General features: G+C 38.5%; 1 protein-coding gene across 1 annotated transcript; it reads left to right on the top strand.

Moving 5' to 3' along the window:
- The first annotated feature begins 20,812 nt into the window (after nt 1-20,812).
- Nucleotides 20,813-45,971, top strand: LOC122005657. Its single transcript, XM_042560774.1, has 4 exons — nt 20,813-21,322; nt 44,512-44,550; nt 45,469-45,553; nt 45,632-45,971. Exons 1-4 carry the CDS (start codon nt 20,909-20,911, stop codon nt 45,712-45,714), a joined length of 621 nt encoding a protein of 206 aa, XP_042416708.1. The 5' UTR covers nt 20,813-20,908; the 3' UTR covers nt 45,715-45,971.
- The last annotated feature ends 26,118 nt before the right edge of the window (nt 45,972-72,089 follow it).

Genomic DNA, 72,089 nt, shown 5'->3' with positions numbered 1-72,089 from the left:
CGTAAGAAAATTGATCACCCTTGGTGGGGGGGTCGGAGTCATAAAGGTCGGCGGAAGGGGACTCTGATCATGCCCCTCCATCTAACCAGTCTGTTCATTAGCACTCAACAGACCGACCCGGGTTGTCTTAATCACACCCGGGCAGGATAGAAGACGCTATACGACAACATGTCAGGGAATTGTAACCACCTGTCGGAGAATATCTGTTGTATGTCAGGGAATATTCTAGCGGTTAGGAGCATCTGCAAGTATAACCTTCCTCCTGTCTATAGGAGAAGGTCACGTGTCCTCCACCACTCGACAAGTCTTGACACCCGACACCCTCTGACAGGGGTCAGTCTCCAGAAGGTACATACTGTCATATAAAAAGGGATGTTCTCTCCCTTGCGCAGGTACGCTCACTCGCACACTTGTCTACTTTTCTTCTTCCTTCGTACACTGTTCTTATGGGGAAAAAGTACCCGACTTGAGCGTTGGAGGGCCTGATCCAGGGACTTTTTCCATAGTTCTGGGTCTCTAATGTTCCATGTGCTTGTCTGAGTGCGTGCAGAATTCTAATACCGCTGGAGCAGGCCCAGCAGTTCTTCGAGGCCACGTGGGGGTCCGTTCTCTAAAGCCTGTGCGATCATAGCATCAAAGTATTCTCCCCGTCAACGCCAGCGACACTTCATCTGGCCTTCGTCTGACTCAGACTCTGGACATAATCAATTTGGCGCCATCTGTGGGAAACTTCTTCACCTGTTGTTACGATTCCGCAAGTGCACGGATTCGTCGTCAATAATATAAAAGATTCTTAAACCCACAAGGATTGATTATAAGCACTAGTGATGGCAAACTTAGGATTATTTACACTATCGATAATTGTAAGTAATCTAAGAAAAGAGATCGGAAAGCGGGGAATGAGAACTAGCAACGAGAGGAAATCAACCTGGTTAATAAAGAGTTCTAGGAGTTCGGTTTCATTGTGGTGGTATTGATGTGCCTCATACTATCCTATACTCATTGTCCATCGGCATGCATTCGCTGGAAGCTAAAACAACTATCTTTGAACACCAGACAAAGACAATTCTTACGAAATCCTATTACGGTTAACCCATGTCACCAGGGCGCCTCGGTAGATTGCAAGGACATGACTCTTACTAATGTTATCAAGGATAGAATTAAGAAGCTAGGTTTAATCTCTTACTTCCTTGTGAAGGAGTCACCTCTCCTTTCGAGGAAGTACCCTAAATGTCCGTTAATGGGTTACCCCTGTCACTAGGGTCCCTCGGGTGTACGATCTAAGGTATTCCCTCTATGAGGTTGACAATTCCTACACAATCAATCAATACGACAAAGAGATCGAGGAATCGAAACAAAGCAAATGAAATCATCCAATGAATATAAACATGATATGAGTTTTACATCAAAACCAATCCACAATTTCTCCCTCGTTCTAGAACAAAGATTCTACTCTATAGACGCTAGAGAAGAACCCGAAGACATGGTGAATCTAAACATACAATCCTCAAAAACGAAGAGAGAAAGAAGAAGTATGATTATCCAATAACGATGAGTGATCTTCGGATCCAATCCTTTGCTTATGGAGTTGAGGTGGTGATGGAAGGTCACTGGATCGATGTCCTGGACGGCGTGGAATGACACCAGAATGAATCTCCTCTTCACGGCTCGCCTCTCGACTCCTCCCTCCTCGAAAAAGGGGTTAAAACCCCTTTTATAGGCTAGGGCACGGCGTGGCGGCACGATCGTGCAAGGATGGCACGACCGTGTGATGTTAGGGCTCGGTTCCTGGGGACACGACCGTGCAAGGTTGTACGACCATGTGCTGCTTTGCCTCGGTCATGGGGTGCACAGCCGTGTAGAGTTGCACGACCGTGTTCTGATCCACCTCTGGTTTGGCCGCATGGACGTGTAAGGGTTGCACGGTCGTGCACATCTTCCCTTCTGTTTGGCCACACGGTCGTGCAAAGTTTGCACGACCGTGTTCTCTGGCTTGCTCCGGTGCATCGACAAACGTTGTTTTCGCTCCGAAAGTTATCCCTGTCAATACAAAATCAAACAAAGAGCAGATATTCGTACAAAAGAGTATATATGATGAATACATGATAAAAGAGGAGATCATACAAAGGATACGTACATATAAAGTAAGCGAATGTGCGTAAAAGCATGCATAAAAAATCATAATATTTACGCATATCACCTGTTCTGGTGCATAAAGATGGAGGACACCAGCAGAATCAACGTAACTATGACGGCAGGAGAATATGAACTGTACAAAGAAGCCAAGAGGCGGGCAACCTCCAAGAAGCAGACCACCGCTTCTCGACCTTACAAGATGCAGGCAATTTCTAAGGAGCCAACCCATGCTTCTGGTAGAGGGTCCAAAAGAAAACAGCCCGAGAAGTTCCCCTCAGCCTTCTATCGAGAGTCGTGCCTTGATTACCATCACAAAGGCCTGAGCAACTATAATAAGAAAGAGCAACCGTAGGCTTCTGAGGCAGAAAGCTCCCTGCCCAGGGATTCTAAGAAGGGTAAAACTATAATTCTCAGGGAGGAGTTCAGAATGAACCCTGAGGAGCAAGTGCCCTTCTCTACAAGGGTGCTCGGTGAAAAGTTACCCAAGGGATACAGGCCTTCTGCTATCGATGAATATGATGGTAGTTAGGACCCAGGAGATCATCTCCGTAAGTTTAGGAATGCTGCCCTGTTGCATCAGTATAGTGATACCATCAAGTGTCGAGTGTTCCTTAATACTTTATCCGGTTCAGAAAAAAAATGGTTTGACGGGTTGTCGAATGGGTCCATCACTTGTTTCCATGATTTCAAGACAGTCTTCATGCGCCACTTCGCTAGTAGCAGGAAGTACCAAAAGACGGATCATTGTCTCTTTGCGCTCAAGCAAGGGTCAGCTGAGCCCTTGCGAAGTTATATCAAGTGTTTCAACCAGGTGGCTCAGGACATTCCATCAGTCATCTCCGAAATATTGATGAGCGTCTTCTCTCATGGACTAGTAGAGGGGAAGTTCTTCCGGGATCTCATTCGAGATCTCGTAAAGAACTTCAACGAGATACTAGGAAAGGCCGCTAGCTATATCAATGTGGAAGAGGTTCAGACTGCTCGACGAAAAGCAGACAAGGTGTCTACTTCCACCAACAAACTAGAAAAGAAGGCACCACAGCCGCCAGCCCATCCTCTTCCGCGTGCTCGGGATGTCCGACCACCCTTTGGTTCCAGTCTGGATACCCGACTAGTTCCGCATGTGGCAGCTGTTCAAGTCCCAAAGCCTGGGTCATGGGGACCGCGCTACTACACTTACCATCGCTCCCACACCCATGCCAGCAGTGACTACTTTCAGTTCGCCCGAGATTCTAGGTGTGTCGTTGAGCTGGGCCCACCTTCGCCCGAAATCGCGCCTAGGACTCAACAAAGGATATTGACCAGCCAACAGGTCGCGGTCGGGGCAGGCCAACCCGGTCGCCCTCAGCCTGATCTTGTCAAACAAGGTAATCAGCAACTCGGTCGCGACTAGGAGCCTCAGGAAGCCAGGGAGGCAAAAAACCAGGGCAACACGACCGTTCGGGAGATCGGCATGATCTCTGGAGGGCCCACAGACGAGGATTCCGCCAGGGCATGAAAATCTCATAAGCACCATCTGGAGGTACATGGTGTGGGATGCAGTCGGGAGCAAGCGACCGGGCCCGTGATCAGTTTCGGGTCGCAAGATCTGGAGGGGCTAGAGCTTCCTCATGATGATGCTCTCATAATTAAGGTCATTATAGCCAACAGTCGCGTGGCCAGAGTTTTCGTAGATACCGAGAGGTCTGTCAACGTGCAGTTCAAAAGTGTGTTTGAGAACATGCATATCAACACCAGCGAGCTTCAACCTGTGGCCACTTCTTTGTATGACTTCATTGGCAATGAAGTACGCCTCATGGGCCAAATTAAGCTGATTTTGAAGAGACCTGCAACATATTGCGACAATATGGATTGAAGCTGAATCCATTGAAATGCCTATTCGGGGCTCGGGGAGGAAAGTTTTTAGGATATCTCATTACTGAACTAGGAATTGAGGCCAACCTTGAGAAAGTGCGTACACTTCGAGACATGAAGGCCCCTCAAAACTTGAAGAAAGCTCAAAAGTTAGTGGAAGGATAATGGCGTTGTCCAAATTCATATCCTGGTTGGTAGATCAAGCATTGCCCTTCTTCAAAGATCTCAGAAGAGCGGCTAAGTTTTAGTGGGATGAAGAATGCAATCAGGCCTTTGAGGAACTAAAGAAGCACTTGGAGACTCTATCCTCTCTGTTTAAGCCTACAGCAAGGGAGCCACTTTGGGTGTATTTGTCAGTCACCCCTGAGGCCATGGGGGCGGTGTTGGTCAAGGAGCAAGATGATGTACAACGGCCGGTGCACTTCTATTAGTTGCTACTCGGAATTCCGTCCTAGTTCCCCTGTACAAAAATGTATACAAGCATAGAACTATCCTACCTACCCATGTGTTCTACTAAAGTTAAATTTGGATTGCAAATAATGCTTAACATTATTAATCCAAATTTTTTCCTTTAGGAGTTAAACTTGAATTGGGAACGAAACTTAACATTCTTACTTCAAGTTCAACCGATGCAATCTTCCTAAGTTAAACCATATTACAGAAGTTGATCAAATATCTATTTTAAGTATCGGCTTCCAGGTCAAACGTGGCGAGGCACTAGGCCTTCTTGGGTATGAGATCATCCACCACTACCTAGACAAAGCCTTTCAAAGAAATCGGATATTTAAACTTCTCACAGTAAACAAGGTTTAACAATAGAGACCTTTCATATCCACTGAACTTAGTATAAAACTTTGATCTAACTAGTTAAGATTCATAATGGGTAGCTTCAGTTAGTTCCAGTAAACCAAATGCACCAAGTTGAAGTCATATCTTTCTAGACATGCATCATCCAAAACTTCACCAGTACTGTTGATCAAGTTAAACTTTTGTCCCTTGTTGACTAATCCTAATTATCCAACAGAGAAAACTATTATTTTGGAGGTGCCAGTTAATTTGAAGTCTTTCCCTAAATTATTGAACTTTTAGTTTTATGTGAATTTGGTTTGGTTCTTCTTGCTTGGTTACACTAGCTTTAGGAACCCTTTAAATTTAATTTAATTAAATTTTAGTTAAGGTTTAATTAATTATAGTTTAGGTTGAATTTATGTTTTTAATTTTGAATTAATTAAATTAGTTAAATTGTCTTTCTTTAAAGGAGTGTACTTAATATTTAAATTTTCTTTCAATTTTAATTTTATTAAGTAACTTCAATTATCTTTCTTTAAGAGATTATTTTTAATGCTTACGTTTTTATTAATTATTAATTTTGAATTTGCTAGATTATCTTTGTTTTGGATGTTATCTTCAATATTTAATTTCGAATTTGTTAAATTTGATTTTGATTTTATTAGAGTGTTTAATTTTATCCTTATATTTTCTTTGCTTTTTAAGTTTATATTATTAGTTGAATCTATTAGATTAGTTTTATCTATATTCTTATCTTTAAGATTTAAATTTTTGTTAATTAAATTATCTTAGTTTTGGATAGAATTTTCTAAATTGATTGATATTATTTAGATTATTAAATATTTTATTAAAGTATTTATTAATTTTATTTAGATCTATTTTTTTTTCATTTTTAAGTTTTAAATTTACCTTAATGTTTGAATTAATTATTTCTAATTTTTTTTATTTAATTTTAAAATTTTAAGTTAATTAATTTATTTGAATTGATCTGGCCAATGTTCTGTTTGACCAAGTCAAGGTTGATGTCACTTTGATCAAAGTCTTGATTGGCTTGATCAGAATCTAAATTATTTGGTAGTTCCAAATTTGAATCTAGATTATCATGCACTATACTTGAGATAATTTCATATTTATCTAAAGTATTATGTAGATTATTTAAGCTACAATTGATAGGGGTATTTTGGTGAATTATACTAACCTTAAGCGCATCCCTTAAGCTCCTTCGTTGAGTTGAACTCGAGTCTGAATTCGCTTTTGACTTGATCCTCTAGCTCTATCGACCCCTCGTGAAGTTGAGTCAAACGAGTCCAAAACTCATAGACATCTTGTTGTTCTCCAATTCTGCATGTAATTTCATTAAGCAATAAATTTATAATTAAATTTATTACATTTCTATTGGCTTCTGTGTTTTAGGTTGATCGCCTCAGTGTCATGCCGCCATCGAAGTAGTTCATAAGGATGAAACATTCCATCTGCATCCTCTACACATTGAATTCGTGCTTCTTGTACATCTCATATGGTGGTAGTTTGTAGATGCTCCATCCTTCTCGATGAGACATTGATATACTTGCAAAAAAATATATAAACAAGAAGTAATTTCCAAGACTTTGTCTTAGGGTAAGTAGTGTGGGAGATAAAGAAATAAGGACGTTTCACCAATTTCAAAAATAATAAAAAAAATATTATGACAAATTTTGTTAAACGAGTTATTTCACCAATTCTAACTAATATTGAAAAAATGAAAGTGAATTTTTTAAAAAAAAAAATGGAGGGAAAAAACAAAAGGTATAAGAATAATTTTTAAACAAGAACAATATATAATTTTTTTAAAAAAAAATGGAACCCCCTTTGTCTGATTAGTGGTTGCACCAATTCAGAGTGGTACCCGCTTTGATACCACTTGTAGGATCGAAAAAACGCTAGAGGGGGGTGAATAACGATCTTCGAAAGTTCAATTTTAAAAATAGAGACGTAGCGAAAAAATAAAGAGCAATGCTAACACGACCAAGTTTTTACTTGGTTCAGAGCCTTCGGCGACTCCTACTCCAAGGCCTGCACTCGTCAAGTGCTTTCGTTGGGCAATCCACTAATAGTTCGAAATTGGTTACAAGTTACAAGTACAAGAACTATATAAAAGAATTATCGACAATAAAAAAACTACTTAAAGCTGAAGTCCGGTTGTCGGTGGAGCTTAGCAGCGTTGCAGAGCCTTTTCGGAGCACCGAGCAGCAGAGAAGATCGTTGTAGTTCTTGTTCTTAAGCTCTAGGTCGAAGGCCTTTATATAGGTCCACTCCGAACGCCTGGAACCCTTTCGAGTGCCTGGACCACGTGACTTAGCCAACCGACGTGTTCCATGTTAGCTTGTGGATGAAGTTTCGGGTTCGGACGCTTGGACCGAGTCCGGGCGCCCGGACCGCCTGGGCCAGCCTACTCCGGGTGTTCGGACTAGATTCGAGCGTCCGGAGTTCGGGTGCCCGAACTAGATTCAGGCACTCGGACCCCTTTTTTTCAACATTCTTCTCCCTGCAAGAAAAGGTTAGCCCGGGGAATAAAAATTATATCTTCCCTGCAAAACAGAGTTAGCACAATATAGAAGATAGGGTAGTAATTAGATCCTATTTTCTCGAGACCAGAATCTAGTCAAGATCTCAACTTAGATTTCCCAAATGGATCTAAGTTAGATCGACGCCTACAGTTCCCTCAACGGGGAACACGTCCTCACTGGACCTCTCCTCCAGTTGCTTACCTTCAATTACCAACTGCGGTCTCTCGACTTGCCTTTGACCCACCAGGTTTTCCCGCCAGTTTTTAGGTCCACAGATCCAATTGAACTTCGGCTGGTTGTCAGGTCTCGTGGACCCAACTTGACTTCCCGCCAGATATTGGCCCCTGCGGACCTATCTGGACTTCGCATGCACCAGCTATCAGGCCCCGTGAATCTAATTGAATTTTAGCCTAGTGTCAGGTCATTCAAACTAGTCAACTCCTGCACACTTGGTAGAAACGTTAGACAAATAACCAATCTAACTTTAATCTATTTGTCATACATCAAAATCAGACTGTTAGTGCAATCTACACCAACAGAAATTAATGGTGTTTGAGTAATCATCTTCAAAGTGTTCAAAAATCAACTCTTCGTTTTCTTCTTCTAGTGCAGCATAACAAAAATCATCTTCCTCGAATTCGTCGGCTTCTACAACATAATTTTCCTTATCATGTTCATCCACAAGCTAATATGGTAATTCATTTTCCTCATTTAATGCATTGTTCAAGTTGACTTGCTGATTACAAAATTGCAAAGTTTCCTGTAAATTTCTACAACATAATTTTCCTTATCATGTTCATCCACAAGCTAATATGGTAATTCATTTTCCTCATTTAATGCATTGTTCAAGTTGACTTGCTGATTACAAAATTGCAAAGTTTCCTGTAAATTTTGAACTTCTAAGATTTGACTTGGTTGTATGTTTGTACTTTGTCTCATTGATGAAGAAGACACACACTCATGCACTACATTATCAATGTAAGAGAGAATTGTGGGAGACAAAGGTGAATCCTTGGAAAAAATATATTAAATAATATATAAGCATAACTTGCAATTTTAAATTCAAGAATTATCATGTCAACAACACTTTGTATTAGATACTATCATTTGATTAATATTAACATAAGGCAATGACACAAGATGTAAAAACTAGTAACTAGTTTTTATACGTTGTAGAAGCTAGCAACTAGCTTCTACATATTGTGGAAATTATTATATATCTGCTACATATTATAGAAGATAGCAATTATCTTCTACACATTGTAGAAGCTACATGATAGCTTTTACATGGTCGATCATGATTAGATAATGTTTATTTAAAATGTAGTCGATATTATGAAGTCTCCTTCATTTGTTTTGCTCATTGAAATTGTTTGAACTAGGTTATCACTCTCAGAAAATAAAAATCAAAATGATATAAAGACATTGTTATAGAAGTTAACAACTAGTTTCTACATGATCGATCATGATCAAATAATATTTATTTGAAATATAATAAGTATCATGGAATCTCCTTCATTTGTTTTACTTGTTAAAATATTATTTGAACTAGATTATCACTCTCAAAGAAGTAAAATTAAAATGATATAAAGTCACTATTGTAAAAACTAGCAACTAGCTTTTAGACGTTATAGAAGCTACATGCTAGCTTCTACAATGTGTAGAAGCTATATGATAACTTCTGCACATAGAAGCTACCTCCTAACTTCTACATTGTGCCTCATGTTCAAATAATATTCATAAGACATATACTCATCAGGAAGCAACATCACAAAAATATGATACGAGCTTAATTCATCTAAGAATACACAAATAATAAAACACAACCCGTCTTTGAAATTGAACTCATCAGCTATTATAATAAGAAAATCATTTTTTGAAACAAGTTGATGAGTGCAAGAACATCTGTCATACAAATAATGTCATAAAAAATCTACAATAATTTATTTATTTACTTGATAAAATAGGAAAAACAAGAAGACATGTAGTTTTTTAATTGTATGCAGAAAAAAGATAAAAGCAAACCCTACATTGCAAGGAAAAGGTAAACCCTAAATTGGAGAATGGAAGAAGTTTTTAGGTTGAAGCTCTAAGAGGATGATAAATATCATATTAGTGAACTATCGATTCTTTTTTATTTACTAAACCATAAAATCAGGTAAATTGTTCGGTCGGCTATGGTTCAAAGTTAAAATACCATAAATTGTTAAACCCAGTTTAAAACATAAACCAGGTTCAGAAACTTAGGGTGCGTTTGGTTTGCGCATTTTTTATTTTTTGAAAAACACGCGTTTCTGAAAAATGATGTTTGGTTTGTATTTTTTATGTCTATTTTCTAAAAAAAATAGATAGTATTTTTTGGAAAAATAGAAAATGACTAAAAGTTATTTTCTATTTTCTAGAAAACGCGCGTTTTCCAGAAAATGAAAATAGAACATGCGTAAACCAAATGCACCCTTAAATTCTTAAATAAGAAAAAAGAATTTTGGGTAGGTAAAGTCAAAGGAAATGTCTATTTGACTTTAATAAAAAATAAGATGTCCATCTCACAAAAAAAAACAAATGACAAATGTTTATTTGAATTTTGTCTTTTTTATTTTGAACGAATACTCGATTAAGTTAAATTGTTCGTAGACTCCATGAGTTCCGTGCAACGAAGGGCTCAATTAGGTTTGAGTAGAATGAAAATACTTATGCCCCTGTGTAACGCCCGAAAATTCTCAAATTATTTTTAGAAATATTCTATGATTTTTCTGGAATTATTAGATATTTTTCCGGAATTTTCCGAGTAGCGGAAGTAGCAAAAATTATTAGAAAAGTAAAATGGCTTAAGCGGGAATCGAACCCGGGACCTCTCGGGTCCGTTAAACCTTTAATTAGCCTTAATAACTGGTGAACCCAGCAGGGCCGTGCTGAAAGGAAAGGGAATCAATTATATTTATAATTGGTTTGGCCGAATTAATTACTTAGTATAAATAGGAAATTTAAGTTGGGGTTTGGTTTATTTTTAAAAACTTGGTTCGGCAACTTTCTTCTCCTCACCCTAACTCACCGACGCCACCTCTCCCTCTCCTTCCTTCTCTCGGCGCCAACACCCAAGCAAGCCTAGGGTTTCATCCCTAGGGCCATAGGAGTGCCTTCCGGTGACATCTCGGACACAAGGACGTTCCCCTCTGCGAGTAGAGCACGTGGACGCGAGCGAATCGTCGAGAAGTCGTCTCCACCGGAATTTCTAGCGATTAGATTTGTAAGAAATCTAGCACACAAGGTAAGAAACCCCTCACCTGCAGTATAAGTAGCTTCCGTTTGGTTTTCTATGCATTAGTTTAGTTATATGCAGATTTTTCGGACACATAGGGTGTATTTAACCCTCCTTGCAGGTTTAGGGATTTAGTGAGTACCTTTGGATGGGCCGGACACGTCTTTCCCCCTTTAGTTGGAGGTTTTAGATGTTGTCGGGTGCCTAGAGGTAGTCTCCCTAATAGAGGGGAGAGTTTAAGCACACTAGATGTTCGATTAAATGATTAGCTCAGTAAAATGCAACTTAGGTATTTTTAATAACTTAGTAAATGCAATAGAAGCATTTAAAATAGCTTAGTTAGCCTTACTACAGCTTACATGGGACTACGGTCTAATGGGTGGGCTCCCACAGTTGCCTCTGGGTTCAGACAACCTAGTTCTAGGTTCAGATAACCTAGACTCAGCAAAATAGTATTAGCTATTTCAGTATTTTATTTTCTATGCTGAAGATAGCATATCCCAGTTGACACCCAGTCGTCCCTAGGTTTAGATAACCTAGTTAACCCTACTAAATTCGGGACTTGCAAACCCGGTCTAGTTAGGGATGCGCGAACAGCGTGTTTATGTATTTTCACTTATTATGAAATAGTTTTCAAAGCTCAAATTAGTTATGTTAGTTGAGTTGGAATTCAGTATCAGTTTAGCTACAGTTTAGCTTATTATATGTTCAGTTCAGTTATCTTTATTGATTCATATGATTAGTTGTCATGCCATGATTGTATGCTTATATGTCATGCCATGTTAGTTTATTCAGTATACTTAGCATATCCTTTCAAACAGCATGATTTCAAACCATATTTGCATCGTATGCATGTTTTAGTGAGGTAGATGGTTTCTTACTAAGCTCTTTAGCTTACAGATACTATTTTCCTTATACTGCAGATACAGGTAAAAGGAAAGTGGACTAGCAGAGGAAGCTGGAGGCCAATGCAGAGATAGTGTGTGTGGCAGGAACTGGAATAAAAGATTCTTAGGGGACTTAGCAAGTTTAAACCGTAAAACTCTTTAGTGTTTTACTTTCATGCACGTTTAGTTGTGTAATGCTATGAACCAGTGAACTATGTGTCATGTTAAGTTTAGAATACTAGTTTCATGTTATTAGAATATTTCTCATGTAGTGTATAACTCATATGTGAGATTTTGGCACGCCTAAGTGCCGAAATCAGAGTTTCAGGCCGAAATCAGAGTTTCAGGCTGAAATCAGAACTCTGATCGGTCTACAGACCGATCAGGGAGTGGGTTGTGTCGCTGGATCGGTTAGCTGACCGATCCATGCGCGAACAGAGAGTTGGCCTCTATTATGGATCAGTCAGCCGACCGATCCATTGTGCGAACAGAGATTACCGACGCTCACTAATCGGTCAGCCGACCGATCAGTGAGCTACTGATCGGTCAAGACGACCGATCAGGGTACTCCTGGATCAGTCGGTAGACCGATCCAGCCGCATACAAGGTGAGGGAGCATATGGATCGGTCTGCCGACCGATCCAAAGAGTTGTTCCGTGCCAGTAACAAGCTGGATCGATCACGGGATCGATCCGACAACCCAATCGATCTATGGATCGATTGAAGTGCCTGATTACAGCTAGCAGGCCATCCGAGAGGCATAGATTATCTTACTTTACAGCATTTAGTTCAGTAAAATTTTAAATTAGCCAGTTTTCATTCCGCATTAATAGTCTAGCACAGCATAACTGTAGCGACTGTCCTCGCAGCCTAGCGAGTAGGAGGCGGGTCGTTACACCCTGTTTACTTAGGAGTGTGGAACAAGAAATTAGGAAAAGTTTTCCATGGTCAAAATTTTTTATTGTTTACTTTATTAAAATTTGAGGAAAAAAAAAAACTTAATCCATCATTGGTTGATTTTGATGCAAAAATTAGCCAAATAGGGTAGTCAATGGATAGAAAAAAATGATATATAAATCTTTTTTTTTCGCTCACAAAATTACATACTATATATAATTAACTTTTAGATATGTGATTCTTCATTTCCCCAACTTCTTTTCTCCATCCTAAGAGGCCAAGTTCTATAGTAGTGTCCTTGGTCATTCCTTGATAATGTGTTGTCCTTCTTCTTCCTTCCCTCCTTCTCTGCCACCCTGAACTCCTCTATCTGCTCATGAACATCTAGAAAGCCACCTCGTCTAGCCTCGCCTCGTCATGCTGAAACAACTAATGTCACACACAGTTCCCCCTATCCCACTCCCCGCCCTCGAAGTGCGTCAGTGAATACAACATAGGAACACCATGCCTCCGAAGCCACGAAGGTCGTCAGTGAAGACACGGAGCACAATATGGAAGGCCATGTAGTAGCCATAGTACTTGGTTAAGTCGGGTGATATTGGGAGATCGATAGTAGTGGCACCCCAACAGCCACGATTCTCATAGAACATCGTTGGATGAAGGAATGGTTGCCCGATGGAGATGATCACATAGTCAAACTGCGCAACCTCTCTGGACCAGTTGGTGTCCGACTCATCCAAGTACAAATTCAATAGGTGGGAGGGAACGACGACCAAAAGCTGGCGACGATGAAGTTATGGCTGGGGAAATAATACTGACGAAAGTTCTCATCTTGCACAGTGAGGCATCGTCCACCGCGTACGTCACATGTGGATTAATCAAACAAATTTCACGAGCGGATCTATCTCCTAAAGCAATAGCAGTAATAAGAACCGTGCTTCTTGTTGGAAAAAAAATTATTGGAGAAGAAATAAAGGAAATTATGGAAGAAAAATATGGAAGAGGAGGAGAATTTGAAGAAGAGGAGAATAAAATAAAAACTCAACTTGCTTCATTCATTGAAAAAAGATACATATTTATAGGCTTATTAGATAAGCACTAATAATCTAGATTTTTTTTAATTCTATCTCCACGAGACTCTTATCCTTATCATTACACCTCATCAAATTCTATCCTATCACAAATTCTCATCAATAATTGTCACCTCATTATTCTATCTTCATAAACTTTTATCAACAACTTTTATCTCTAAAAATAAAGTTTAAATCCCAACACTCCCTCTTAAACTTAATTTTGTGACTCTAAGCAAATATCACATTTTGATGAAGTCTTCAAATTTGAGTGGCTTTGTAAAGATGCCAGCAACTTGATTTTTAGTCTTCACATAGACTAACTCCACATCTTTGTTTTCCACATGCTCGTGAATAGAATGAAAGCGAACATCAATATGCTTACTTCTTTGATGATATACAAGATTCTTCCCTAATGTAATTGCCGATTTGTTATCAATGCAAATTTGAGTTGCTTCATTTTGTTCAAATTTTATCTCCTTTAGCAAGCTTCTTAGCCATATACCATGACTAACATATGATGATGTCGCAATGTACTCTACTTCACAAGTGGAAAGAGTAACAATAAGTTGTTTTTTTGACATTCAAGAAAATGTCGTATCTCCAATGAAGAATGCAAAGCCGGAAGTGCATCTCCAGTCATCACAGTCTCCACCCCAATCACTATCCGAATAGCCAACAAGTTGAGAATTGTTAAAGTGAGAATAAAATAGTTCATGATTCAGAGTACCTCGGACATAACGAAGGATTCACTTGACCGCCTTCTAATTAGTCTCTTTAGGCTCCTCCATGAACCTGCTTACAAGATCGACTCCATATAATATATCCGGTCGAGTGTAAGTTAGGTACCGTAAGCTTCCCACCAAGCTTTTGAAACATGTGGGGTCAACCGTCTTTCCTTTGTCACTCTTGGATAGCTTTGTTCCGTAGTCCATCAGTGTGTTAATTGGATTGCAATTATCCATTCTAAATCTCTTGAGGACCTCCTTTGCATATTATCCTTGAGTCATAAATATGTCATCAACTCATTGTTTCACCTCCAAGCCGAGAAAGTAGGACATAAGTCCCATATCGGTCATATCAAATTCTTTTGCCATAGCTTCCTTAAAAAGTTTTATCATTTGAGGTTGTTGGTGCAAGCCGCACCAGAATCAAACCCGAGTTTTGATGTTGTCAAACATTCAAGTTAAGTCTTGTTATGATCTAACAAATTGACTGAGTGTGCAGGATGTTTACTCGACCAAGAAAGACCTAGTTGGAGGTTAGGCAGGAGAAATCTTAGCAAATCGTGGAACCCAGGTGCAAGTCCAAGGAGGTCGAGAGGACCTGAAGCTTGGTAGTATGATCGAGAGGTCTGGAGGACCTAAGATCAAGGGAAAAGTCCTGGCGAGCCGATCAAAGCTAAGTGAAAAGTCCAAACTAGATCTGGAGGATCTAAGTTTGGTAGATAGGTTGAGGTAAACAACTGGAGGAGCAATAGTGAGGTTGGGTTCCCGAAGGGAATAACCTTAGATCGCTGATCCAACTGAAGAAATCGGGAAGGTTTCCAAGTTGAGATCAAGACAGTTATACTGTCTTTCATATTATTAATCTTGCATTATATTACTACTGTTCTAATATCTGTTTTGTAGGAAATAGTTTTTGCTTAACTTTCTATTGCAGGACCGACTGGATCGGTCGACTGAACCTGTGGTTCGGTCGACCGAACAAGATCAATACAAAGCAGCTAACATCTCAGAACAGATCATATCAGAGTCCGATCAAAGACTGATCGGTCGACTGAACAGTAAGATCGGTCGACCGAACCTTAGTGACTCAGCACAGGACAGATCATCAGCATCGATCAGCAGCAAAGGAAATAAGCTGATCGGTCGACCAAACCTGGGGATCGGTTGACCGATCCAATCACATTTATTCAGCATTAAAGGATGATCTCGGCAGAATCACGACGAACAGGGAAGGAAGCTGTTCAGTCGACCGAAAGCATGATCGGTCGACCGAATATTTAAAGACAAATTAATATCAAAGATTCGAGCCAGCGTCAGATTCCAGCTGGAGGGGATCGAAGCTGGTTTGGTCGACCGAAAAGAAGAATTGGTCGACCGAACCTTCATACTCCTATAAATTAAGGCTCGAAGTAAGAGGAAATAAGAACTTTTCTGATCGACTCCTGTGTACTTCTGTAAGCTGCTCACGCGACAAGTTATCATCAACTTTACAAGCAACTTCATACGATTGCCGACCGAACTACGATTTACTACTACTTTTGTCGGCATAGCTTTACTTTTTGCACTGCACTTTAATTCTATAAGATAGTAGAAGTGTTATTATCTTATATATTTGTACTTGTACGATTCACTTTTTTTCGAGGAGTTCGGAAAGAATGATTATAGTGTTTTGTCCATCGGTGCGGTCAAGGACCGCGGGCCTTCGAGTAAGAGTCGAGATAGGCTCCGAACGAAGTAAAAAAACCTTGTCTCTTTTCTTATTTCCGCTACACGACTTTGGTTTCAAAAGATTAAAAGAATAATTTTTAAACGCGCGATATTCACCCCCCCCCCCCCCCCAATCACTTAAATCGATCCATCAGAGGTGAACTTCCTATTAGGATTAGATCATCTACATATAATTATACCAATAAGATGTTATCATTATCTGCTCTTACATAAAGAGTATTCTCATAAGGGCATTGCATAAATCCATTTTCTTTGAAGTATGCATCAATTCTTGAATTCCATGCTCTTGGTGCTTGCTTTAAGCCATAGAGAGCTTTCTTCAACTTCAACACCTTTCTTTCTTGCCCCCTTTTGATGTAACTAGCCGGTTGTTCAACATATACTTCTTCTTCTAAGTAGCCATTAAGAAATACTGATTTAACATCAAGCTGAAATATTTGCCACTTTAGTTGAGCGGCTAAAGAGATTATCAACCTTATAGTCTCCATTCGGGCAACGGGAGCAAACACTTCTTCATAGTCAATGTCAACCTTTTGTTTGTAGCCTTTTGCCACAAGTCACGCTTTGTACTTTTCTATTTCTCCTTGAGCATTTTTCTTCACTTTATAAACTCACTTCACACCAATGGATTTGTGGCCATCAGGCAAAGTAGTAAGATGCCAAGTTTCATTCTTCTTAATTGCCTTCATCTCTTCATCCATGACTTTCTTCCATTTGCTATTTTTAATAGCTTCTTCAAAAGATACAATCACTTCATTAGCATAAAGACAAATGAGATTAAGTGGAGTTGTCACCTCATATAATTCTTGAAGACTCCTTGTCGTTTGTGGTGGAAGATTTTCTTCATCCGAGGATGATGAAGAAGTAGGCAACGGTGGTGGAGATGATTCTTTCTCCTTCACTTGTTCTTCTTCTTGAATCATCGCCATATTAGTGCTCTAATTCCAATCACCATCTTCTTGAAATTTAACATCTCTATTTATGATAACCATTCTGCTCATTGGATTATAGAGTCTATAAGCCTTCGATCTTGTATCGTAGCCAATGAAAATGCAAGGTAAGCTTTTGTCATCAAGCTTCGTTCTTTTTTGATCCAGAATGTGTGCATAGGCAATACACAAAAAAATCTTCAAATGAGATACACATGTCTTGTATCCGGTCCATGCTTCTTGAGGTGTAATTCCTTCTAGATTCCTTGTAAGAGATCTATTTAGCAAATACACCGCACAATTTACGGCTTCGGCCCAAAATTCTTTAGGCACTTCTTTCATTTTTAGCATACTTCGAACCATGTCAAGAATAGTTCGATTCTTCCTTTTAGCAACTCCATTTTGTTAAGGAGAGTAAGGTGCGGTTAAAGGCCTCCAGATGTCATGATTTTTACAGAATTTTTCAAATTCTTTTGAGGTGAATTCATCACCACGATATGACCGCATTGTCTTGATAGTATAGCCGGATTGATTTTCTACCAATCCTTTGAATTCCTTGAACTTCTCAACAGCATCGTCTTTATTCATCAAAAGATAGACCCAAGTTTTTTGCTGAAATCATCAATAAAAGTTAGAAAATATCGACGACCTCCAAAGGAGGTCGGGGTGATTGGCCCACTTATGTCTGCATGAATGAATTCAAGAGGCTTCTTAGCTCGGTTGTGTAATTCATTCGAAAAACTTGCTCTAGGGTGTTTGCCAAGAACACACCCTTCACAAATATTATCTTGAGCATTAATATGGGGAAGACCATTCACCATTCCTTTGCTTGAGAGAAGCTTTAGAGCTATGAAGTTCACATGCCCATACTTCATATGCCATAACCATGTACTATTCTTTATGCACACACTTAAACATTTTACAGTAACATGCTTATTATCAAGAGAAAACATCCTATTTTTAGACATAGGAATATGAGCAATAAGTTTGCTTTGTTTTCTCAAACGAAGACTACCATCTTTTAGTTGCATATTGAAACCTTTCTCAAGCAATTGTCCAAGACTAATATTATTTGTTTTCATGTCGGGCACATAAAAAACATTGGTGATGTATGTGTGAGCTCCATTTTTAAATTTGATGAGAATCTTACCAACACCTCTTACTTGGGTTTTAGATGCGTCTCCAAATGAGACTTGCCCATTCACGGTTTCATCTAACTTGGCAAACATATCTTTACGCCCGCACATATGATTGCTTGCCCCGGAGTCTAAGTACCACAAATTCTTGTTTGTGGAATCTCCATCATTTCTTGCTAGCAAAACTACATCATTATCATTGTCTTCTTTTGATGCGTAATTAACATTCCCTTGCACATTGTTAGAGCAACATTCCATTGCATAATGCCCAAATTTGTTGCAAGTATAACATCTTATATTTTTTTGTCATACCTTTGGTCTCTACCTTGATTGTTGTCTTTACTTCTTCGTCGGCCTCAAGCAAAGCCCCTGCCATGGCCTCTACCTCGGCCACGTCCACGGAAGTCACCACAACCACAACCTTTTTCTTGCGAACCTTCGATCTTTGACTCTTCTTTCTGGTAAATAATTGTGAGCTTGGTTTGTAGAGCCTGCTCTATAGGCTCTCTTTGTCTTCTTTGCATTCTTGCTTCAGGAGCTTGTAGATAGCTTAACAGTTCTTGCACCTTCATTTCTTCACATCTTTTGATTCTTCTATGGCTGCAACTACATAGTCATGCCTTGGCTCCAACGAGCGTAGAATTTTCTCTACGGCGAGACTATCTTCAATGTCGTCGCCATTTCTTCTCAATTGGTTGATAATAACCAATACCCTTGTAAAGTAGTCTGATACACTTTCGGACTTTTTCATCTCCAACAATTCAAATTCTCTTCTCAAGATTTGAAGACAAATACTTTTTGCTCTTTCATCACCTTTGTATGCTACTTTAGGATCTCCCATGTTTTTTTGGAAGTTGTAGCTTTTTTGCTACTTTCTCAAAAGTAGCTTCATCAACAACTTTATAGATAAAGAAAAGAGTTTTCTTATCTTTTCTCTTTTATTTCACCATTGCCATCCTCTATGCCTCCGTTTGGTTGACTCTTTCTTGAGGCGCTTTATAGCCTCTTTTAACAATATCCCACAAGCCTTCACTCTCCAGTAAGACACTCATTTGTATACTCTAATTACCATACTTTAAACAACAAGACGAGGGATAGGAAGTATCGACATGACTCTGATACCACTTTGTTGAAAAAAAATTATTGGAGAAGAAATAAAGGAAATTATGGAAGAAAAATATGGAAGAGGAGGAGAATCTCTACGTGGAAGAAGAGAAGAATAAAACAAAAACTCAACTTGCTTCATTCATTGAAAAAAGTACATATTTATAGGCTTATTGGATAAGCACTAATAATCTAGATTTTTTTTTTAATTCTATCTCCACGAGACTCTTATCCTTATTATGACACCTCATCAAATTCTATTCTATCACAAACTCATCAATAATTACCACCTCATCATTCTATCTTCACATAAATTTTTATCAACAACTTTTATCTCTAAAAATAAAGTTTAATTCCCAACACTTCTTACTCTGATGAGGGGTGGAGTAGGGATGTATGTGGTTCCTCCCCCACGGAGTCCCCGACAAAGGCAAGCGATTTGTGACGGACCAGCTCTAGGAGCTGTGCTGAGTTGAACATCGGTAGATCGCAGCCATCCGAACACCACTACATGAACCTATCGTCTGGTCCCTCGTATTTCAAGTAGTTATGATGCTCGTGGATGGCCCAATAGGTGTCATTGGTGTAGTACATAGGGGTGAGCAGTCAATCCGCCAAACCGACCAACCCGCTTATACCGACCCGAACCGAACCGAAAAAACAAAATCCGCCGGATATAGGGCCGGATGTAGGGTCATGATATTACATTATCTGATCTAGTAGAGCTGGATAGTTTTTTATCCCAATAACCGAACCAACCCGATCCGCGATCACCCCTACTTGTAACAACTACTGTCGATAAGTTGTTACACGTTATAGTAGCTACTGCGGATAAGCTGCTACACGCTGTAGTAGCTACTGCCAATAAGTTGTTACACGTTGTAGCAGCTATTGACGATTAGCTACTACAACATGTAATGAGTAATGTCTATTATCATTTTAAAATATTTTATTTTTTATTATTTTATATTTATATTTTATATTTCATTGGATATAGGGCCGGATATCCAAATAACTGACAACCCGTCGGATATTTAATACATAATAACCGCCGGATATAGGGCCGGATGTAGGGTCATGATATTACATTATCCGATCTAGTAGGGCCGGATAGTTTTTTATCCCAATAATCGAACCAACCCGATCCGCGATCACCCCTAGTAGTACAGTGTGTTCGGGTTGGGTACCCTCTCCCCCTTTGATATGTCACACTTGCTTGACTCCTTACCTACCATGACTATTGCACTAGGAGCCGACGGAGGAGGAAGAGGAGGTGGTGCTAGTGCCGATGACCTCCATGAGAAAACAGTGACAATGAGGAAAGGGAAGAGATGGAGTCAGATGATGGTGAGGAAGATGAAGGTGGCATTGCTCAACTATAATCAATATTATTTTTAAAAATAAGATTGATAATTTTAAATTGTAGATTATATTTTGATTATTAATATTTTTTTAATTATCAAGATAAAATAAATATTATTTTAAAATTACATGTCACACCCCAACGTGTAACATTATAATATAAAATTTATAAGTAATGCTAATATATTCAATTTTAATATTATTTTTATTGACTTAATTATCTGATTAATTTTAAATCAAAAAACACATGCAATAAAAATAATATTAGGCTGCCCGTTTGACGTCCGGCCATCCGACCGTTCACCCGATCCAAATTATAACTTAAATTGGAGGGTGAATCTGAAAAGGGACCATCTCCTAGTAAAAAACATGGACTGAGGATCCTCCCACAGGATTTTTCTGCTTCCATTAAAATTCGGGTCCCCTGGTTTTTTGTCGTTCCACTCTCATCCCCTTGCTACGGTGCGGAGCGCAGCAGCCCAGATGAGTCGGAGGAAGCCGACGGCGAGCAGCCGGAGACATGCCGCATCTACCGACAGCCTAGGTTCCGTTGATTCGTCAGGAGTTGAACCGATTCCCCGCTCCTTCTCGCGCCGAACCTCATCCCGAGCCTCAGTCTCCCGCTTTCTTGATGCCCCATCGGGCTTCTTGGTCGAGGAAGGAGATCAGGCCGAATCCAGGGATATCTTAGATGGTGGATTCGGTTCGTTCTTGACGAACCCAAGGAGCTTCCCGTATGGAGTCAAGCAGCAGTGCTGGGACAAGGCGGAGAAGGTGAAGGGGCGTGACCCCGATCGGTGGCGCCACGACGCTCTGGGAAATATCGTCTTTCGGAAGCTCGTAGGTTGTCCAGGATGTCTCTGCCACGACTATGATCACATTATCCCCTACTCAAAGGTGCGACTTCGATCCTCTCTATTCGGCTGCTTTATTTGATGCTAAGTCAATCCTATTCTTCATTGAATGTTAATACTCTATATTTTTACGTCCTGATTGCAATCACTTACACTCTTAAAAAGCTTCTCTTGTGCTGTTAATCAGATCTCTTCCTCAGCAAAATTTTTCAATTTTTGAATGCCTATATTCTTCCTCGGAATATATGATTCACGACAAGAGCAAATGGATGGGATCATTTTTATTTTTTTCCTTGAGAAATATAGATGTCAGGGACATGCATTCATCAAAAATTAAGGTAGAGACTGTATGTATTATTTCTATGGCCTAAATTAAGATAAATAATTCTGCTGTAAAGTCAAAGAATAAATTTCATGTAAAATTAGACACGCACACAAATTAGAAATGAACTGGCAGTGCAACTTTATCTATCTTAAGGTAAAATGTCAAACTTTTGCACAAGGTAATACAAATTTATGCCTGAAGATACAACTGGGGATGAGCCTTTCAATAGAATGTGCAATGATTTACATGTATTGCTCAGTCCATCAGCAACCAATATAATATTTCCACACCGAAATAAGAAGTAATACAGAATTATAAGCAATAAAGAATGAAAATAGGATTATACTTTATCTATTATTTTTTTAGTTAGCACCAAGTATCCAAGGCCTTCGGTTGAGTGACCGGTCCGACTCTACGAAAGTTTACAATCAACCACTAGGGTAGATCGGGAAGCGCTCGTCGAGGCTCATCCTAACAGTCAGTGTTCTCGGGTTTGTTACCTACTGGAGGAAAAAATTCCCCACAATGCGCTGTAGCTAAGTCTCGAACTCCAAATGTTTGGTCTATCGTTGGAGGGCCTGACCACTACACCGTTGCCCCGAGGGCTAAATGCTTCATTTGTTATGAAATAGAAAGAGATTCTTCAGCTGATGTAGAAGGAAAAAATAGGAATATTTCCTATTAACACCTCTCTCAAATTGGAGGTGCCCTGAGTAGTTTTAGTTTGAACTCTAGACAAGTAAGACATTCCTTAGCATAAGTCTCGGTAAGAAAATCGGCCACTTCTTCCCTGGATGGTATGTAAGAGAGACCAATTACCTTTTTTTTTATAGTGATATTGAATGAAATGACAATCAATCTCAATGTGATTTATTGTTTCATGAAATATATCATTGTGCTCAATTTGAAACACACTTTTGTTGTCACTGTATAGGAGATTGGAAAAAGTAATATGGACACCTAGATTAATAATGCTCGAAACCATATTATTTCAGCAAAGGAGCAAGCAAGAGAATGATATTGCAATGCTTCATTGAGTGACCATTGGCTGTAATGAAGATAAAGATAGTAGTCCAAATAATAATCAGAAATTGATTTCAATTACTAATGACTTATCATATGTGGATGACAATCTCAACTATATTTACCCTTATTTCTATATTTGTTATTACCATATTTATCATAGTATTTTTTATATATTATTTTGATAATATGTATAAATAGACTTGTTAGCCTACAACAATAATTAATGAAGCAATTGTCTTCTCTTTACTTTTCTCTTTATTTCTATCTCTCTTTATTTCAACATGGCATTAGAGCTCTGACACCGCCGGTGAAGTCCTCGTTGCCAACGAGAATCAATAGGCCTTTACTTTCGGTCTTAAGGGGCGCAACCTCGCCGTGCACGTCCACACTTTCCTTCTTGATGTCTTTTCCAATGTCACCCTCGTGTCGTCCTTTGGTGGTGGCAGTGGCAGTGGCTGCTTCGTTGGCTTCTCCAGTAACACCGCCAAGACCCGCCATGTGGTGCCGCTAAGCTGCCTCCTCGACATTCGCTTCATGGGCATCTTCTGGTTCAAGGTGTGGTGGACCACCTAGTGGACTAGCTACCTCGGCCACAATGTGGAGAACGAGACATGGTTCCTATTGCTTCACTGTGTCGACGTATGCCCATACGTCCTGCCACTCGTCGATGGAACCTTCCACGCTTGCCTCCTTCCCAAATCAAGTAAGATAAACCATCTTCTTCTTCAAGGTGGTCACAATGGTGATCATCTCGTTCAAGGTGGTGAATGCATCGGAGTACCTAGCCATCACCAGCTAGGGCATCAATGACATCCGTTTGGCAAAGAAGGCATCAATGTTCCTCGACCAAGCTGGTGCTAGCTTCAACGTCTCTCAAGTCAACTACACTTCCCAAGTGGAAGTGATGAGCTCTGAGAAACTCCCTTTTATCCTCCTCGTCGTCTTCAACATTGGCCATCGCATCGACGACGTCGAGAGCCTCATCCTCTACGCCGGCCTCATCGCGCCCTACAAAAAGATCTCGTCCAAGGAGTCATTAAGGGGGAGACGAGGGTTCTCACTGCCTCCATGACCATGGAAGAGATCTTCAAAGGGGCCAACACATTCAAGCAGGAAGTGTTCAAGAAGGTGCAACTTACGCTCAACCAGTTCGGTTTAGTCATCTACAACGCCAACGTCAACCAGCTCGTCGACGTCAAAGGCCACTAATACTTCTCCTACCTCGGCCACAAGATGCAGTAGGAGGCAGCCAACCAGGCCAAGGTCAACCTTGCCGAGGTGAGGATGAAGGCCGAGATGGGGTCCAACGCTGGCCGTGTGTAAACCGCCTCTTGCAGAAGCTGGGTCACGGAGGTTAGGAGGAAGAGTTCCTCCTGTAGTAACTGGGTCATGGAGGTTCGGAGTTCCTCCTGTAGTAACTGGGTTAAGGAGGTTAGGAGCTCCTCTTGCTACCTCTATCACAATAGTTGGGTTAGGGAGGTTCGGAGCATAGTTATTTAAGGTGTGAGGCACCCAAAAGCACATAGTTGCTATGAGACCTGAGGCATTAAACACAAGGTGAGGTGCACATCTTACCGAAGTAAGATGCTTTAGGTATAAATTTATACAATTCAAACATATATAAGACTAACAAATTTATAATCCATAAACTATTAAACAATAATGTAAATATAAAATTTACTAACATTCAAATATTGAAATAGTTTATCTTCATAATTAAAATCAAACTTCAAATTAAAGCCAAAACAAACTTAAAATATTGAAGAGTCATGAAGAGAGAAATAAGTTTGTAGCGAGGTTGATGTTTATTTTCTAGCGGAGACGAAGAATCATGGCAGAAAAATATGTCGCACGCATGCAACCTAATTAAAGCTTGATGCTCATTTTCTAGGAGGGAGGAAGAATCACACAAGAAAAATGTGTCCTAATTAAAGGTTGATGTTCATTTTCTTGAGTAGAGGAAGAGTCACGCTAGAAAAATGTGTCGCATGCATTTAACCTAATTAATTTAAAAGGTAATTAAATGTATGGTTTGGTTTTTTTTTTTTGCACTTCAATAAAGTGAGGGAAGTCACAACCTAAGCGCACCTTAACATTTCAAAAGGCGTGCGCTTAAACACACTTCTTTCAAGTATTACACCTGGGTCACTACCCAGGCACTTGAACTCCTCCTGCCACCTCTTTCACAATAGCTGGGTTTTAGGGTCAGGGAGGTTTGGAGCTCCTCTTGCAACCTCTATCACAACAACTGGGTCATGGAGGACCAACTCTTTTCCTTCTGTCAGCTGCATCAAAAGGATCTGTGATGACGGGTTGCTTCTTATTTTCATCTGCAAAGACCAACCGCCTTTAGTAGCCACCGCTAGGACAGAACATCACCCACCTCCGTGATACAGAGACCACCTCTGGCACCGCGCAATTGAGCATCAACAATAGCATGAACCGTCACTTCTCCATTGTCGTACCCAATAGCTCCGGCTAAGCGACGCCAGAAGATAACACCAACTACAACCCCAAGAAGCCAAAGCCACCGTGTCATCCTTTCGGCGGCGACTGCAGCTGAATATTTGGCAACACGAGTGCCACTGTGTTCAGCACATTCCAGCCTCTCTCGGCAGCATGGTCTCTATTTTCTTCCTCAAAGACCACGATGAGAACAAGAAGAAGACAAGGACCTATGCACTTGTCTTCCTTGCCCTCTCCTTCCTCTCCTTTATCAACATCGAGGAGCACTACATCTTTGGCGCCATGGGTGAGTACCTCACCAAGCATGTCCATTGTCTACCTTCAGATGCTGTCCAAGATCCTCACTTTCGAGGTGGGCTATAGAACTCCACCAGCACCGTCTGCGCCTGCCTCGCCAATGATGCCAATGTCGTCTGCTCCCTCGTTGGATACCGGATGGTCCTCATCATCCAAACTGCCTCTGCGGTCGCCATCGCTTGTACCATGAAGCTCATCCTTGCCTAGTGACTTGCCCTCATCATGATCGTCATCCAACCCATCATCATCCTCTGCTTCTACGCCTGCTGTGTCCTCCTCATGCGCCTTTCCATCAAGGCTGTCAAGAGCTAGACCAATAACAACAAGTTCGCTGCGGACACTGTCGCTAATCAACGCACCATCACCGTCTTCTCCTCCCAAGAATGCATTTTGCGCATGTTCGAGGAGGCTCAAGCTGAGCCAGTCGGGAATGCATCCTGCAATCGTGGTTGGCCAGCACCGGGCTAGCTTTCTCCTAGAGCCCAATGACTTACACATGGGCTCTTGATTTCTGGTATGAAGGCAAGTTGATTGCTAACAGATTCATCTCTGTCATACTTGATGACTCTCGGCCGCTGTCAAGGTCTCTCAAAGGGCCTCACCATCGACAACAATGACATCACATTCGCCATCATGGCTTTCATGGTCTAGTTTGATGGCTGCCTCTTTATGTATAATTGTGGCAAGGGTGGCACCATCTTCCCTGTTAGCGCCTCCATCATCATCGGTGTCCTGGCACTCAGCTCAGGGCTTTCCAACATGAAGTTACTTCTCCGAGGTGAGCTCCGTTGGCGAGCGGATCATGGAGGTGATTTGACGAGAGATAAAAATTGACTCCGGTAGCTTGAAGGGAGAAGCTCTAGAGAGCGTGATCAGGAATGTGAAATTCAGAAACGTGGAGTTCACATACTCTTCCCGGTAGGACAACTACATATTCAGGGGCTTCAATCTCAATGTGTCAGCAAGGTGGCATCGATGTTAGGGTCTTGCTCTCCTTGTTGGCCCCCATGCCCAATTCTACGCCCCAAACACGGGGCAGTCTAAGAGCTCCACAGACTGGCCATGTCACGCTCATGGAGAGGGTTAAAAATTCTGAATCTCCCGTGCCTTTGGCATCTCTTCTCTCCATCCACCAGCGTCCTTTCCTTCTTATCTTTCTTTTCCTCTCTTCTCAGCAATGTCAGTAGCAGTAACAACCCCCCAATTTTCATTGCCCTTTTCCAGCCAAGACATCCACAACAACGGACACCGTTATTAGCAACCCGACACCACTGGGAGCCTTTTGCCTTTCTTCACAATAGCAAACCTTAATCCCTCCTCTTTACTCTTCTCTCCAATAACAGTCGTTTTGCAGTTGTCTTTCCTCCATCAAGTATTGTCTCTTTTTTGTCATCTTCTAGTTGCAATAACAAACTTTTTTCCTAAGCTTTACTCAACACACATCAAGTGTTGTCTCTTTTTAGCCATCTTCTAGTCGGTCAGTAGCAAACTTTTTTCCTAAGTTTTGCTTGGTATATTCAGCCACCAAAAGTTGTAGCCTTCTTTCTTTACTCTTTCTTCCAACGATAGATCTGTTCCAACCTTTCAACATCTGCTCCTCATCTTCTTCTAGTTGTCCTCTTCCATCAAAAGCAAAATTCAGAAACATATCATATCTGTTATATCATTGGTCATACTGGTGGTCATTGCTCTAGAAGATTTGATTGACTATCCAGTCGGAGAAGATGTTTCAATATATTGATAACCAAACTCAACGTTTAACATCAGCTCGTTGAGTTTGTCAAGGGTCATGAAGATAAAGATAGCAGTCTAAATAATAATCAGAAATTGATTTTAATTACTAATGATTTACCATATTTGTACTACAATCTCAACCATATTTACCCTTATTTCTATATTTGTTATTACCATATTTATCATAGTATTTTTTATATATTACTTTGATAATCCATATAAATAGGTTTGTTAGCCTATGACAATAATTAATGAAGCGATTGTCTTCTCTTTACTTTTCTCTTTATGCTTTCTTTCTATCTCTCTTTGTTTCAACAGGTTGTTTCTTTCTAGATTAAGAAATTAGAGGAGCTTAAGAAACACATAAATCAATAGTAGATTTATGATCATTGACATCTCCAACCTGATCAACATCAGAATATGCTTGAAGAAAAAGTTTTGACTATTTGAAAAGAATTCCTTTTTGAATTGTGTCTTTAATATACCAAAGAATACAAAGGACAACCAATGAGGATCCATAAATTGGCTTACCACATTAATTGCTGACACATGTTGAGTGTGTTATGATAAGGCTGTTTAGTTCTCCAACTAGTTATCAATCTCATAAGAGATTGCCCTCAGTTTTATGAATCTTTCCATTCATTTCAAGGGGTGTCAATTTATAATCATTTCAAGAGGTGTGCCTACAATTTATGATCATTTCAAGAGGTGTGTCTTCAATGTTATACTCTAGACTTTCACGTTGTCGATGATGATTGCAATCACTTGCACTGTTAATAACTTGTCTTCTTCTGTTAATCAGATCTCTTCACAAGAGCAAATGTTCATCTTTTGAATGTTTATATTTGTCTTTGGAACATCAGATTCATGACAAGAGGAAATGGGTGGAACATAAAAAAAAATTAAGGTAGGTGTTGTATGCATTATATGTGGCATAAAAATTAAACAAATAACTATTCTGTAAAATCAGTAAATAAATATCATCAAAATGGGTCAGAAAGAAAAAGAAACAAAATTATAAATGAAGCGGAGGCTATTTATCTTATCCTTTAGTGCAGCATTGGAAGGGGAGTCTTGGCGTAACGGTAAATTTGTTTTCATATGACCAAAAGGTCACAGGTTCGAATCCTGGAAACAGCCTTTTGCAAAAAGTAGGGTAAGGTTGCGTACAATGGATCCTTCACTGGGACCTCGCATGGCGGGAGCTTCGTGCACCGGGCTGCCCTTTTTTTTTTTAGTGCAGCATTGCTCATCTATGCCCAGAGGTGTAATTGGGGATGAGCCTTTCAATAGAAGATGCAAAATTTACTCGTGTTGCTCTAATCTACAACTAATATTTGTACTGGTTTGAACATACAAGATAAAAAGAATATCTTCACCGTGAAATGGAAAATACTTAAAGGGAAATGAATTTTTAGCAAATAAGGAAAGAAAATAGGAATATGTTGATGCCTTATCTGTTATGAAAGGGAAAGATATGCCTTAGCTCATATGAAAAGGATAAATAAGGTAGGAATATTTTCTACTAACACCTTCTTAAAATGGAGATACCTATAGTGAATTCAATTTGAACTCTAGATACCGGAGATGTTTGTTGGTGTGTCTTGGTAAGAAGATTGACTACTTGTTCCTGAGATGGGGTGTAAGAGGGGCCAATTATTTTTATTGGTAATGATGTCAAGTGAATTGATAATTAATCTTAGAAGGTTTATTATTATTTCATGAAATAATTGTACTTTTGTTGTGGAAGAAGTAATATGTATACATATATCTCAGTAAGTCATGCTTTAAAGTTTAAACCATATTTTTTCAGCAAAAGCATAAGTAAGAGCATGATATTCTGCTCAGAGCTTGACCAAGAGATAATTGGTTTTTTCTGTCTTTTCTCACACCATAGGTTGGATAAGAACAAATATGATAGGAAAACTAAGAATTTAATATTTGGAATATGGAATATAGGAACTCTCATCGGTAAATCAATGGAGGTAGTAGATATGATGATTAGGAGAAGAATTAGTATTTTGTGTGTACAAGAGACAAAATGGGTAAACGAGAAGGTAAAGATGATAGAGAACTCGAGTTTTAAGTTATGACACATTGGAAAGAGTAAAGCAACAAATAGAGTGAGTATTATTGTAGATAGTTCGTTAAAAGATGAAGTTATAGGAGTAGTTAAAAAAGATGATAGAATTATAGCCCTTAAGATAATAGTGGCAAAAGAAACTATGAATATAATTAGTATATATGCACCACAAGTAAGATTAGATGAAACTACCAAATTAAGGTTTTGGGATGACTGGGATGAAATATTACAAAATATTTCACCAAATGAAATGATTTTAATAGGAGGTGATCTAAATGGACATGTCGGAGTGAAAAATGAGAAATATGAGAGGGTATATGGGAGTTATGGGTTTGGAACGAGAAATGAGGAAGAGAAAATTATATTAGATTTTGCGATAGCATATGACTTTATATTAGTTAATACGTTTTTTAAGAGAAGAGAAGAACACTTAGTCACATTCAAAAGTGGGAATAACAAATCGCAAATTGACTTTCTTATGCTTAGGAAGAAGGATAGAAAGATTTGTAAAGATTGCAAAGTCATCTCTAGAGAAAGCTTAACTACCCAACATAGATTAGTAGTGTTGGATATACGTCTCAAACATAGTATCAATAGAAAGAAAATATATACGACTCCTAGAATTAAGTGGCGGAAGTTAAAGGATGGGAAGCAAAATATATTTAAGGAGAAGGTAGATGTACAAACATTATATGAAAAATACGATGACTCTAATACAATATGGGATAAGATGATATCAAAGTTGAAAATAGTAGCTAAGAGTGTACTCGGTGAGTCGAAGGGGGCATGCACCACTAAGTAAGGAATCTTGGTGGTGGAATGAGAAAGTATAAAAGAAAGTGAAGGAAAACGAATAGCTTATAAGAAATTATATATTTGTAAAAATGAGGAAAACTTAAAAAAAATATACAATAGTCAAGAAAGAAGCTAAGAAAGTAGTGAGTGAAGCAAATAATGAAACTTTTGAATGATTATATCAAAAATTGGATACAAAAGAAAAGGTAAGAGACATTTATAGAATAGCTAAAGTGAGAGAAAGGAAAACAAGAGATCTTATCTAAATAAAATATATTAAAGATGAATATAATAGGGTATTAGTAAATGATGGAGAAATAAAGAGTGGTGGAAGAAGTATTTTCATCAACTTTTTAACGAAGGTTTAGGTGACCAACTTAACTTAAGTAATTTAAGTAGGTCAAATGAGTATAGAAATTTTAATTTTTATCGTATAATTCAAACTTCAGAAGTAGAATAAATTTTAAATGAGATGCACAATGAAGAAGCCGTTGGACTAGATGATATTCCGATGAAGGTATGAAAGTGCTTAGGGAAACAAGGTATTGAATGACTTACAAAATTATTTAACATGATATTGAAAATGAAAAAAATGTCTGATTAATGGAAGATAAGTACTCTATTTTCTTATATAAGAACAAGGGGGATGTACAAAATTGTGCAAATTATAGGGGTATTAAACTAATGAGTCATACCACGAAACTTTAGGAAAAAATAATAGAAAAGAGATTAAGAAAGGAGACCACAATGATCGAAAATCAATTTGGGTTCATGCCTAGAAAGTCGATAATAAAAACTATACATCATCTTAGACAATTAATTGAAAAATATCAGGAGCAAAAATAAGATCTACACATGATATTCATTGACTTAGAAAAAGCTTATGATAGAATCCCAAGAGAAATTATATCGAGAATTCTAGAAAAGAGAGGTGTTAGCGTAACATATATTGAACTAATTAAGGATATGTACGAGGATATAACAACCAGAGTAAAGACTTGAGGTGGAGTAACTGAAGTATTTCCAATAATGATAGGGTTACATCATGGATCAGCTCTAAGTCTCTATCTTTTTACACTAATTATAAACGAACTCACTGCGCACATTTAAGACATAGTACCGTGGTGCATGTTGTTTGTAGATGATATTATTTGGTAGATAAAACACAAGGAGTAAATGCTAAACTAGAATCTTGGCTGGAAACACTAGAAGGGAAATGTTTTAAGCTTAGTAGATTAAAGACAGAATATATGGAATTTAAGTTTAGCAATATTAGAAGTAATGAGATAATTGTTAAGATAGGAGAGGACGAGTTGCCCGGAATCAAGAGATTTAAATATTTAGGATCATTTTTGTAAAATGATGGAAGTATTGAGAAAGATGTCTTACATAGAATATAAGCAAAATGGTTGAAATGGTTGAGAAAGATAGGAGGGGAGCGTCAAGTGTTTTATGTGACCGTAAAATATCTCTAAAACTTAAAGATAAGTTCTATAAAACCGCAATTAGACCTGCTATGTTATATGGATCTGAATGTTGGGCTATGACTCGAGCACATGAGCAGAAGATGAGAGTTGCAGATATGAGGATGTTAAGGTGGAAGTGTGGACATACGAGGATGGACAAAATAAGAAATGAGAGCATTAAAGAGAAAGTCGCATCTATTGAGGAAAAACATCGAGAGACACGTTTAAGATGGTACGACATATACTTAGACGACCAATAAATGTTCTAGTTAGGCGATGTAAAACTTTGACAAACACACATATCAAATGAGGAAGAGGAAGACCAAAAAAGATTTGGTTAGCAACAATAAAACAAGATAAAATTTATTTAAGTATAGATGATGATATAGTTCTCATGTGACCAAAAGGTCACGGGTTTGAATCCTGGAAACAGCCTCTTGCAAAAAGTAGGGTAAGACTGTGTACAATGGATCCTTCCTCGGGACCCCGTATGGCGGGAGCTTCATGCACCGGGCTGCCCTTTTATAGCCGACTCCACCTAGTGGGATAAGATTTGGTTGTTGTTGTTGTTGTTGTTGTTATTGTTGTACAGCGTCAGTATATTCTTGAAGAACCAAGTTCTGATGGCTTGAAAAGAATTTCTTTCTGAATTGTGCCTTTAATATGACTGAGGAATACAAAGGACAACAACACAATGAGGAATAGATGGTTCCACCATGAATTGGCTTACCACTTGAACTCTATGACTAATGTCTAAGCATGCTATGGTTAGGTTGTTGAATACCTCCAACTAGCTGACAATACGTTGCAGGATTTGGTAGGAGCTTTCCCCCAATGTTTTGAAGCTTGGCACTCATTTCAAGAGGCAATTTCTGCAATTTTATGGTTAGAGAATTTAATGTGAAAGACTTTGATTAAGATACCTGACATAGGTTACCTTTATGCCAAGAAGTAACACAATTTACTAAGTTTCATTTCAGAGGCTCTCTGAAATATGCCTTTCAAATCCTGCCAGTGACATCGACATAGAGAGAAGGAGAAGCATTATATGACCAAGGGAGATGTGAATGAAAAGAGCATAATCATGTTGACTTTTTCAAAATGCAGAATTAATGATAACAGTTTGAAACTTCTCAATCCAACCTCAAGTAGCTTGTTTCAATTCATGTAGCACTATTGAAGTTTGCAAACTAGTTTAGGTGTATGTTGTAAATGTGTCGGTGTTGTCATATAGACTTCTTTTGGAAGGTCTCTGGGAAGAAAGTCATTCTTGGCATCAAGTTGAAATAATGGCCAATCTTGAGATAAGCAATAACTGTTAGAGTCTGAATAGATGTCATTCAAGCAATGAGAGCAGGTGTCTCTCTCATAGTCTTGTGTAAACCTATTGGCACAAAGTCCTGCTTGTATCTTTCAACAGAGGCCATCTAAATTTGTCTTCATTTTGTAATCCATTTCCTCCCTATAGTTGCTTTGCCAAGAGGTAATGGCGCAAGTTCCCAAGTACCTGTATTTTGTAAGGATGGTTCTTCATTCATATTCATTTGTCCTTGTCGAATTAATGCTACTTCTTTGAAACTTTGTGTTCATTTTAGTAATGAAGTCCAGTTAAATGACAATAATAGTCTTGAAGATAAGATGGAGAACTACCATGAGTTTGTCGATTGAGATACTGTCTTAGTGGAACGAATGTTATCAAGAGTCTCATCAGGAGGTTTTGCTACCTTGCAATTAGTAAAGTGATATTTATTTTTTATCGAAGACATGGTTTCCAAAACATCTTTAGTAATTAAAAGGAAAAGGTTTAGAGAGAGAAACATGAGCAACATGTTGATGCCAATGTGAAAGGGACAAATCACTAGTTGAGCAAGCAGCAGACAATATACTAGAGGCCTAAGAAATAGAGTTTTTCAACAAGGAACATAAATCCAAGTCTATGCATGAATTCTTGCACAATATATTTCGAAGAGGTAAAGTACAGTTAGACCATGCAACAAATTGACCTATAGATAAGAGGTTTATATAAAGTGGAGAAGTTGAGAAAACATTGGGAACATCCTAAGGTGGAGTCTGTATAATTTCTATAGAAAGTGGCAGTTATAATGTTTCTATTAACATTTTGAATGTTGGGAATATATTTAAAGGAGAAGGAAAGGGAATTAATGTGGTTTGATGCTTTAGAATCAAGGTACCAATTAGTAAAATGGTTATCTTCATTCCTGGAACTTCTGTGGAAGATTGATGCTGAGGTCTATTTTTCATGGAAAATAGGTACATGTATAAATCTGCTTTGAGAGGTAAAACTCTCAAGCAGCAAATCAAACGTACAAAGGATTGGAGTTTAATCCTCTACAAGTGAGGTAAACTCCTCAATCAGCTCTCAAACCACCCTCACAATCATGCATCACAAGGGCACATTCATGCTGAGGTCTATTTTTGAAGGGATGAACCTAAGCAAGATGCCTATATTTTTTTCAGCTATGACATTTAATGTAAGAAAGATACCATGTTTCATATGTTGCAAGAATGGAGTCAGATGGTTTCTTAAAGATTGTTTTTCGAGTTTATTCTACAAGCAATTCTGGAAGAGTATCATCAACCTATAGAGGATAAAAGCACGTACTAACTCAACAGCATTTTGAAGGGTCATCTGGAATTTGATCAATCAAGATTCATGTTATTAATAACATTTTCTACATTGTTTATCCATTTGGCTCAATGAGTGCCAATCGATCTCAAATAATAGACATTTTGAAAGGAACTCAAAGATAAATTGTCTGAGTTGTTGCTTCGTGCTATGAATACCCATTTCTAATTTATATTGGAAGGAAAAAATAATTTGATTGTACCTTTTAGCAAGAAAAAATTTCATATTTCCTTTTTGGGTTCAAATTTATTGAGTTGTATGCTTATGGCAGGAGTGACAATGCTAGTGATTTAGGTCATTATTTGTTATTGATTTTCCGTTATCAACGTTTTTTTTGTCTTTTATAGGACATTTACTTTCACTGGCTACACAACACCATTGATCTTTTCCTTTTAAAAAATTTCATTCAATAAGACCATTAGTTATAATTTGCCCCCCATCAAGTTTGATAATGATGTATATAGCTTTGTTTGTCAATTGAAATGAGTTGATCTCTAACTAAGTTGAGTTTCACTTTGAAGGTGTTCTCGTCCTTGTTGTTTGTCATTTAATTTGACTAAGGACATGACAATATTGAATATGACATGATAAGACGATTCAACTCGACGCGAAATGAATTTGAAATATGATTAACAAAACTAATATCTGAAAGTGGAAGGTTATGACTAGACCTGCCCACGGATCAGGTCCTAAAGCCTAACAAGGATCGTGTTGTTTACAGTTCAGAGGCCCAACTAATTGGCGAACCGGAAGTTAATCATCGGTTTTTTTTATAGCATTTCCGACCATTGGAACCAACGGTTCTGACCGTTGAGAGGGGGTGGGTGGTTTTTTTAATATTTTTTTAATGGTTGAAAATATTTGATCGTTTTTTATCAATTATAGTACTTCCTTTTTTCAGTGTTTGTTACTCTCCCAATTCTATAAATAAGAAGCTCATTTCATCATTTCCACACCTTCTCTACTCTCATTCTCAATTCCTAAATCTCAATTGCTTTCGACTTCACTTCTACACGCTTTCGACTTCAATTCTACAATTATAATAGAAGGAGGCGGTTCATCATCTCGATCTTGGAGGGTCAAGGAAATAGTTAATTTGAATGAGGATCACGATTTTCAATTTTCCGATGATGAGATCAAGCAAAATCGACACTCAACACAAGGAAGTACTGATAGCAATACTTCTAAGGTTCGAGATGCTTTTTCTTTAAAATCATCTATTTTTACTTAACATTTTGAGAAGGTCACCCTCCGTTTGGAGAATTGCTTGCAAAATGTAAGTATTGTAAAGCCTTCTACAAATTCCAAGCAGGTGGTGAGTATGAGTCATTGAAATGACATGTCGAAACGAAGCACCCAACGGAATATGGAATTGAACGTTCTCAAATGCAATTATCCAGATTTTTCTCGACTAGTGGAGGTGCCGATTTTGGTTTATTTATGTATTTATAATAAATTAAAAGAATTGTTAGCTAGATTTGTTTGAGAATATTTTTCTTTTAGTTTCGAGTTTAAATGCACTTTTGAAGATTTTTGTCGACAATCACGTAATTCATCTATTAAACGTGTTCTTTGAACAACACTTACTCGTACAATTAAAATATTAGTAAAGCAAGGGGAAAAAATTAATTGAAGAATTTTGTTAAATAATAAAGTTTCTTTATGTTCTAATATTTGTAGTGATCATTGACAAACACTATATGTGTGTGACTTGCCATTGGATTGATAACTCTTGGAAAATTCAAAAACATTTTAGCTTATAGAGTTTTTGATGAATCATACAATGCTCACAACATCTCTCAATTATTATGTTTAATTTTAAAAGAATATGGATTAACTTCTAAAATATTTTCAATATCATTTGATAATGCTAGTTCTAATACTACTAGTATTGAAGACCTTAAATTTATATGTCAACTTATTATTTGATTTATTTTTTCATTTTCATTGCGTATGTCATATTTTAAATTCGTGTTAAAGATGGACTACAATTTTTATAAAATCATATTGAACCAATTAGAAATGATATTTTTTTATTTATGGTCGCATTCTACTAAAATGAAACAATGGGTAGATTTTATAAAAGTAATAAAATGAGACCTAAAAATTTTTCACGTGATGTATCAATACATTGGAATTTAATATATTAATTATTATAAGATTCATGTCGATACAAAGAATTATTATGTTTATTTTCCACACAAAATACCAATAATACTAATATATATTTATTTTCACAACTTTTCAATGTTTATTTTCCTACTCATTTAGTTATGGTGAATTTTAGTAGTATAGTGTTAATTTTAAATGAACATAGTACGAATTAATTTTTTATTTTCTTGTGTATTAATAATGAAAGCAAAATGAATTTTTTTTTTATATTCCTAAAATTTATTCAGTTGCATTTGCTTTAGACCCTAGATTTAAATTAGAAGTTTTACGAGAAATATTAGCTTTGTATTATGATGTTTTAATTTAATTTAAAGATTTTTCTTCTCCTGGTTCTATTAATATTGTACATAATGCCAGTATAAAATATAGATTAGAAACTAATATATTTGAAACACAAAATATTAGTACTAGTAGTAGTAATTTTTTTTTAAAAAAAAAGGGCAGCCCAATGCACGAAGCTCTCGCAATGCGAGGTCCCGGGGAAGGATCCATTGTACGCAGCCTTACCTTGCTTTTTGCAAGAGGCTGTTTCTAGGATTCGAACCCGTGACCTTTTGGTCACATGGCAACAACTTTACCGTTGCGCCAAGGCTCCCCTTTACTAGTAGTAGTAATTTAAAAGTTACAAAAACACAATTTTTATCAAAAGAACGAATAAAGCATCCATAAGAATCCTTAAGTTCCAGAGAATTATTTTACGACTTCTTTTGATTTTAGTAAATAGCGAGTTGGATTTCGATATTCTACGATGGTGCTCCCAAAGATTCAAAGTTTCCCATCCTCTCCATCATAAAAAAAAAAATTTATCTTATCCAGTGTCAACTGTTACTGTAGAACAAATGTTTAGTGCTGGAAATAATATATTAGATGAACGACGATCTACTTTGTGACCTGACTCTTTGGAAGCTCAAGCATTACTTGATTGGACAAGAGCCGAAACAAGAATTCAAAGAATGCAACTTTCAAATAACGAAGTAGAAAACATTGATATAGAAGGAACGAACACTACGGGAACGGGAAATGGAAGTGAGTATCAATGTCACTTCATAAGGTAAAAGGGTAAAACGGTAAGGAAACTATGTGGGCTTTGATTTCCCTATATCCTAAGGGAATCTTAGACAATTTAAATAAGTGCAAACTCTTCTTTATATTTTTTTGTAATAAATTTATAATTTTAGTTTTTTTTAATATAATAATTTTGAACCGTGACAAACTGTGAACTGGTGGTTTTGCATTGTGAATCGTCTTAGATGGTTAAGGTTAAAGCCCGACCTACCAAAACCATTGAACCGACAGTTCCATACTATCAAACTGTCGGTTTCAAACCCAAATTAAGTCATGACCTGGCTATATGTAAATGGGTGAAGGGATTTACCCATTTATTAAGTTTTTTATGTTATACAAATTTATAGAAGGTATTAGTGAAACTTAAATATGTAAACTTACTTTAAAAAAATATATAATGAATTTTGTTATTATGTTATATAGTTTTATTTTGACACAAATAACATATCCTTTCTATGACATGATTTGTATGACATATCCCAAATTACTACACCAAGTGGAGATACAAACTTCTTGATTCATGCGTTCACTTGGATATGTTACCAAGTTTTGGGATAGATTGGTGAAAATCTAAGGCAGGCATGGGTTCTCATGGTTCCAACATCAAGCATTACCAAGGACAATCGAAGGATATCCCTGGGCATTGATGTGGGACCAATATGGATCTCCTATAGTGGATGGATACTTTGGATTCAAGGGAAGAGGAGTGACACAATCATTTTGTCTTTGAAGGTAGTTTTTGCTACATGACCTTTGTTAAGAAGAGAAATTCTCTTGTTGGTTCGGCGGTGGCATCTTCACTTCTTATTCATGCTCAGTTGGGATATCCAGGTCTTGATAAGTTGAAACAATTACATCCTAGTCTTTCTCACTTAGAGTCTTTGTCTTGTGAGTCGTGTTAGTTAGGTAAGCATGTTCGTAGTTTTTTTTCTCCTTGCACTGTGAGTTGGGCTACGACCTCCCTTTGCTTTGGTTCATTCTGATGTTTAGGGTCCGACAGTCGTGTTTCTTCTACATTGAGATCACTATATTTTGTTATGACGATTTTTCCCATTGTACATAGTTATATCTGATGAAGGAACGTTCAGAATTGTTTTCTATTTTTCAATCTTTTTTTCATGAAATCAAAACTCAGTTTGATATTTCTCTTCGAACTTTGCAAAGTGATAATACACGCGAGTATCTTTCTACTCAGTTTCATTCCTTCTTGGCATCTCATGGTTTGCTGCATCGCATGTCTTACCCTCATACCCCTCAACAGAATAGGGTTGCAGTGTTGGTTGGTCCTAGGAATATCGTATCGGTTTCCCTGTACAAAATTTTTGTACAAGTCCTGAACCTTTCCTAACAACCTATTGTGTTCTTTAGAAATTAAATTCGGAATCGCAAACGGAACTTAACATTATTGATTCCAAATTTAACTTATTTGTTCTTAGAGGTTTAGATTTGGATCGCAAACGATACTTAACATTATAGATCTAAATCCACTTATATTACAAATTCAATTAAATATTTATTTCCGAAATCGGCTCCCAGGTCAAACATGGCGAGACACTTGGTCTTCTTGGGTATGGGAACATCCACCACTGCCTCGACAAAACCTCTTAACGAAATTCAATATTTAATTTCTTTATATAACTCTAGGTTTAACCAAAAAAACAATTGAATCACAAGATCGAAAAAAATAAAAGAAACACAAATTTGAAACAAATCCGAACATCTAGAATCTCTAGCCTCCTGTGTTTGGAATTCATACAAAGAAAAACTAGTATGATGCGGAAAATAATTACTAGTTATACCTTTCTTTGTATGCAACAACCTGATCTTCTACCGTATTCCTCTTCTTATCTCGGACGTCGTGTGGGTGACGATCTTCCAAGACGAGAACCACCCAAGCCCTTCTTCTTCCTTCTTTCAAGTTTCGGCCAAGCAAATTTCTCCAAGAGATAGCAAGTCTCGGCCACCACCACCAAACTCTAAGGGATGCTAGAAATAAAGCCTCCTTTTCCTCCTTCTCCTAGTAAGATCTGGCCACCTTCCAAGCTCCAAGAGATGATGAGGTTCGGCCAAGGAGAAGAAAGAAAAAGGAAAAGGGAGAATAAGAGGGCCGGCCACACCAAGGAAGAGAGGAGAGGAATAGAAGAGAGTTCTTATTGTGAAGGCACCTCCTCCCTCTCTTTTATAATCCTTGGTCTTGGCAAATAAGGAAAGTTTTAATAAAAATTTCCTTATTTTTTTTGCCATGAAAAGGAAAATTTAATTGATAAAAAATAATTTCCTTTTCTTTTATTAAAATGGTCGGCCACCTCTAATTCTCCAAGCAAGGAAAGTTTTAATCACAAGAATTAAAACTTCCTAATTTGTTTCCGGAAATTTTTAAAATAAAAATTTCTCTATTAATTTTCCCCTTCATGGTTGGTTATAAAAGGAAATTTTATAAATTAAAATCTCTCTATTAAAACATGTGGATGATTTTCAAAAAGAAAAGTTATCTTTAAAATTAAAATCTTCCTCTCAATCTACAAATAAGGAAAGATATCACATCTTTTCTTAATCTTTTGTAGAAACTATAATAGGAAAAATTTAATTTTAAAACTCTCTTTTAAAATCATGAACATGGTTTCATAAAAGGAAAGTTTTATCAAAAATTAAAATCTTTCTTTCAATCTACAAATAAGGAAAGATATCAAATCTTTTCTTAATCTTGTGTAGAAACTATAAAAGGAAAGATTTAATTTTAAAACTCTCTTTTAAAATCATGAGGATGGTTTCATAAAAGGAAAGTTTTATCAAAAATTAAAATCTTCCTTTTAACTACAAATAAGGAAAGATATCAGACCTTTCACTTAATCTTTTGTAGAAAGCTATGAAAGGAAAGATTTAAATTTTAAACTCTCTTTTAAAACCATGGTATCCACATAAGAAAGATTTAAAAAATAAAATCCTTTTTAATTTAATGTGGCCGGCCACACCAAGCTTGGATTCAAGCTAGGGCCGGCCACACAACTTGGCTCATCCTATTTGCTTGGCCGGCCCAAGCTTGGGTTCCAAGCTTGCTTGGCCGGCCACCTTAGGATGAGTATAAAGGTGGGTATAGGTGGGTATAATACTTTATTAATAAGAGGCTACGATAGGGACCGAGAGGAGGAATTGGTTTTGGTCTCCCGATGAAATTAAGCTTCCTGTGTTCACCCCAAACACCCAATTTAATTTTATCAATAATAATTCATTCCACTAAAGAATTATTATTAAACTACCGCACCAATCTCAAATTACATTTTGGGCTCCTTCTTATCATGAGTGTGTTAATCTCCTTGTGTTTAAGATGTCGGATGTCCACTAATTAATTGAGTTACTGACAACTCATTTTAATTAATATCTTAGTCCAAGAGTAGTACCACTCAACCTTATTGTCGTGTCGGACTAAGTCCACCTGCAGGATTTAACATGACAATCCTTATGAGCTTCTCTTGGGGGCATTATCAACCTAGATTACTAGGACACAGTTTCCTTCTATAATCAACAACACACACTATAAGTAATATCATTTCCCAACTTATCGGGCCTATTGATTTATCGAGCTAAATCTCACCCTTTGATAAGTCAAAGAAATAAATACTAAATATATGTGTTTGTTATTATATTAGGATTAAGAGCACACATTTCTATAATAACTAAGGTCTTGTTCTTTTATTAAGTCAGTATAAAAAGAACTTACCTGGTCCTGCTCAATACACTCAGAGTGTAATAGTGTAATTTATCAGTCAAGATAAACTAATACCTAATTACACTATGACTATTCCAATGGTTTGTTCCTTTCCATCTCAGTCGTGAGCTACTGTTTATAATTTATAAAGAATTGATAACATGATCTTCTGTGTATGATACCACACACCATGTTATCTACAATATAAATTAATCGAACAACTACACTTAACTTATAAATGTAGATATTTGCCCAATATGATTCTTATTTCTAAGTAAATATTTATACAAAAAGATAGGCTTTTAGTATACATTCCAACATGCAGAACGCAAGAATCGTCATCTCTTTGAGACCACCCAAACTCTTCTTCTCCATTCTCATGTTCCTCATCAGTTTTGGCGTGATGTCGTACTTACTGCGTATTATCTCATCAATTGCATGCCTTCCTCCACTCTCCAGGGTAAAATACCTCATCATATCCTCTACCCTCATCATCCTCTTCATCGTTTACCACCTCGGGTCTTTGGTTCTATATGTTTTGCTCATGATCATGATCCTGGCATTGATAAACTCTCTCCTCGGTCTCATAAGTGTGTTTTCCTTGGGTGCCCATGGTCTCAGAAAGGGTATAAGTGTTATTCCCCTACTTTTCGTCGGTACTTCATCTCTGCTGATGTCACATTCTTTGATTCAGTTTCATTTTTTGGACCTCCTGCTTCCCAATTTGAGGTTTCTCCCTCTCCACCTGCACCAGTGACTATCTTTTGTTCTCCGATGGAGCTTCTATCATTCCCAGCCTCGTCTCCTCCTTTGTAGGTTTATCAGCGTCGTTCTCATCCTGTTTTGCCGCCGCCCAACACTGACACTGCCGTGGACATATCTTTGGAGCCAAGTCCTTCGCCGTTTCCTTCGGTCCCATCTCCTGACTCTGATATTCTCATTGTACTTCGAAAGGGTATGCGTTCCACTCGTAATCCTTCTCCTCACTATGTTTCTTTGAGTTATCATCGTCTTTCTCCTTCTTATTATTCTTGTCTTTCTTCCTTGTCGTATGTTTCTCTTCCAAAGATTGTAGGTGATGCATTTGCCCATCTAGGATAGAAACAGTCTATGCTCGATGAAATTTGTGCTTTACAGAGTAGTGGGACTTGGGATCTCGTTCCTCTACCACCTGGGAAGTCAGTTGTTGGTTGTCGATGGGTGTATACGGTGAAGGTTGGTCTAGACGGTATGGTTGACAGACTTAAGGCGCGTCTCGTCGCTAAAGGCTATACTCAAATCTTCGGATTGGATTATAGGGACACTTTTTCTCCTGTTGCCAAGATGTCTTCTGTACGCTTATTCCTGTCAATTGCTACGATTCGCCATTGGCCTCTTTATTAGTTGGATATCAAAAATGTATTCTTACATGGTGATCTGCTCAAGGAAGTCTACATGGAGCAACCTCCGTGTTTTGTTGCTATGGGGGAGTGTAGTGATGTGGTTAGTAAAGATTGAGGTATCTGGCTTTGGGACGTCGGATGTAGCCATTGATTAGTTTGGAAAGAACTGTGAAGAAAGGCTCCTGACTGTCGGAGAAGACGAGGGTTGTGATTGCACCCGAGTCTTCGGTGAACAGGATGTGGCTGGTGCATGGATTCACGTCTTCAAGCCGCCTCGCGAGACGTGAACATGCGCGCGAGAGGGAAAACTAGGAGGCGTGAAGTTGTCTTCTCGAGGAGGCCGGAGATGGGGTCGCAAGCAAAGGAGTGTTGGTATGGCAGAGCTCTGGAACCGGAGGTTCGCCTTGAAGTCTTGGGCAATCTCACGGACAAGACCCTGGAACGGGAGCTTGCGGATCAGAAGCTCTGTGCTCTTCTGGTACTTGCGGATCTCTCGCACCGCCACCGTGACAGGGCGGAATCAATGGGGCTTCTTCACACCGCCGGTGGCAGGCGTTGATTTGCGAGCTGCCTTGGTCGTGAGTTGTTTGCGTGGGGCCTTCCCTCCGGTGGATTTTCTCGCCGTCTGCTTCGTCCGAGCTATTGTGTTAGATTTCGAAATTGACAGGAGGAAGAGAGAACTAGGGTGTCGCTGATCCTCGGTGACGGCAGTGCACGCAAGGACAACAGAGCGGTGATGCCTGTTCTGCGTGCGAGGAACGACAGCTGCAGAACAGCAACGACATGTCTGCGTGCGAAGAATGTCGGAGGAGAAGGACTGCTGCTTTGCGGCGAACGACACTGTGCGTGCGCGAGAGAGGAACGACAACGCAGGAAATTAGGGTTTTGGCTCTGATACCTTGTTAAGAAGAGAAATCCGTGTATTAGACATCACAAAGTTATTGACTTATATAGAAGAGAATATATAGTATAATTACAATAATACCCCTAGTTATGTTACAATATTCCAACAACCTTCGTGTGAGAAAAAAAGAGAGAAGGGAGAGTTCAGAGAGAAACCAAAGCAACTTGAGGAGGAGGATGAGGGTCGGGAAGAGGTGTAGAAAATCCTGTAATTACTTTGAAACCAAGTAGTAGAATCCACGGTAGAAAAATGCTAAAGGAGAGTAGCTTGTTAGTATTACTAAGCTATGCCTTGAAATACAATTATCAATGGGAATTGAAAAACTTTCATTTCTGAATAAAGATCCACATGTGAACTGCTAATGTGCTACGCCAGAAGTGCATCTAATTTTCTTCTCAGCTGGGAATGCATCCACAACAGCATTATATGGGTCAAGTTTTTGAGTCAGGACCATTGGTATGAGAAAGTTTTTGTGTTTTTCCTAGTATTGATGGGACAAGGAGTTATTCTCTTCATTTTTCAAGAATTGTAGGCATAATCTGGATTCTTCAGTTAAGCATTTTTTTTTGCTGTTTCAGTTACAATTCATTAGTTCACCTGTACCTAACCAATTTTGGCAAAACCACTAACCTTCCATGGTAGTGTTGTCCATGAAATCCATTACAATTAATTAGTTCACACTGAATACCTTTCAAAACTTGGAACTTGTCAAAAACAATCTTAGCTAAATGCTCTGTTTCACTATTTTGGATTTAATATGCTTTGTGACTAAAACTCCACAATGCTAGTCTTCTACTGGTGATATGTCAGACTGCTAAATTTGGACTTTGGATCATTTTGTTTTTTTTTTTTTGGAAAGTTCTAAGATCCTTTTTCTGCATGACTACAAAGATTGAATTTCGAATTGGTGATGCTCCGGATACCATTAAATTCATGTCCTGAATCTTTGACTTGGACAATTTTTGAGGCTTGAACTAAAGTAGCTTCATCTTATGAAGATCTCTCTTTGCTGCTAAATTAATTGTTGCAGATAATAATTTATGTCAGCAGTTTTGTGTTTATTCTTTGTTTGAAAATACTCAGTTGAACAACCTATATCTAAATTCAACCATGTTATATTGAACATTAGGAATTGAATTTTTCACTAATGATAGAAAATAACAGGGTGGAAAAAGCACATTGGACAATTGCCAAGTTTTACAGGTACGTCTAATTTGTTCTCTCAGCATGTGCCTCGTCTCTCTTGAATGTTGTATGGAAAATGAGGCTCTTCTTTATGACTTATTCCATCATATTGTTATTCATTTTAATGCTATTGTTTTTCCATGTTTCATCTTGTATACTTTAAGTTATTTGTTCTTTTGTAAGATTTCATAAGTTTTTATTTTAGTTGGGAAGGCAAAAACAAGATTACTAATTATTAGAGTACAATCTTGGCTAGTTCACATATATTAATCCAAGGGGATGGATATCTAGTTATAGAAATATTGTGATATTACTTTTGTGAACTTCCAAAGTAAAACAAAAAAAATTCAGAAATTCTAGCCATCCTATTTTACTCCAAGAGCTATAGTAAATTGCCATGCTAATGCAAATATTTTGTTGCTTGCAAGATATTATTTGCTGATCATCAAGTATAATTTCTGAATATCAATTCATAGTTAGTAAGCTTTTGTACTTATCTTTCAAGTACTTTGTTGTATAATTATACTCTTTTAAAGGTTTCTTCCGTAGACTAGTACACAACATATTTAACACTAAAGACAGAAATCATTGGAGCAAAAAGTGATTACGCTCATCCTAGGAAGGAAGGTAAATCACGGAGGGTCTTTTGGCAGCGGCTTGCTAGGTGAGGGGATCGCCTGCATGGGGTAACTCCACTGATGCTGCCGTGATTTGAACCCGAGACCCATTGGATCCTCATCCGTGTACCAACTCGGCTACCCCGTGGGGCACTAAAGAAAGAAATCATGAATTTTCTAATAGTTGTTGCTAAAGATGCTTTTATATCCTCTGAATAAATTTTCATTATGTTATCCTAACGAATAACTATCATTTATGCCTGCTATGGATTCCTCCATCATAAATATTGCCGAAATAGTTTAAATTTCTTATCTACAGGCAACTGTCAATAGATCCAAGGGGAACAAGATGGAGGTATCCAAATCTGAACTTATACAGAAGAGTGCGTACTGTAGAGTTTCAGGTACCAAAGGTTTTTTCTGTTAGATTAAAAATTTCCATTGCAACTTGTTAAAAATCTCCATCCATTTGTCAAATATAGGAAGAGACATGGACCTCTTAGAACTCTCTGCCTTTGGTAACGTCCGTCGTGGACCAGATTCAGGAGGGTGCAATATCCAATGACTATTACAAAAGATTTTCTAGTTCCGGAGATTTTCTTGTAATTGATTCGACAATACTAACAAGATGACAATTGGGTTTGAGATGCATAAAAATTACAATCCATACCACTCTTTATGCACCATATTTTGAGATACTTGGATTTAATTTTTATAGTGATATTCACCATTAATAGCTACTTTGAAAGCCAATTTAGATTGTAAAGATAATTTGGCACACTTGGATTTACCGAAAGGCACCAGAACAATGACTTTGATTAAGGTCGCTCTGTTTCATAACTATTCTGGCGATGAGAATCATAAAGCGAATGCTGATGGAATAAACAACATCACAAGTTTGTCACTGTTGTTTTACAGAAGTAATTGTTTGAATCCTGTAATTCTAGGCACTGCTCAGGGAAACATGAACTTTTGTTGTTAAATTATACACTGTATGTTAGGGTGGAACATATTATGGCACTCAAACTCTAGTTAGCCTTGGATTCCTTGCAATCCTTTACTTTTTTCCATCTCCCTTCCTGCCTGAAAACTCAAGGAAAAAGAACTGGACTGGCTCACTAAATTAGCAAGGGGGTGGAATAATACCTTTGGCTTAGAAGACTTAAACTTCCTCACACTTGAACTCATTCGAAGTTTACTTCAGCAAGAAGATGAGAAAAGAACTTTAGGTAGAGGCCTAGAGAGAAAGAAAACATGATGAATGCTGTGATGAGAAGCAGAGTAAGGAAGCAATAGTGTGTCATAGTCTCTTGTTTTTGGCCCTTTCTAATTCCTATCTATAAATACTTGCTCTTCTTTGTGATTAGTGGCTCATATTCTACTATGTATGCACGAAGTCTTATCCTTGGTACAGGATAGACCCCTATGGTTGTAGTGGGATCTGGTAAAGATGCAACCAAAGTTTTGAGTTTGGCACAGGACCACAACGCATTGACGTTTGCATAGACAATTTATTTAGAGAAAAAGAAAGATATAGATTAATGTTGGAAGAAATCAAAAAGAAAAGTTTTAGGTCAACATTGATAAGAAAAGGGAGGAAAAGCAAACACAACGACCAACAAATGTTTTGAAAATCGATCTCAGTAGATAGTTTTACTCTATTTCTATAGGATATATTATTTTTTGATTGTCTTTTTATATATAATTTAGTTTAAATTGTTAACGATTAAAATTATAAATGGATTAAAATATTTTATATTGTAAAAATAAGATCATAAATCTAAGTTTTATTTTTTTTTTTCAATTTAAAGTTCATTTGATCAATTTAAAAATTTTGAATTAATATTATTGATAGGCATTTGAGAAGAAAAAAAAAGGAGGAAGTAGGGAAAAGTACTCACCCTTTGGTAACAATAAAACATCTTCCATTTTTTTTGGGGGAATAGTTGAAACTTAAGGGGTACTTTTTCAAAGTCAATTAAAAGAGTGACTTTTTCTTTAAATATTAAAACAACACTAGTGTATTTTTCATCTCAAAATATTTTTATTTCAACATTATTATAACAATTACATAACATAAAATAAAAGTATAAAAACTCTTTAATAATTTCTATCAATATTATTTAAATTTAACTAAAATAGTATTTTAATTTGATCAGAATCATTTTAAAATTATTGTACAACTATATGTAATAATTTTGATTAAATTAAGCTTATTTACTTTAATATGTTATAATAACTATAGCTATAACTATTATAATAGTATTAATAAAGATATTTTAAGGATGAAAGATACATCTGGATTTTATTAACAAAAGGAAGGATGACCAAAAATCACTTAGCCAAGAATATACATCTGGATTTTATTAACTAAAGGAAGGATGACCAAAAATCACTTAGCCAAGAATATACATCTGGATTTTATTAACTAAAGGAAGGATGACCAAAAATCACTTAGCCAAGATTTTATCAAAATACTTTTTTTTCTAAATTGATTTAATTTTATAAAAAAACTTTACACGTGCGTCAATGCATGTTTTAAATTTAAATAAAAACTTTAAAATTTTCGATATAAAATTATAGTTTGGCGAAATTTATTTGTATATTTGATTTTTCATACTTTTAAATTAAGAATTTAAAATCTGAATTTATAAAATTTAATATAAATAACTTTTAAGTTTGTATTTCAACAAAAGTTATTGTAATTCAAGAAAGGGTCTAAAAGGAATAAAGAGAATAAGAGGTGCTTCTTTGGTTTTTTTTTTAAAGGGAAATATTTGATAGATCCTCACCTCGATGGCGAATTAGGCTATAAGTATAGTGCAACTCCCGAAAATAATAAAAAAAAGATCAGAAAAAATAAAGGCATAATATTTACACCAGAGAAACAAATAAAAACAACTTTTTATTAAGGACGTACTAAAGTTTCAGAATTTCAAAAAAAAAAAAAATACACCGTACTTTTATATTTCTCAATCTTAATTTCAAAAATATCCTTTTCACATTTCAACTCTAAATTAAAGCAAAAAATTAATTTCTTTATTTTAAATCGAACCAAAGTGAATTAATAGATTTAATAAAAATAATTAATATCTTTTTACTAGAAAACATTTTGAGATACATAAATCGCATATCCTACTTTTAAAATGATTACATTCATATTTATCCGAATCAATTACTATAGTATAGTAATCGATGTTATTATTATTATTATTAACTATATCTATTTTAAAAAAATTAATTTATTTTTAAAAAATTAATTTATATTTAAAAAATTACTGCTCTCAATATATTGTATCAAATTGAGTTTTGAGGACATAAATATAATCAATAGAACTAGATGAACACATAGGACTTGAATTTATATCATTCTGAACTCTCTAGGTATATCAGCTGATTTCAGCCAAAATCGACTGATGAACATATAGAACTCAAAATGATATGGAACCATGTTCTATGTATTCATTTAGTTCTTCTGATCGTATCAATGCTCTCAAACATCAATTTAAAGCAATATTTTGAGAATAATAAATTTTTGAACACAAATCAAATTTTTAATCGACAATAACAATAACAACTAAGTCTTATCATACTAGGTGGGGTTGACTATATAGATCCTTTTACTTGAGCTCTATCTCTAATTATATATCATCATATATATTTAAATAAAGTTTATCTTGTTTTATAGTTGTTAACCAAGTCTTTTTTAGTCTTCCTCTTCCTCGTTTGATATGCGTGTTTGTCATAGTTTCATATTGACTAACTAGAGTATTTATTGGTCATTTAAAACATGCCCGTACCATTTTAAACATATCTCTCATAATTTTTCCTCAATCGATGCAACTCCAACTTTCTCTTTAATGCTCTCATTTCTTATTCTGTCCATTTTCGTATGTCCACACATCTACCTTAACATCCTTATTTCTAAAACTCTAATCTTCTTCTCATGTGCTCGAGTCATAGCCCAACATTTAGCTCCATATAACATAGCAGGTCTAACTACGATTTTGTAGAATTTTTCTTTAAGTTTTAGAGGTATTTTACGGTTACATAAAACACCCAACACTCTCCTCCATTTTAACTATCCTACTTGTATTCTATGTAAGGCATCTCTCTCAATCAATCTCTCGATTTCAGGCAACTCGTCATTTCCTATTTTAACAATTATCTCATTACATCTAATATTGCTAAACTTAAATTTCATATATCCTGTCTTTATTTTACTAAGTCTAAAATCTTTCCCTTCTAGTATTTTCCGCCAAGATTCTAGTTTAGCATTTATTCCTTCATGTGTTTCATCTATCAAAATAATATCATCTGCAAACAACATGCACCACGGTACTATGTCTTAAATATATGCAGTGAGTTCATACATAATTAGTGTAAAAAGATAAAGACTTAAAGCTGATCCTTGATGTAATCCTATCTTTATTGGAAATGCTTCAGTTACTCCGCCTGAAGTCTTTACTCTAGTCATTACATCTTCATACATATCTTTAATTAGTTCAATATATGTTACGCTAACACCTCTCTTTTCTAGAATTCTCTATATAATTTCTCTTGGGACTCTATCATAAGCTTTTTCTAAGTCAATGAATACCAAGTGTAGATGATGTGCGTAGATTATATACTCTTTTATGCATGTTTTTACGCACATTTACATACTTTGAGCATGCTTGATCTATGCATTTTTATACTTCCAGCTTTCCTTTTAGCATATTTACTCTTTTAGTTCGGAGATATGCTTTTTGTGCATTTTATGTACACAGGAGTCGATTTGGTGAAGAATCTACATCCTTGGGCAAGCATTGGAGGAAACAAAGGGAGAAAGCACCGGGCCGTGTACCTCACACGGCCCTGCACTGGTATGGAGCTCGGGCCGTGTGGAGTTTGGCACCAACAGAAGTGGAGAATGACATGGCCGTGTGAACTTCACACCGTGTCAAGATTTAAGCCAACAGGCGAAGCCTTACATGGCGTGTGGATCTGCAGTGTGAGGTTTCCAGAGACTAAGCGGTGTGACTGTGCACCACACTAGTGTAGCATTCAGAGACTAAGCGGTGTGGCGTGTGAACCACACTGCAGCGCAGAGAAGGCTGGACATGGCTGTGAATCTCACACTGTGTCACGGGCCGTGTGGCGCCCGATTCCTCCTCTATTTAAACCCTCCTTCATGAATTGAAGGGATCTCCCTTTGGGAGAAGGCAAGATTTGGTGGTTTCCTCCCATTCTTGGGAGGATTTCTGGGCGATTCAAGGGGAGTTCTTGGCGATTCCGGCTCCGGAGCGAGGATTGGATCCGAAGACGAAGTTTCTTCGTAGATAAGTTTTCTCTTTCCCCCTTTTCTTGGTTTCTTGGATTGGGGATTTAAGGAATGCTTGTATTCTCTATTTCTTCGGGTTTTCTTCCTCGATTCATGGAGTAGATCTTGTATTCTAGGATGAAGGGAGTATTTGTATGATGGATTGATGTAATCTCTTATGGATTTTCCATTCTCTTGTTTCAATGACATTATCTTGCTTGTATCAATTAGATCTTGAACGATTAAAGATGATTCGTGCTTAATTCTCATTCTTGATTAATTGTTTGAATTTCTTATGGACTTGGTAAAGATAAACTCTCACTCGATCATCCGAGGGATCCACGTGACAGGTGCAAGCCCGTGTAAGGACGTTTGAGAGACAATCTTGAAGAGGAAATAGGAATATTCAAGAGAGTAGGATGGATTTTGTGATTAGTTTCTTGTATCTTGATAGATTGATAAGTCGTGGGCTTCTACGTTGATATCCGAGGAAGGCATAGTAATAGGTGCACTTCTGTGTAAGGACAACATAGGTTCATGTCTAATTAATCTTATTTAGATACATTTCTCAGTCCTTAGCCGGTTGTCTATTGCAAGAGAGAACCGGCAACTTTCTACATGTTTGGCAATTGAGGGATAAGAATTGGTGAACCATTTACATTCGAGAAATCCTACAAAGAAACCGAAACTCCTAGAATCTCCCTTTATCATAACCCAAAACACTAAACTCTTGTTTGTTGATCTTTAAGATTAGATTTGTTTACCTTACTTTGCTTTTGAAACGATTGGATAGTTGTTTGGCTAATTCGCATTGAGACATTTCTAGTGCTTATTCCAGTCCCTGTGGATACGATAATCTTTTATATTACTTGCGACATTTCCGTACACTTGCGGAGAGCGAACAGTAGATCTTGTTTTTACTCTTGATATTTTTTCAATTAATTATCTAAGAAGATATATAGCTTCTAATGTCTACCTTCCAAGCATGAATCCAAATTGATTTTCAATCACCGTGGTCTCCTTCTTTAATCTTTTTTCTATTATTTTTTCCCAAAGTTTTATGGTATAACTCATTAGTTTAATACCCCTATACTTTGCACAATTTTGTATGTCTCCCTTATTCTTATATAAGGGAACTAGAGTACTTATCTTCCATTGATCAGATATTTTTTTTTCATTTTTAATATCATGTTAAATAATTTTATAAGTCATTTAATACCTTGTTTCTTTAGGCACTTCCATACCTCTATCGGAATATCATCTGGTCCAACAACTTTTTCATTGTGCATCCCATTTAAAGCTTGTTTACTTTTGAAGTTTGAACTCTACGATAAAAATTAAAATTTCTATACTCATTTGACCTACTTAAATTAACCTAAGTTAAGTTGATCACCTAAAGCTTCATTAAAAAGTTGATGAAAATACCTCTTCCACCACTTTTTTATTTCTCCCTCATTTACTAGTACCCTATTATATTTATCTTTAATACATTTTATTTGGATAAGATCTCTTATCTTCCTTCTCTCACTTTAGCTTTCTATAATGTCTCTTTTTTCCTTTTTTTTATCCAATTTTTGATATAATCGTTCAAAAGTTTCATTCTTTGCTTCATTCACTACTCTCTTAGCTTATTTCTTGGCTATTGTATATTTTTTTAGGGTTTTCTGGTTCTTACAAATATATAATTCCTTATAAGTTATTCATTTTTCCTTCACTTTCTCTTATACTTTCTCATTCCACCACCAAGATTCTTTACTTAGTAGAGCATGTCCCTTTGACTCACCGAGTATACTCTTAGTTACTATTTTCAACTTTGAAACCATCTTATCCCATATTGTATTAGAATCACTGTAATCCTACCTTCTTCTTGAATATATTTTGTTTCCCATCCTTTAACTTCCATTAGGAGTCGTATATATTTTCTTTCTATTGATATTGTTGGAACCCCAAGGTTGTTTTGGTGTGATCAACAAGTTAAGTTAGGTCCTGTGTTGTTTTAACCTTGTGTCAAAGGAGCACAGGTAGTCGAGCGGAAGACGCAGCTAGCGAGAAGGACGACATGCGACGCGTCTGAGGGACGAGGCGCTGCGGAAGAGTACGCCGGCGGACGAGAAGGAAGCGTGCGGTGGTTCCGAGGGACGAGGAGCTGGAGTGGAAGACTGCTCGAGGAGCAAGATACGTAGCTAGCGAGAAGGTTGGCACGGGGTGTGACCAAGGGACGAAGACTGCGGATGAGTATGCTGGCGGACGAGAAGGAAGCACGCGGTGATTCCGAGGGACGAGAAGCCGGAGCGGAAGCTTGCTCGAGAAGACTGAAAGTTGGGTTCGGGTGAACCCTATTCCGGATGGCAGAGATCACCCAACGAGTGGAAGACTCGGTTTGAGGCGAACGGAACCGGAGCAGAAGATCCGGGCTTGAAAAATTCAACAGGGTTGACTTTTCCAACCGGGGCGCCCGGAACTGTCCGGGGCGCCCGGAGCAGTTCGGGGCGCCCGGAACCCTTCCGGATGCCCGGAGTTGACTTTTTCACAGGATTGAGTTTTGACTCGATCTGAACGTTGGGGGATAAAGTTTATCCCCCCCGGGCGCCCGGAACCCTCAGGGCGCCCCGACCAAGGCTATAAATATAGCCTTGGTCCAGAAGCTTTTCAACAATCAGAACTCAAGCAATTCTTTCAACACTTGTGTACTTCGTCTGTAGTTTAGCTTCTTTTTGTGCGCTTCATCGTTGTACGAGGCTTCTCCGCCCGAAGGAGTTTTTAGTGCGATCATCTTCCTTGGATTAACAGTCTCCCCGATTATAACCAAGTCAATTCCGGTGTGCCTTGTCTTTTCTGATTTATTTTCTTTTAGCTAATTTATGCAAGTGTTAGTTTAAGAGTTCGAGAAGGGTTTGCGTTTTTTATTTTCAGGCTATTCAACCCCCCTTCTAGCTGGCCGCCGCGATCCAACAAGTGGTATCAGAGCTAAGGTGCTTCAGGAGGACTAACCGCCAATCGAAGCAAAGATAATGGCCGGACCAAGCATCTACCCGCCGAAATTCGAAGGGGATTTCGCTACTTGGAAAAAGCGAATGCAGGTATTCTTTACAACTGATTTTGAATTAATTTTAATAATGGAATTTGACTTTGTAGCCCTAGAGGGCAAAGAAAAAAATCAATGGACGAAAAGGGAACAGGTCGACTACGTGACGAACGACAAAGCAGAATACCATTTGTTAAGCGTTCTTCCGCCACAAGAAGTCAACCGGATCGGGAACTACGACTCGGCAAAGGAAATTTGGGAGAAGTTCCTTGAGCTGCACAAAGGAATGTCCGAAGCCAAGCTTGCTAGATGGGATTTACTTCGCAATCAGCTCACCAGCCTGCGACTTGGGGAAGACGAGACAGTTGCGCATCTGCACTCGAGAATCAAAGAGATCATCACCGGACTGTCGAATCTCGGAGAAAAGGTAAGTAATCGAGATTCGCTAAGGTACGCTTTAAATTCTTTTCCGAGAAGTTCAAAATGTGCATCACTAGTAGATGCCTTTTACATTTCGAAAGATTTAGAAAAAATTACACTAGAAGAATTTTTCTCGACATTTGAAGTGCACGAATCAAGATGTGCAAGTACGAAGGAGTCCAAGAACAACGTCGCCCTCAAAGCATCGAGAGACGAACCTGAGTCGGAATCTTCTCTCGACGATGAGGAAATGGTAATGATGGTAAGACGGTTTAAAAAACTTTGTAAATCTAGAACTACTAACCATCACAGGGCAGAAGAAAAGGACCATCCGCTGCTACCACTGCGACGAAGAAGGGCACGTCAAGGACAACTGTTCCAAGCTGAGGAACAAGGACAAGGATAAAGGTAAGAAGCCTGTCCAAAAGTGCAAAGTCCTAAAGGCGACGTGGGGCGATACGTCGTTCGAATCGGAAGTCGAGGCGTTCTTCGGACTCGCATTAATGGCGAGTTATCAAGACGACGACTGCGATTCAAGCTCTTCCAAGATGAGCATCGAGAGCATCGATGAAGGGGGAGCTACATCGGAAGAAAGCAACAGTTCAGGGGGAGACACAGACAACGAGATCGACAATGTAAGTGAGGTACGATCTCTTCCTCCCGATAAACTTTTTAAGTTTGTTAAGTTGCTAACTAAAGACTGCTGCAAGTTAGAAAAAGAAATTAAAATTTTAAAAATAATATTAGCTAAATCTTGCCCTTTAGAAGAATTAGATAAAGTTAAATTAGAAAAATGAGAAATTGAAATCAGAAAATGAAAATATGAAAATTCAAGTAGATAACTTGAAAATCGTGCATGTTTATCTAATACAAATTTTAGAAAGTTTAATAATATAAATTGGTATTATAGATATCATCAGGGACAAATTAGGAATATTTCAAGAAAATATGTCCCTAAGAAAGTTTTGGTTAATCCAGTAGGCTGAAACCTATATTGGGTTCCTAAATCTTGCCTAGCCTAAATTTTAATCGAAATTAGCGCTTTTAGCGAGAAAATTAAACAGTAAATTTCTTTATAAGGTTTTGTCTAAGGAAGTGATTGTTGCTCCAATAACTAAGAAGGCCTAGTGCCTCGCCACGACCTAGAAACCAAAATACTGAAATTAAATGTTTAATTAACTTTATGGTAAAGAATTAAAATTAACATTTAATAATGCTTTAAAAAGTCTTTTAAACATTTTTTTACTTAGAATTTTTTAAAAACTGAAATTGCCTAAGTTAAATGGTCCCCTGAAATTAGAAATTTATGCTTAGAAAGTTTTTTTGTAAAATTTCTTAATGTCGGAATTTTTTTACTTAAAATTTTTTAAGTTAGAATTTTTTTTTCAAAGAATATTTTTTTTTTGCAAATTCTCTAACTAAAGTTTATTCAAACTTAGAATTTTTTTATGAAAATTAGAAATTTTTTTTACCCTTAGATTCTTTTCGGAACCCCAATTTTTTTATGTGATTAAAGGGAGAGAAGGAAAAGTATAAGTCTAAGGGGAGGTAGATAATTTTCTATCTTTTTGCACTTAATTCCAAATTTAGTTAGTTTATTTTCATCTTTATCACATCAAAAAGGGAGAAATTGTTGGAACCCCAAGGTTGTTTTGGTGTGATCAACAAGTTAAGTTAGGTCCTGTGTTGTTTTAACCTTGTGTCTAAGTGTGTAGGAGCTTAGGAGCATAGGTAGTCGAGCGGAAGACGCAGCTAGCGAGAAGGACGGCACGCCGTGCACCCGAGGGATGAGGCGCTGCGGAAGAGTACACCGGCGGACGAGAAGGAAGCGTGCGGTGGTTCCGAGGGACGAGAAGCCGGAGCGGAAGACTGATCGAGGAGCAAGAGATACAGCTAGCGAGAAGGTTAGCACGGGGTGCGACCGAGGGATGAAGACTACGAATGAGTACGTTGGCGGACGAGAAGGAAGCACGCGGCAATTCCGAGGGATGAGAAGCCGGAGTGGAAGCCTGCTCGAGAAGACTGGAAGTTGGGTTCGGGTGAGCCCTATTCCGAATGGCAGAGATCACCCAAGCGAGCAGAAGACTCGGTCTGAGGCGAATGGAGCCGGAGCAGAAGACCCGGGCTGGAAAAAGTCAACAGGGTTGACTTTTCTAGCCGGGGTGCCCAAAATAGTTAGTGGCGCCCGGAGCTGTCCGGGGCGCCCGGACCCCTCCGGAGCTCCCAGAACCCTTCCGGGGCGCCCAGAGTTGACTTTTTCACAGGATCAAATTTTGACTCGATCTAAATGTTGGGGGATAAAGTTTATCCCCCCAGGGCACCCGGAACCCTCAGGGTGCCCCGACCAAGGCTATAAATATAGCTTTGGTCCAGAAGCTTTTCAACAATCAGAACTCAAGCAATTCTTTCAACACTTGTGTACTTCGTCTGTAGTTTAGCTTCTTTTTGTACGCTTCATCATTGTATGAGGCTTCTCCGCCCGAAGGAGTTTTTAGTGTGATCATCTTCCTTGGATTAACAACCTCCCCGGTTGTAACCAAGTCAATTCCGGTGTGCCTTGTCTTTTCTGATTTATTTTCTTTTAGCTAATTTATGCAAGTGTTAGTTTAAGAGTTCGAGAAGGATTTGCGTTTTTTATTTTTAGGCTATTCAACCCCCCTTCTAGCCGACCGCCGTGATCCAACAGATATTATGCTTAAGGCGTATATTTAACACTACTAACCTATGTTGGGTAGTTAAGCTTTCTCCAGAGATGACCTTATAATCTTTACAAATCTTTCTATCCTTCTTCCTAACCAAAAGAAAGTTAATTTGTAATTTATTATTCTCACTTTTGAACATGAAAAATGTTCCTTTCTTTTTTAAAAAAAATGTATTAGCTAATATATGGTCATATGTTATCGCAAAATCTAATATAGTTTTTCCTTCCTCATTTCTTATTCTAAACCCGTAACTCCCATGTACCTTCTAATATTCATCATTTTTCACTTCGACATGTTCATTTAGATCACCTTCTATTAAAATCATTTCATTTGGTGAAATATTTTATAATATTTCATCAAAGTCGTCTAATGTGCGTAAATTATATACACTTTTATGCATGTTTTGGTGCACATTCACATACTTTACACATGCTTTATCTATATATTTTTATACCACTTGTCTTACTTTCAGCATAATTACTCTTCTTTGTTAGAGATATGCTCTTTGTGCATTTTCTATTGGTAGGAACCATTTTTGGAGCGAAAACAACGCTTGCAGTCATTTTGGAGAGCAAACGAAGACAAATGACACCGACCGTGTGAAACTACACGGTCGTGTCAAAGAAGCAGAGAGGAGGATGGCCACGATCGTGTGGCTTTACCAGAGAAGGAGCAAGGCAGGACTATGTGATCCTATTACTGCGGGAAGCATCCAACGATCGAACCAGAGTTTTGATAGTGACAAAAGGATTCAAAGTTAAGGTATGTTGTTATCTGATATGTTGATTGAGATTTTCAGGAAAGTCCTAAGTATACTTAGGCAAAAGTCCTAGCTACGGTTAGGCAAGTGGAAAATCCTAGGGGGCGGTAACCCTAGGTCCTAGGGGGTGGTAACCCTAGGGAGAAAGTCTTGGCAGGTCAGAGTCTTCGGGCAGAAATCCTAGGGGGCGGTAACCCTAGGTGGAAATCCTGATGTTGCAAACCAAGTGGAAGTCTAGACGAGTCGTGGAACGAGCGTCCAGCATGAAGACTGGAAGATTCGAGTGGCGAGCAAAAGTTCAGTCGGTTTAGAGGCCCGAACTAGCAAAAGGTAACTTCTCCTGAGTGGAGTAGGTGAGGACGCGTTCCCCGGAAGAGGGAACAGTAGGCGTCGATTCGACCTAGGGTTTCCGACCGGAAATTCAAAGTCAGAACCGGACAGTCTGAAGACTGTCAATTTATTTACTTATATATTATCTGCTATATTCTAACTCTGTTTTGCAGGAGAGCATTTCTAACAATTTCTGTGTAGGGTCAGAATTGACCGGGATCGGTCGACCGAACCGGGTTATCAGTCGATCGAACCCCCAAAGCAACTGATGAGACTTCCAGTGAGTGGACCGGGCTCGAGCAAGGGATCAGTCGACCGAACCGGGTTTTCGGTCGACCGAACCAGGGATAAGACTTGGCCAGATCAAAGTGGAGCGAGCGGATCGGGCAGATTGGATAGGAGGAGATCGCTTGATCGGTCGATCGAACCGGGGATCGGTCGACCGATCCGCCTCAGGTCAAAGCTGATCCCGAACTTTGAGGATCTGGATCAGATCCATAAAGGCTATAAAAGGGGCCTCGGGCTGCAGCTTCAGAATCATCTCGAACATAACCAACTGTGCACGTGTACGCTGCTCTGAACACTCAAACAACGCTCTACTGCTCCGACAACTGACGGCTAACGTTCTTCTTCCTTTTTGTCGATATCCTTTATTCAGCATATTGTAATTTAAAGTTGTAATCTTTAAACTCTATTATAGTTGTTACCCAACGTAAACGCTCAACGAGCGTGAGTCTTGGAGTAGGAGTCGCCCTAGGCTCCAAACCAAGTAAATAACTTGTGTTCGTGATTGCTTTCCTTTTAATTCCGCTGCTTATTACTCGTTCGTTCTCCGAATCCGAAACGCGTGAAAGCCACGAGCGCTATTCACCCCCCCTCTAGCGCTTTCGATCCAACAATTGGTATCAGAGCGGGGTCGCTTTGATTTGGTGCAACCACCAATCAATCATTCTTATCATGGTGATTTCATTTTTTTCGGAGTCGATTGGAATCGGTATTCTTGCCGTCTTCCGATCTTAATTCTTTCGTAATAGAATTTGTCTCGAAGTTGGTGCAACACCACTCGAGATCGCACTTTATTTTTACTTTTATACCGCACTACTAATCTAGGATCAAGTCCTGGGACAATCTTTTCGTTGTTTTTTCGTGTGCAAGTTTTCAAATGGCCCAACAAGAAAACTACAGCACAGTCCTCCCCCCGCTCTTCTCCGGCAAAGACTTTGGCTATTGGAAAGGGCGAATGGAGTCGTACCTGCAAACCCAATTCGAAGTCTGGATAATCACCAAGATAGGCCTCGAACTCCCACTTGACGGCACGGGCAAATTAGTATCATACCAGAACTATGACGCATCCTTAATAAAGAAAGTAGAGGCGAACGCAAAGGTAACCTGCATACTCCAGTGTGGTCTGACAAAGGAGGAACTCAATAAAGTAGGACCGTTCTCAAGTGTAAAGGAGCTATGGGAAAAGCTAATCAAACTACATGAGGGCACGTCAGAAACCAAGGTAAGTAAGCGAGATCTGCTTTTCAATAAATTATATAATATCAAAATGCAGGAAGGAGAAACAGCAAGCCATCTATACACCAAAATTCAAGATCTGCTGAATGGACTCCACGCAATAGGACAAAAAGTGGAGAATAGAGATGTAATAAGGTATGCACTCAAAGCCTTCCCTAGGAATACCTTGTGGGCATCCATGGTAGATGCGTACAAGGTATCCAAGGACTTATCTTCAATTAAATTAGATGAGCTCTTCTCTGAATTTGAATTACATGAGCAAACTAATGCACGCTCGGTCGAGAAGGGTATAGCTTTGGTTGCAGGTAGTAGCAGAACACGCGAACCAAGATCAAAGCGCAGAACCGAACCTGAGTCAGAAGAAGAAACTAACTCAGACGATGAAGACAACGAACTTACAACTGAACTCGTCAACTTAGTAAGGAAACTCTACAAGAAGAAGAAAGGCTTCAACAAGAAGAACCTCAAAAAGGCAATTTAATCCAAGGAGGCTCAACCGAAGTCAAAGGCAAAATTCAAAGTGACATGCTATGACTGCAATCAGAAGGGGCACATCAAAGCCAACTGCCCAAATCAAAAGGATGTAAAGAAGCAACCACGGAGAAAGAAGGCTCTGAAGGCGACCTGTGACGAGTCATCCTCGGAAGAATCCGACGACGAAGAACTCGAACAGACGAGTTTTCTCGCAATGACGACTCGGGACTACATCAATGGATCCGGAAGCGAGGATGAATCGGAAGCTGAGTCCGAGAGAAACCTATAGGACCGTGATCGTTCGATTGAGGGGGGGGGGGGTGAATATCGATTCGAAAACTCGAGTGTAAAAGTACGCAGCGGAAAAGTAAATGAACACAATTGATTTTACTTCGTTCGGAGCCTGTGACGACTCCTACTCGAAGGCTCGTGGTCCTTGACCACTTTCGTTGGGCAATCACTAGCAATTCGAATGTGATTACAAAAAGAGTGCAAGAAATGCTAATGAAACAAAACACAAAGCTATACCGACAGAAAAGGAAGCTTAAAGAGCAAGGGTGCGTTGTCGGAGCTTTGTTAGCGTCGTTGGAGCACAGAGCAGCAAAGCAATCTGGGAATTCTGAGATTATTTTGAAGCTCCACCCCTGGGGCTTCTTTTATATGCTGCTCCGGGTGCTTGGATCCCTTCCGGGCGCCCTGGTGCGACGTGGAAAGTCCAGTCAGAATGCTCCACGTGGCGAGGCGACGCAGAGGATAAAAGTTGCCTCCGGGCGCCCGGATCCCTTCCGGGCGCCTGGACCTCCGGGTGCCCGGATCCCCTCCGGGCGCCCGGACCACCTTTTTCCAGAGATTCGTTCTCCTGCAAAACAAGGTTAGTCTGAGGCAAAATATATCCTGCAACACAGATTGTTAGCACAATTTATAAAGTATGAATTAACAGAAAAAGTATGACTTAGATTCTGTCTTTCCGAGACCGGAATCTAGTCACGATCTCGACTTAGATATCCGAAATGGATCTAAGCCGGATCGATGCCTAATGTTCCCTTCCTGGGAACGCGTCCTCGCAGTCACTCCCCTCCAGTGACTTACCTTACTTACCTGCCAGACGTCCGGTCAGCCCGTCAACCCGTCTGGACTTCGTGCCAGCTATCCGGTCAGCCCGTTTGTAACGACCCAATTTTCCCTATTTTGAGTTCTAAATATCCTTAAAAATATTTGGAAATGCTTTTAAAATATTCTAGAAATTTTTAGGAATTTTTAGAGTATTTTTATGCAATTTTTGGAGTTCGTTTGGTATTTTTACCAAGGAGAATAATTTTTAAAAATAAACTAAAATAAAAAAAAAAAAAAAGTTGTAGAAGCTGGGTTTCGAACCCAGCACCCCTGACCCAAGCAAAACCGGCCCAACCTACCGAGCTGCACTCGATTTGTTAATCATATATGGAGCGATATATATTTAAGTAGTAGTTAGGAACAGTAAAATAAATTGGAAATAAAAGTGCGCGGCTGAGGAATCGAAGCCAAGATCTTTGATTTGGTTAAAGCCGGGCTGACCATGTGTGCTAGCGATTGTTTGTTATTAAAGAAGGAGAAAAATTCCATTTAAGCTATAGTTGGAAACGAAAATAACCTTGAGTATAAGTTTTAAATCCTTTTCCCTAAACCTAAAATTTCTCCCGAAATTCCCTTTCTTCTCTCACGCTCACGACGCCGCGCGACGGCTCTCGCTCGGGTGGAAACGAAGACGACTTAGGGCACGTCTCCGGCGGTCGACGAGCATCGTTTTTCGACCGGTCTTCATCCGCGTGTGACCACCTCGACGAGAGGAGCTCGGAAACGCAAAGAAGCTGCCGGGATTCTCATCTATCCGAAACCCTAGATCCCCCTTTCCGGCTGTGAGTTCAAGGATACAAGGTGTGAGTTGCTTCTCACCTGCAGTAGGAGTAGTTCCCTTCGATTGGTTTTCGATTGGTTTGGTTTCTTGCCACGATTGTGGATTTTCTGTGTAGCCTTGCCATGTTGTTCTTTTTTTGGTTAGGGTTCTGTTTTGTTGAAGTTTTAGAAGCATGCGTTTTTGTTTTCCTTGCTTTTAAATTCTGTAGTAGCAAGAATTAGTATCCTGTTGCTAGATATGAGATTTGATTTTATTCTGTGATGTTCTTGAAGTAACTCAAGGTTTCTGTGCTTGATTCGGTTGAGATCTTAGAGTGGATTTTGTTAAGTGTATAATGCAGATTTAGTTAAGTGTATAATGCAGATTTGATTAAGATCACAAGTGCAGATTTTATAAGTTTAATATGCTGATTTTTGTTAAGTCTAGTATAGTGCAGATTGTTGATATTAGATGAGTGAGGAAACTGAGATAATTGAAATCAATTTGGAAGTTTAGATCTCCTCATAGTGCAGTTTTAAAAGATTATAGTGAAGTTTGATTAAGTCTTTAGAGTATACAGATTTGAGGTTCTTTAATCTGAACATGAGGTTTAGATAATTTGCTTATGTTAAATCTGAGCATGAGGGTTAGATAATTTGCTTACATTAAATCTGAGCATGAGGTTTAGATAAATTGCTTATGTTGAATCTGAGCTTGAGGTTTAGCTATGCTACTTCCATTCAAGTATATGGATAACATCTGTGCTTAGCTGATTCTATAATTTTAAATGGAATACGAGTTATAATATCTTTATTGAGTGAATTCCAGATAAGCTGTGTATTAGTCATATTATGGAAAGGAAGTTTGAGAGACGATGAAAATCTGTACTAGCCAGAATATGTTTTCTTTTGTTAAGTTTCTTTGCAGAATTTCTGTTAAGCAAGTGAAGATTTTTTTGTTAAGCTAGTATGCAGATTTCTGTTAAGCTATTATGCAGATTTTTATCAAGCTAGTATGCAGATTTTTGTTAAGCATTAGTATAGATTTCTGATAAGTATTGTATGTGTAGATTTCTTTTGTATTCTATGCATGATTATGTGTTACATAGTTAGTTTCATTTATAGATGCATACGAAAGGTACCCTAACAGTATTTTGGGTTTAAGGAAAGTATAAGAAAGATAAAGAAAAGTATAAGAAAGATAAAGAAAAAGGCCAAGGCCTTAAGTAGATCCCAAAGTCAAGACTTTAGGGATTTTGGCACACGAGGTGCTTATTAAAATGCCAAGGCATTTAAAGAAGAAGTAAATAAGATAATAAGTATTTTACTTTTAAAGGGCATGTACCGGACACAAGGTCCAAGGGATGGGCTCCAAGTTGCCCCTAGGCACAAGGCCTAGAAGTATCTTAGTAGTTTCGGGATTAGCTACCTCGATTCTTATTAAGAATGCGCGCAAAGTGGTACAATGCCGGGCCCAAGAGAAGTTGATTATTATTTTCAAGTATTAAAGTATAAATTTTAAACAAGTGAAATAAAAGAATAAATTTAGAGTAAATGAAATAAGTTTCACTTTGTTTTAAAGATCAGCAAGTTTAGCTTTCTTTTATGCTAGCAGCTTTTACATGTTTAGTTTCTTACATGTTATTTATTTGCTAGTTGATGAGCATGTTTAGCTTTATATGTTAGCATTTCAGTTAGTTTGCTTTCTTTATTAGTTTATGAGCATGATTAGCTACACATGTTTAGTATATCAGTTAGTATGCTTGTAAGATATCGTAAAATTAAATAATAAATATTATTGGACGAAAAATCTTATTGGATTTTTTCGAAATTTTTAGGAATTTTTCGGGATTTAAACGGAGCCCGTATGACTTATTTTGGAAGGATGAATGGGGGGCTAAGCGGAGCCTATTTGGGATACCCATTTAAATGGGAGTTGATTAAGGATTTAACTTAAGGTTAATTAAATTAAACCTAGGTTTTATTTCTTTCATTTCTTTCCTCCCGATTCACTTTCTTCCCCGACTCATCTCTCCCGAAGCCCCATTCTCGCGCGACACCCTCTTCCCCGACGCCGATGCCGACACCATAGGGTGGCTGATCGCCGGGGCTGAGCATCCTTCTCCTCCACCGCTGGAGTTCGTCCGGTGGTCGTGCTTCCTCCCGAGTCATTGTATCTGCGCGGGCAGTATCTCGGTCAAAAGAGGGGGAGATTCGAGCCCTAGACCACGGCCGCTGGCGAAAATCCTCCCTTCCAGAGCTGTTACCATCGTCTCCGAGCCGTCTCGATCATCTTCTCTTCTTCACCGTCAGCACAACCCCTTCTTTCTCTCGATCTCGCGGATACCGATCGCCCTTCTTCTCGGCGTCGCCACGATCGTGCCGACCGGCCACGAGCTTGCAACCAGCAACAATCTCTTATCGGGCACCCTTCATCATCATTGGAATTTTGATTACCTTACTGCTAAGATTCCAGCCACCCTCTTGATCCCGACATCGTAGCTACACTGGCACAATTCCTCCATCAACCGTGCCCTAGCAATGATCTTGGAGGTAAGTGGTTGGATCTGGTTGTGAATTTGAGCGTTCAATCTTCTTTATAGTGTTGATTGGGTAATGGTTTTTGGGAGGCAGTGACGGTGTTTTGGGTTTCGGCCACCACAGCTCCATTAGGGATCACTTTCTTCGTTGGATCTGTGATCAACACCAGCGACTGAAGAGAAAGAGGTAATGGGTGCTATTCTTGTTCTTGGATTTTTGGTGAGGAATAGATTGCCCGGTTGATTTCTTGTTCTTCTTGTTTTAGAATAGAGAAATGCATGGATTTTGGACTTCCCTGTTGCCATTCACTACCTCTTCACTTCTAGTAGCTGTGGAGGTCTCGATTGAAGAGGTGGGGATCAATTTAGGTGAGTTTTCTTTGGTGATGTATCTCTAGATCCTTCTATTATTGCTCTGTTCTATCAGTGTTGTTAATGGATATTAGATCATGTTTAGTTTAGAGCACATGGAAGCATGTAGAGGGATTCATTGTAGTTGGATGCTCTTGTGTTGGATTAATTGATGACTAGTAGGTTATGTTGGGAAAGATTGAAGGAGTTATAAGGAGATTTGATTAGTGATCGATTAGTGAGAATTAAGGAAATCAATTGAGATGTAGGTTGATAAGGATTTGTATTGTATTATGATGGAGATTTCGTGATCTGGGTTTGTTTGGATAAATTATGATTAGTGGTTTAGAAGGATTTATGATGAGTTTGGACTAGTGTTTGATTGATGATGATGTTAGGTTGTTGTGGATTTATGATGGAGATTTAATTTTATGATAGGTTATTGTGGGTGGATTTCATTATGTGGTGGATTGGTATTTAAGAGATGGATTTGTTATTGGAATTAAATAATGTGTTGATTTGGAGGATTAGTCAGAGATCAGTTTTTGATTGGAGTTATCCTAATTGGGTAGAGATTTTGTTTAGCTAATTTAATTCATATAAATTTAGCTAAATAAAATATAAATATATTGATGATTGCAAGACTTTGGTTTTAGACGAGTGTCTCGACGAGGGATTTCCGGATCACGATCGACAGATTTAAGGCGGGTATTTCTTCCTTGACTCTATGTAGATTTTATTGAGCTTAGTGCATGGTGTTATGTGATGGATTAGGCTACTTTTCCTTATATCCTATTTGTTGGTTGCCTTCCTGCTTGATCCTTATGCTTGATCTTTGAGATGTCCTAGTTATATCATATACAGTCTCTACTCTTGATTTCTACTCTGCTGGGATTACGCGTGTAGAGTATGTATAGTGGGGAATTGTTGAGTTGTTGGATTTATCATGTTGATTTATGCATATAATGTTGATTGTATGTAGCTTGGTATGTATTTTAGGAGTCATCATGTTGACCCTACATTTGCATGTTGTACGTACACACGTGTTTGGTTATGTATTTTTGGAGGAGTTGTGTTGATTGTATGTTTATGGTTTATACAGGCGTCTGATGTGGTTATTATTGGAGGATACATGTTGATTGTACTTACGTTCGGTGCATATGTGTCTAGTGGATTATTGGAGATTTTGGTTGATTATACGCGTATAGTTGTGTATATGTGTTTGGTGGGATGTGTGGATTTATCATGATGATTATATTCATGTTGTGGAGTGCTTATGTGGAGTTAGAGTTTGCATGAATGATGACGGTGTCTGTATCATGATTATATATATATATATCATGTTCATCATTCATTGCATACTGACGACTATCGTCTCCTTTGTAGCTGAGAGGTTTGTCAGTTTTTATAGCTGCCCACTCTACCACTGATGGAGAGTGGTAGCTGGGAGTGGAGCTATGTCCTGTCGTGCCACCCGGTCACGAGGTTTAGTGAGATCCGGCGTTGTGAGCAGTCAGGGACCCTGATACTATGTAGCTAGATAGTTACTAGTGGACTGTCCGCCTCGACCACTATATAGTGGGCTGGAGGGTAGTACAGTCGTCACAGACCCAAGCCTCTCGGCCATACAGGGGTCGTGGTGTCTGGAGAGGTGGCGGGGGTGACCATGGAGCATGCATACGCAGTTATTATTCTTGCATTTGATGCGCGGTGCATCTGCATACATGCCTAGTAGATACTAGTTGCATGTGATTGTCGTTGTTGCACTTGTTTGAGATATGGTTGTTGCATTTGGTTGCCATACTGCATACATGTCATTTATTTTACATGTATATGCAGTCGTATTTATATTGCACAGGTGTCACGGGTATATCTGTTGCAGCTCCAGTGAGTTTACTGATCATTGTACCATGTGTCGATTCCAGATTGGGTATGTATCTGTCATTATGTTAGTTGTGGTTTGTACAGTTTATATGTCAGGTTATTATGTCAGATATGTTTAGGTGCATTGATTATGATAGTATGGTCATGTTCTTTATTCTCTACTGAGACTGTATACTTTTGATCTCCATGTTTTATTTGTAGACCGTGCACTGTCTTTTCTATTACCCGCTGAGTTACCTATACTCACCACCGCATGTATATCTTTATGTTTTCAGGTAGATGGTTGGAGTGTCGCTCGGAGTATCCTGTCTGCCGGGTCCTACGTCACATCCGAAGACCGTGCTTGTTTTCTTTTGTATATTCTTTTCTTATTTTTGGCATTGTATTTGTGTTTAGCCATGTGGCTATCTTATTCTTTTGGTGTTGTATTTGTGTTTAAGCCGTGCAGGCATGCATTGTATCTATTTGTCTTGTGTGGGCTTTCCGTTTTTGTTTTTCCGCTGTGTTGATTTTTGGTACAGCCGTGTGGGTTGTTTTATATATAACTGCGTGGTTGTGATTGTTTCATTCCAGCCGTGTGGGCTGTTATTATAACTGCGTGGTTGTGTATATAAATATTCCAGCCGCATGTGGCTGATGTATTTTGCTTGTAGTGATGCTTCATATTGTCACTGGTACAGGGGAGACTCTGTCAGATTTTTGTCTGGCAGAGACTCCTTTGGGGCGTGACAATTTAGTGGTATCAGAGCAGGTTTACGATACTTGCTATGCTTTTTGGATTTTTGAGATTTATCTGATACCAATTTTTGGTATCAGAGTAGGTACGATGCCTATTATTCGTGTTTTGGATTTCGTGATTCGGTTTTCTTGATGTGACTTTTCGGGCTTTGGGACCAGGCAGCAGCAGGACATCTCCAGGCTATAGGAGGTATGCATGCATATTATTATCTTGCATTTTGTTAGTACATATGCATGGTTGTTCTGATCGTTATGACATGTGTTAGTGTTCTCTTGTTAGTACTTGCCTAGTTGATTGTATCATGCATTTCATGTGTTGGGTCAATCACTGATCATGGTTGACCTAATGGAGATCAAGGATTTACAGTCTCAGAGAATACGTCATATCATACTATAAGTGGTTTTGGTGTATGCTATTACTAGTTGGTTGAGAGTTAGAGTCACATACCTGTCTTTATTATTATTAGCTGGGTAGTTGGTGGTGTTTGTATACTTATATTGATTCAGTTAGTAGAGTATCGGTTTACTCTTGTTGGCTCGATTAGTTGTGGATTGTTTTACCTGGATGACTGGTATAGTTGGAGCTTGACTTATTTTAGTTGATTCTATGTTCCTGTTAGCTCGATCAGTAGAGCACTAATTTGGATTCTTTCAGTTCTGTCTGTAGAGGATTGATTTACCCAGGTTGACTTTGGTGGTTGGGTATTGATTTACCTTAGTTAGTTTCATCAGTGGATGATTGATTTACTCTTGTTGGATCAGATAGCGTTGAGCGATTTATTTTGTTGGTCCGACCTGTAGGGGACTGACTTACTCTATTTTTAGGGATTACTATCTTTGGGATGTTTCATACTTGGTTAGATATTTTGACTTGTACCGGTGTAGAAAGGACTGAATTGGCAGTATACCATTATCGGCTTAGTCAGTCTATAGAGGATCGATGTATCCTATTCTATGGGGACTTTGACTAGGGATTGTCTGTACCTGGTTGGGGGACTTAGAAGGTACATTCGGATGGGATACCGCACGGTGTGGAAAAGTGTAAAGCTACATGCTTAACACTTTGAGATACAACCGTTACAAGGGTATAATTTGGAGAGTACATTCGGATATGATGATCTTTGAGGGGTAGAGCGTCGATTGACAGATATTTTGATCAGTTGTTTAGTTGTAGTGTTCCTCTATCTTTGTGTTCGTTGCTCGATACTGGAAGTTGCTGGACCTCAGGGTGGAGCAATCACAATATGATAGGGTACGAGACAATGGTTAGATGACTCAGCTAACATTGTCTCTATCAGGTGGTTTAAGACATTGACCACGTGATCATGTTACCAGATCTTGTAGTCTATATCTCATATTAGAGGGTTTGACCTGTTATCGATATTTGTCGAGGGATATTTATGGGATGATTATGAGAGTTGTAGAGATACCTTCTTGATGGGTAGACTCTTAGTCAGCAGGTTGTGGGACCCTTTGACTTGGGATTGACATTCTTCTACTGTAGATATTTGATTATTAGAAAAGATGAGATGATGAGATTTGACAGACTTTTGGGTACATTTAGTATGTTGGTAGTGGGGGTTGAAGGTTGGATGTTTTCCTTTTTCTCTATCATTGTTTAGGAGACTATCTAGTATGATTGATTGATATTGAGGATGATTTTGATTCATGGATATTGTGAGATCATGTGTGGGGATATGTTGGCTTTTGATGATCTATTATTAATGTTTGATGTTGATAGTGACATGAGGGGTGATATGCCCATGATATTCAGGGATTCGGTGATTTGTAGTTGGTGATTAGATTACAGACTTGTTGTTGAGGATCTTACGGTTGAGGGTGCTTGTTGTATGGATAATATGAGTCATGGGTGTTACCATTTAGGCATACCGTGCCTAGATGTTTTCATGGACTCAATGTACTGGGTATTCCTAGGGTAATTGGATCTGTTTTCATTGTCTTCATTAATGATGTTATGATCTATTCCTGATCCGAGGTGGTTTACGTACACTATCTTAGCATAGATCTAGAGATGTTTCGACGGGGACATCTATATGCGAAGTTCAGTCGTGCGTATTGTGATTGTCTTCTGCGAGATTCTGGACGCGTTGTCTTTAGTAGAGAGATATTAGTGGATCCATGGGAGTTAGAAGTTGTTATCAGTTGGGAGTAGTCGTAGTCTATACCGGAGACTCGCTGTTCCATTGGTCTGGATGGATATTACCAGAGATTGATTGAGGGTTTTCTCCAGCATTTATGCAGTTGACCGGATTGTCTAGGAAAAGTATGAAATTTTCCTGGATAGATGCCTGCGAAATCAGTTTAGATAGCTGCACATATCTTAGTAGTACTTTCTAGTGTAGACGGATTTGCACTCTACACAGAGATATCATACCTGGGGTTTAGTGCAGTTTCGATATAGCGTGAGCAGAGTAGTCTCGTGCCAGTAGTTAGAATTCTCGTGTAATGAGAATGAGATTCATTGATTTCCGTGGGAGATTATGTGTGTTCCCGAGCCACTTCTTATCCGGGAGGAGTTACTGCAGGAAACACATTGATCTAGATTTGCGATATATTCGGGCGACACTCGATGTATAGAGACTTGGAGTATTCTTATTGATGGGATGATATGAAGGAAGACATCGTGGATTTGTAGCTTGATGTCTAATATGTCGGCAAGTGGAGGCTGAACATCAGGGATTAGTAGGATTGTCTCCGTTGATTTGGATACTAGAGTGGAGTTGGAAGTATGTTTTGACGGACTTTGTTGAGGGATTATTCAGGACATGGGGAGGATATGATGCTTTGATTAATCATTGTTGGGTGACGATGTTGCTCCCTAGCTATCGATTTGTAGGACGGATTCTTTGGATCGAGTAGTAGGATTATACTGTAGAGAGATTACTGGATCTTATGGTATATCTCTGAGTGTTGTATCGTATGGAGATCCGTGATTTCACATCATAGTTCTGACTGAGGTTACAGTGGATTTTGGGTTAGGAGCTTTACTTTAGTATAGATTTTCACCCTCAGACTGATGGATAGTTTGAGTGCCCTATACTGATGTTGGAGGATCTGATGATAGTGGATTTTGGATTTTAGAGGTAGTTGATTTATCCGCAGTGGGTTAGATAGTAGTGTGGAAGTAGCGGAAGCAGGGTGAGCTCATAACCCACAGAGTCATCCCTTACGGTTAGAGATTTGATCATGATATATGGTTATGATATATGGTTGGAGAGGTATATGAGTATGTTGTTTAGTTGTTATCCTTGGATGAGGATCCCTGAGTTGACCAGTAAATTTGGGGACCAAATTTTTATTAGTGGGGGAGAATGTAAGATATCGTAAAATTAAATAATAAATATTATTGGACGAAAAATCTTATTGGATTTTTCCGGAATTTTTAGGAATTTTTCGGGATTTACACGGAGCCCGTATGACTTATTTTGGAAGGATGAATGGGGGGCTAAGCGGAGCCTATTTGGGATACCCATTTAAATGGGAGTTGATTAAGGATTTAACTTAAGGTTAATTAAATTAAACCTAGGTTTTATTTCTTTCATTTCTTTCCTCCCGATTCACTTTCTTCCCCGACTCATCTCTCCCGAAGCCCCATTCTCGCGCGACACCCTCTTCCCCGACGCCGACGCCGACGCCATAGGGTGGCTGATCGCCGGGGCTGAGCATCCTTCTCCTCCACCGCTGGAGTTCGTCCGGTGGTCGTGCTTCCTCCCGAGTCATCGTATCTGCGCGGGCAGTATCTCGGTCAAAAGAGGGGGAGATTCGAGCCCTAGACCACGGCCGCTGGCGAAAATCCTCCCTTCCAGAGCTGTTACCATCGTCTCCGAGCCGTCTCGATCATCTTCTCTTCTTCACCGTCAGCACAACCCCTTCTTTCTCTCGATCTCGCGGATACCGATCGCCCTTCTTCTCGGCGTCGCCATGATCGTGCCGACCGACCACGAGCTTGCAACTAGCAACAATCTCTTATCGGGCACCCTTCATCATCATTGGAATTTTGATTACCTTACTGCTAAGATTCCAGCCACCCTCTTGATCCCGACATCGTAGCTACACCGGCACAATTCCTCCATCAACCGTGCCCTAGCAATGATCTTGGAGGTAAGTGGTTGGATCTGGTTGTGAATTTGAGCGTTCAATCTTCTTTATAGTGTTGATTGGGTAATGGTTTTTGGGAGGCAGTGACGGTGTTTTGGGTTTCGGCCACCACAGCTCCATTAGGGATCACTTTCTTCGTTGGATTTGTGATCAACACCAGCGACTGAAGAGAAAGAGGTAATGGGTGCTATTCTTGTTCTTGGATTTTTGGTGAGGAATAGATTGCCCGGTTGATTTCTTGTTCTTCTTGTTTTAGAATAGAGAAATGCATGGATTTTGGACTTCCCTGTTGCCATTCACTGCCTCTTCACTTCTAGTAGCTGTGGAGGTCTCGATTGAAGAGGTGGGGATCAATTTAGGTGAGTTTTCTTTGGTGATGTATCTCTAGATCCTTCTATTATTGCTCTGTTCTATCAGTGTTGTTAATGGATATTAGATCATGTTTAGTTTAGAGCACATGGAAGCATGTAGAGGGATTCATTGTAGTTGGATGCTCTTGTGTTGGATTAATTGATGACTGGTAGGTTATGTTGGGAAAGATTGAAGGAGTTATAAGGAGATTTGATTAGTGATCGTTAGTGAGAATTAAGGAAATCAATTGAGATGTAGGTTGATAAGGATTTGTATTGTATTATGATGGAGATTTCGTGATCTGGGTTTGTTTGGATAAATTATGATTAGTGGTTTAGAAGGATTTATGATGAGTTTGGACTAGTGTTTGATTGATGATGATGTTAGGTTGTTGTGGATTTATGATGGAGATTTAATTTTATGATAGGTTATTGTGGGTGGATTTCATTATGTGGTGGATTGGTATTTAAGAGATGGATTTGTTATTGGAATTAAATAATGTGTTGATTTGGAGGATTAGTCAGAGATCAGTTTTTGATTGGAGTTATCCT

This window comes from Zingiber officinale, chromosome 7B (assembly GCF_018446385.1).
Source record: "Zingiber officinale cultivar Zhangliang chromosome 7B, Zo_v1.1, whole genome shotgun sequence".
Lineage (NCBI taxonomy): Eukaryota > Viridiplantae > Streptophyta > Magnoliopsida > Zingiberales > Zingiberaceae > Zingiber > Zingiber officinale.
Note: the sequence above shows the minus strand (reverse complement) of the source record. Positions and strands in the feature narration are given on the sequence as shown.

Bases quoted from the DNA above. Each gene is read 5' to 3' on its own strand.
- LOC122005657 (XM_042560774.1), top strand. From the start codon at position 20,909: ATGAGTCGGAGGAAGCCGACGGCGAGCAGCCGGAGACATGCCGCATCT. The intron at 44,551-45,468 runs GTACGTCTAATT...TCTTATCTACAG, and splicing joins ACAATTGCCAAGTTTTACAG to GCAACTGTCAATAGATCCAA. The intron at 45,554-45,631 runs GTACCAAAGGTT...TGTCAAATATAG, and splicing joins TGCGTACTGTAGAGTTTCAG to GAAGAGACATGGACCTCTTA.